The following is a 63,141-nucleotide window of genomic DNA, read 5'->3' as shown; positions in this document are numbered from 1 at the left end:
CATTATCTCTAACCTGCTCTGCGTGTGTATCACGCCAACGTTTTTGAATTCTTTACAACTTTTTACTTTATCATCTACTCTTTGTCTTTTATTTCCGGCCCCAGGCGTGGTTAAATCTCTTGGCATAAAGTCTCGTCTCGCAGTACTTGAAAGTATTTCTCTGAAAAAGTCATGTCTCATCCCAGGATTTTCTTATTATAATAGAGAGATTTATAATTTGAAAAAATGTAAAAGCAAAAAGACTTTTTATCTGACTTTGCCTTTGTAGATTACTGTAGTGATATTGTGATATTTATTGAATTGTGATTTTTATGATATATATATATATATATATATATTCCTACCTCACTGATAGGAGGGAATTTGTTCAAATAAAGGGCTTTAAATCTGAGCCTGCAGTCGTTACTCAGAGAGTTCTGCAGGGTTCTGTGATGGGGCTGCTTCTTTTACTCATTTACATCTTCCCAATAGGTAATATCTTTTGACACCATGGTATTACATTTCATTGTTACACTAATGACACACAGCTATATCTATCCACTAAATATGCTCCTGTTTTCCCTCTAAATACTCTTATGGCATGTCTACAAGACATAAAGTCATGGTTGACTCTCAATTTTCTCCAAGTAAATAGCAATAAAACTGAGGTGCTCCTCATTGGCTCTAAATCTACTCTCACTAAGGTAACCGTTCTTCCATTTTAATTAACAACATTAAAACAAACATTTCTTCCCAGGGGCTTCATTCTAAACAGTACTCTCTCTTTTTCTTCCCATATAAGTAACATTTCTCAGACTGCCTTCTTCCATCTCCGAAACATTTCTAGACTTTGTCCTGTTCTTACGCAGCACAGTACTGAACTATCAGTTAATGCCCGAGTCACCTCACGTATAGATTACTGTAATGCTATTCTATCTGGCATCACACAAAAACATATCCATCACTTACCACTTCTTCAAAATTCTGCTGCCAGGATAATAACCTGCTGTTTTAAATCCACTGAACATATCACACCTATTCTCTCTCAACTTCGCTGGCTCCCTGTTCACTACAGAATACAATACACAATACCGCTCTGAACATTTAAAGCTCCCCCCTACCTCATTGATCTCCTACAGACTGACACTCCTTTCGCTTACTCTGATTATCATCTGCAGCTCGACTTTCTGTACCGCACATCAGACTCAGTGCTATGGGAGCTCGAGCGTCTCTCATTGTGCTCCTCAACTCGGGAATTCTCTTTCCTCTCATAACCATCAGATAGACTCAATAAAACATTTTAAAGTTGCCCTCAAAACTTATCTCTTCAAACTGGCATACCAATTATGAATTTAACACTGTTACTGCCTGTTATCTTTGATGTTTGCTACTAGCTCTGAACCTTTATTGCTATTTGACTTTATCATCCTCCTTGTTTTTATATCTTACTGTTGTTTAATTTCATTGTAAGGTGACCTTGAATGTTACGAAAGGTATCTATGAAATAAAATGTATTATATGTATATTTTAATTACAGATGAGATTTTAATAATAAAACTAATCGTACCTGTGAAGTTTTAAATTAGCCCCAAAGATGATCAGAAAAGTAAAGGCTTGCTATAAGATATTGTAATAAAGTAAAGTAAAGGAGCACTGATGAATGTAATGACTGGTAAAATATCTTTGAAAAGGTGTACTCAGATGAACAGATTTATTTTTGGTATTTTTTGTATCTCTCTTTTGTGTCATGAAATATTTGCATTGCTTATTTCTTATGTATTTATATATTTATGTCAACATGAAAATACACAACTGTCATTTTCAATTGTCAAGAGCTGAGTGGGTGGACTCTAGTGAATACTATGCTTTGATGGGTAAATCTTCAGTTAAGCACACACTCAGACCTTGTGTGCACATCTGTGGTGGTTGTGAGTGCATGACAGTGAACACTTGAAGCTTTCACTAAGGAAGGTCTGAATTCCACATCCTTTCAGGAGTCTGCATCTCAAGTGTAAATGTGGCACTTGGTGGCCGTGGCACTACCCACAAGTCATATCACAAAGTTGTTCGATTCCTCTAGTGTCTTGAAATGGCTCTGATCAGAGTTGTGCTACTCTAAGGTATTCTTTGGCACAAGAGTAGCTAACAGATCTAAACTTCTGTCATTATGTGAACCCAAAGAAAGAATCCTTCCAATGATATAACCTGTCTTGGCTTATAGGTGATATTCACTGGAGTTAAGGATCTTCATTTTTGTGGCTTATTGCACCGTGTAAATTTCATCTATTTTATTGTTCTGCATATGTCTTCCTGTGACTTCTGATCACACACTTCCTGACACAAGTGCATTTGCCTCCTGTCCGAGAACTTATGAGGTGGCAAGTATGACAGATAACCCTACAGAAGATGACTACAAGAATGCTGATCTGGCCCTCTTGTGAAAAGCACAGAAAGAGATTCTCTCGGGGGATTTTGCACATCTATCAGCTGATAAACATGTTCTACCTCTAGTAGTAGATTACAAACCTGACAACTGCGTTTGACCAGGAAACCTATTTAATCTGTGTGGGAAGAAGACATAATAGGATTGACTAAATTGAGACATTTTCCATCCATCAGTCAAGTGTGTCATTCACAGCTCAGAGCAAGTGGAGGACAGCCTCTGCCCTCAATGTCTCCATAAAGGGAGTCTGCATGGCAGAATCTGGAAGGAAGAGAGAAAAGGAATCGAAAGAAGAAGGAAAGGAGGTTAATGAAAGAGGCAGGATCAAGAAGGAGGAATTTGTGCGATGGATTGGAAGCAAGAGGACTCATTAACTTGGGGCTGGCCTTGCCGGCTCTTTAAGCTTCATGCTGTAGCCTTACATTTCTGGGCCGGACAGACAAACACACACACTTCCACGCGTAGATGTTTATATATAAGATAATAAAAGTCTAAACTGGGCTCTGTGTGATTTCCTAGTATTGTATATTATTGATTTGGGATTTTATTCTACGACAGAATTTGTCAACCACAATGGGACTTGGATAAAGAAACGATTACAGCTGGACCTGCTACAGGCAGCATGAGCTGCACAAACAGTGGCCATCAAAAAAGAAAGAAAGATTTTGCTTTAATAGAGAAAAGTTTGTACAGCTCACCTCAGAAACTGCCTGTGCAGGTCTCTCTGCCTGACAGGTCTCTTCATATTTAAGAAACTAAAAGTGAAGAACTAAGCCACTGCTATCGGGGGAGTGCATGAGAAGACTGAGAGTGTTTAAAGTGTGTGTAGAAAAGAAGTCATGAAAGACCCATGGATACCATTTTGGTGTTTGGCACTATATAAAGCGCTATAGCAAAAGGTTGCATCAGTAGGTAGAGCCCTGTGGATAGTGCTTTGTGAAAGGTGCTGTATAGCAAAGGAAGCAAAGGACTGAATTGGTAGGCAAAGTCCTGTGGATACTGTTTTGTGAAAGGAGCTATATATTATGGTAGCCTGCCCGGATACAGACAGGTGGACACATTTAAATCACCCACAACACATTTATTATACAGTACATACTGTACAGTGCACAACAACCCCAAAGTCCTGGCCACAACACAAATGCCTTCTTCCTTCAGGCTGCTTCCTTGCCTCCTCCAAGACCTCGTCCGTCTTTCACCCGACTCTAGCCCTTGTATGAAGGGAGGTGGCCCCTTTTCTGGTCCCCCCGATGTGCTCCAGATGTGTCCCGGCAATCTTCCACTGACACGCCCCAGTGTGGCGGAAGTGCTGGCTGCATCCCTGGAAGCACTCCAGGTGTCCCTGCTCCTCTTCCCCCCAGCACTTCCGAGTGTGGTGGAAGTGCTGAGGTCCAGGGTTCCAAAGGCATTGGGGCACCCCCAGTTGGTGACCATGGGCCCCTACAGGGTGAAGCTTCAAAGCTCTGTACCCGTGGCCCCCAAAGGTACAAGGGTGGTCGCCCCCACATGGTCTGGGGATGGCGCAAACCCTCCTCTGGTCCTCCTGGGCATCCCGGCTGGGTCGCCACCCCAGCCATCTCTGACAGTGCCCCACCGCCAGCGAAGACCCATCGGGTGGAGCGGCATGTCCCACTAGGTCACCTTACCCCCATAGTGGGTCCTACTCCTGAAGCACCGGGGTCCGGTCCTGTCAAACAAAGAACAGAAACAGGGGTGGAGATGCTGCCTGGACGCCACCTCCTGGCATCCTCCAGTTCCTCGCACAGGCAGTGCTCCCCCATCCTACTGGCACCCCAGGGCCTACTCCTTCAACACACCCTCCGAGGTTTTCATGCACCTTTGGTCAGAGCTACTCATACCTCTGTAGCCTCCGCCAGCTGTGGCAACACCGCATATCCAGTGAAGAGTCCTCTGGCGAAACAGCCTGTCCCGTGAGGTCAGGTCCCCAATGAAGTGGGTCTTACTGCCCGTCCAGAGTCCGGTCCTGCAACACACAGAGAAAAAGGGGCAAAACCATTGCCTGGACACCCTCTCCTGGCGTCCCTCCATGCCACGCACTGGCAGCATTCCCCCCTCTGACCGCCACCCTGTGACTTGCCTTTTCAGCATCCCCTCCGTGGGTTCTGTGTCCCTCCTGTTGGCTCAACAGATGGGACCACCTGCACTCCTGTCCTCTCCGCTGACTTGACGGTTTCCTTCTGCCCCTGCAGAGGGCAGCAGGCAACTGGACGTGAGCATCCTGCCCTCGATTCCTCCTGTTTCTCTGGGATGCCTTGACAGTCTGAGTCTCCTTATGGCAAAGAAAGAGACCCTTTCCGTTCTGCGTCCCTGTGGAATGACGCGAGGCTGCCGCTGGCTCAGGTTGTAGGGTGCTAGGATCTGGGGCACACATCAGCCCGTGTCCTGCTAGCTCTCTCGCTGTCTCTCCCCTCGCTGCACGCACAGCACTCAGCGCCGCGTCCACTGTCGGAGACCCATCTACTCGGTTCCATTCACACATATCCTGGGCCTTTTCGGTGGGATCTCTCTTATTCTTTATGGGGACGGCTTCACTTACCTTCCCCACTGCGTCCATCTGGCTGAAGACTCCAGCATCACGCCGATCTGCCCACTGTCGCAGTGTCATCACAGACGTGACCGCTTTCACCTCGAGCTCCTTCAAACCTTTACGGAAGACGCGCATTATCTGCAATAGCGACTCTGCGGGCTGATGGCACTCCAGCTCATGCAGAGCCGCCGGCAAGCACAGAAAGTCAGTCGGCGGTTGCCTTATCTGGCTGTCAGGCACATTCACTGGTTGCCTTCTGAGGGGCCTTTCCTCCGGCCCAATCGGGTCCTTCCCCGGCACGAGACGGACATTCCTTGGTCCCGCCTCCAACCAATCATTGGCGGGCACACAAGACACACCGTCCAATCCCGTGCCTGTCTCAGGGAAGGACTTCCGGTCTGCGGCCATCTTGGCTCTCCTTCTCCTGGTGCGGTGACGCATCGGCTTTCCAGGTCGCAGTGTCTCCCTCTCCGCAGCAGTCCCTGCCTGCAAAACATAAAACACGCGCGGCCCCCCGGCTGCCAGTGAGCAGGGAACTTACCTACCGGGTCCTATCTGTCCGAGGCAGATGCCTCGGCATGCCTTCCATGACAACGCGCCATCCCGGGCGCATTCAGCAGCAGCACGCTCAGAGGAGCCTGTAGCAGGTCTCTCTGCCTGACAGGTCTCTTCATATTTAAGAAACTAAAAGTGAAGAACTAAGCCACTGCTATCAGGGGAGTGCATGAGAAGACTGAGAGTGTTTAAAGTGTGTGTAGAAAAGAAGCACTTCAGGTGTCCCTGCTCCTCTTCCCCCCAGCACTTCTGGGTGTGGCGGAAGTGCTGAGGTCCAGGGTTCCAAAGGCATAGGGGCGCCCCCTGGTGGTGACCACGGGCCCCTACAGGGTGAAGCTTCAAAGCTCTGTACCTGTGGCCCCCAAAGGTACCAGTGCGGTCGCCCCCACATGGTCTAGGGAGGGTGCAAACCCTCTTCTGGTCCTCCAGGGCGTCCCGGCCGGGTCGCCACCCCAGCCATCTCTGACTATATATATATATATATATATATATATATATATATATATATATATATATATATATATATACACATATATAGAAGTGAAAGAGAGAGCGGGCATTCTTGAATGTATGTGGAGTGTTTGTATGGCTATTGTTTTGAACCATTAGTTGGACTGAAGTTCAGCATAGACAGAATAAAGAAAATAATAAAATAATATGCATATATAAAACAAAAATGTGCCATTTTAGAGTATTCAAGTTCATGCTAGTAAAGCAGACAAAAATAATTTCAGTAATCAACGTGCAGTTAAGGGAGTCAGGTGTGGGCTGGTTGCTTACAGTTAGTATATGGAAGATTAGAGAGAAATGAGAGAACAGAGAATAATAAGAATTTAAAAAAGAGGAGACAAATATACAGATGAGCAGAAGAACTTGGTATTGAGAAGCATAACTGAAATAAGAATAAGTGTGAAGTAAGAAATCTTGAAGAAGTGAGAGGGGAGTGACTATATGTAAACTGGAAAGGAAAAAATTAAGGAGAAACATTTAAAGAGTTAACAACAGTCCAAACACTTGCATTTTAAGTTGGTCCTTATTGAAGCACAACTTGAGCCATTTTTATAGTTTGCAGAGCAAAACGACCTTGACAAAGGAGTAGGAGTCATATAAAAATAAAAAAAAAGATTAACCAGAAATAGAGATTTCAGTAGTGCTGAGACGAGTCAAGTGGTTGAAAAATGTTGGTGAGCATAACTCCAGACAAAGCAAGGGATTCATCATAAGATTAGAGACAGGCAGACCAAAAATTCCTGGAATATTAAAACTGCTGTTGACACCCTGTGTGCTGGACACAGGGAAAGAATAAGGTTTTGAAATAATTTAAGGAGGGAGAAAAGTGCTTTTAAAGAATGTAAAGCAAATACAGGAAGCACTAAAAGAAAAATTAGGTGATAGAAAAATACGTATGCATGTACTGTATATATGTATTGTAAGAGCTAGCCCGGCCACAGACAGACACGACACTGCAATGTCCAAACACACATGTTTATTACACTATTTACAGTTTTCACTCTCAGTCCTTAGTTCTTTGAGCCGCCTCCACTCCTACCTCACAAGCTCCGTCATCCTCCACCCAACTCTGGCTCCCCGAATGGAGTGAGGCCGCCCCTTTTATAATGCCCCGAATTATAAACTTCTGGCAACACTTCCCAGTGTGGTGGAAGTGTTGCCCTTGAACCCAGAAGCACTCCAGGCGTACACCATCCCTGGTCTGTCAGCACTTCCTGGTGTCCCGGAAGCACTGTTCCCTAGGGATCAAGGACCATCCAGGTACCCAGGGAAAAGAATATATATATGTATGTATATTAGGTAGAGCTCCACGAAGGGAGAAAATAAGTCACATATCTTAAAATATTTTTTTTTATTCCTCAGCTTTCAACATCCTACCAGGTGTCAGCATCAGAGAAAAAGTATTAGACATACAGGAATCAAAAGCAATATATAGCTGGTGAAGGGTAGGGATGGAGAGAATTTGTGGGGGGAGGGTTGGGGGTGGATTAGTCAGGTGGGGTTCAGAGGGTGTTGGTCATAAACTCTAATTTATTATTTGGATATTATTCTTTTTAAGTCTGCATATGCTGGGTTCAAGTCTAAGTGTCTGTTAATGACATTTTCGTTAGAGAGCCACAATTCAGCCTGATGTGTGTAAATCAGAGACAGTGGGTCTTTCCTTTTGATGGCATTGTGGTATTCCTGTATAAGTGTGCATGTCTTTTACCATGTATGCCGCTCTGCATGCATATATACTGTATATATATGTATACATAATGTGGATGTAAATATAATATAATATAATAATATATAAATATATATATATATATATAATAATAATAATAATAAAAAAATCCTGGGATGAGACGAGATGTGACTTTTTCAGAAAGATATTTTCACATCCCGTAAGATGACACTTTGTGCCAGGAGATTTAACCACACCCGGGGCCAGAAATAAAAGACAAAGAGTAGATAACAAAGTAAAATGTCATAAAGAATTCAAAAACGTTGGCACGATACACAAGCAAAGCAGGTTAGAGATAATGAAAGTATGAAAATTTGAAAATCTCAGAAACATGATAGTAAAAATCTCATTGGCGCAAACATACAGAAATTGTTACTTGGTGAAATAATGGAATAGCGAAAAGAGTTTGAATATACTGTTCAGATTATTGGCTCCAGCAGACCCCCATGACTGTGTAGTTAGGATATAGCGGGTTGGATAATTGATGGATGGATGTTCAGATTGAAACTTTAAGTCGGAGACTTGTAGATCATCTAATTCATGTTGCCATCAGGGAAAAGTACTGCTGCTTCCCAATAAAGAGGCATATCTGCGAGAATTAAAACATTTGTTGCCTCGCAGTAAGGAGACCCGGGTTCGCTTCTGGGGTCCTCCCTGCATGGAGTTTGCATGTTCTCCCCATGTCTGTGTGGGTTTCCTCCGGGTGCTCCAGTTTCCTGCCACAGTCCAAAGTCATGCAGGTTAGGTGCATTGGCAATCCTAAATTGTCCCTAGTGTGTGCTTGGTGTGTGTGTGCCCTGCCCGGGGTTTGTTTCCTGCCTTGCACCCTGTGTTGGCTGGGATTGACTCCAGCTGACCCCCGTGACCCTGTGTTAGGATGTAGCAGATTGGATATTGGATGGATGAATGCAAATCCATATACGCGAGTGTCAGAGATGTGAAGTAGCTGGAGAGTAGCAGACGCTGGGGGGTTAGAGGGCTGTTGGGGGTTGATGAGCGAAGTGAGCAGGGGGAAAAGCCCCCTAGTGTGTATATATATAAACTATAAAAATATATTATAAAAAAAAATCCTGGAAAGAACTGGAGAGAAACAGTAGGGCAACAATATTTGATCTTCATGTTCAGATCATGGAAGACACTTAAAAGACCCACGAGACTAGAGAGATTGGCCATGGAGCATCTCATGGGGACCTTAAACATGAGACTTTGTGCCAAGAGATTGACCCAGTACCGTCTCGCGATGGCATAGAACATGAGATTCTTGCAAGGCGCGGCATATTTACAGACAAATAAGAGCAAGGGCAGCCAGCAACACACTCAGACGTGTTTTGGCTTTGAGCACACACAGATCCAGGGCTCTCAGCGCATATAAAGCGTATAAGGACAATACGTTATAAATGAAACGTAGACGACTAAGCGAAGAAGAAAGAGCAGCACAGAAAAAAGAGACTCAAAAGTATTGGAGAGAAAAAAGAGCAAACAAGAAAAAGAATAATCTAGGAGCAAATTCAGAAAATAAGGAAAGTAATTTTCAGCCTGGAACAAGTGGAATTGAAAAAAAAAGCACATCCAATCCAGAAGTTGGTGCTATACTCATGCAGAGCAGGTTAGAGATTATGAAAGCAGGAATGCAAACAAATGGAAATTATTTCTCGAAAAAGGGAAAATAATCACCACGGACCAGGTGTCATTAAAAAAAAAGCAGGATAAAGCGAGGTCAGAAATAAAAGACAGAGTAGAAAACAAAGTAAAAAGTCATAAAGAGGTTAAAAAACAAGGGGGCCAAACACATGCAGAGCAGGTTAGAGATGATGAAAACTGGTATTTAAAAGACTCAAAAAAAACGTAGGCGAGAAACACGTGCAGAGCAAAATTCAGAATATGAAAGCAGAAAAACATTACAGTGTCAAATCAAAGAAAGTAAACATCGCATTAGCGCAAAGAAAGAAATTATTACTCGGAGAAATAACGAAAAGGCAACTAGACTAGAAATTGAACAGGTGATATGTCAGAAGTATGTAAATATTGTAGGGCTTTGAAGTTTAAGTCAAGAGAATTTCAAAAACGTGGTTTAGCTCACATGCATTTATTGGTTACTTTGCAAAAAAATTATTTGCTGATGATGATGTATATTGTTTTGTCTGTGCTGAAATTCCAAACAGAGAAAGCTATCCTGAATTATGGTACATAAACACGTTATTAAACACGTCTTACTGACCTCAATAAAAGATTCAGCACATTGGGACTCAGAAGATTCCAAATATTGTTTTTACAGAAGTTCTGAAATAAAAGTGAAACTAATAAAATAGCAACAATTCAAAGAAAAAAAATCTTAAAAGTGTATATCCTTAAAAACAAAAATAGGGGTTGGCGAGCGAAGCGAGCAGGGGGCAAAGCTTCAAAGCTTTGAAAAATAGCATGAAATACAGCACTATGAACATACAAATGTAACAATCACAACCTCCCAAAATAAAATTCTTCTCCACAGAAACAAACATAAAAATTGCAAAACAGGAATAAGTGAACTAGAAAGCTTAACATATTATTTGTTAATCACTAAAAGTGGTTATTTATATTATGAAAAGCTAAGAGTCAGTGACATACTGTAGTCCTTGAGGTTTTGTTACTTGGACAGCACCAAGTTCTAACAGTTCATGGAGAAGGTACAGGTGATCTTAAATCCAGATGGGAATCCAGCAGAGTTGGTGACGGCAAGCTAACTTACTGTAGACAGAAAGATGGAAAATAGCAGAATTGATTTGCTTAGGAACTTGTAGTACTGAGGACCAGAACACTGCAGCGTGTGGTAATTTTAAGGGATGAGAAACAGAGACCCAGGCAAGGGCCATAAAGTTCGGAACACTCACCCTATGCATCTGCTGAAAATGAGACATCATCTTGTGTTGGTGTTTGGAGACAAAATCTAGCTGGGCTTTGAACAAGTGAGGGCCACAAACAATCAAGAAGAAGTTGCACTTCATGCCCTAAATAAAGACATGTATTAGAGTTGCCTGTAATGGAGTGCTATATGGATGTGTAATCGAAGAAAGTACAGAGATGAGTAGGCAGCCCTCAGCCAAGTAAGCCTTAATGCCATTATTTAAAGTCTGGTTACGTTTTTCCACTACTCCATTTTCCTGTGATTGATAGAGAGGTCTCCAAATATAACAAACACTCCAGGTGGCAAGGAATGAAAAGAACTCAGCTAAGAATAATAAGTCTAGGCTTATCAAAATGGCAACCTGGAATGTGAATTCAAGCAGGTCCATTTGGCCATAGCATACAGGCAGAGAGAGTGCCCACTTTGCAATTTTTTTATGCTGCCATAACCATATAGAGGAGCAGTGACAGTCAGATGAATCACAACTACACAGTGTCCAATAGCAGAGCAAGACACACACCTATGTTATTTAGCAGTTCAAGTTATTATAGGTATGGATTATTGAGTTTACCAAGTAAGTGGTTGTTGCTGCCTACTGAGCGAAAGACACCTCTTATATCACTGCAGATGCAGCTGTGGCTGAACAACAGACTTTAGCAAAGTGGTTAAGCTTCCTATGGTGTTGACCACTGTGCCCTTGTATAGGGCAGCACCACCCTTTGGATGCATGAACAGTGGAGGAACAGTTCCCACAATACTGTCTGGAAACAGTTTTCATCCATATTGTACAGTGAACATCAGAGCAGTTGTGTAAGGAAAGAGCTTCCATGCTGACAGCAGAGGAGACGTCAGTCACTTGTGTAGTGGCTGGGGAAACTGCAAGTTCAGCGGCTGATTAGGTTTTGTTTGAGAGAGTTGTTAGATCTGGTGCCATCAGTAGTGTTTTGTGAACTTTAGGATTGCTGGAATGTTCCAGTAGTACTAGGGTGTTGTACTGTGTTTCCCATGTAAGGCGAAGTCAAGCAAAATGAAACATTTTATTAGCTAATGAAAAAGATTACAATATGAAAGGGTTCAAGGCAAAATTGGTTCCTCATGAATTTGTACCATAACTCAGAAGGTGGCTAAACCCCACAAGTCAGTCATGAACTGATGAACTGAGTTGCATGGCTCTGACAGAAAAGAACTCATTGGATGATGACACTCTGTGGTGTAGAAGAGAAATGAGCTGTCAAGACATTTACCAATGTGGAATTTATAGCTGCAGTTCCAAGGCTTGTCTATCTTATATATAAATGTCAACCTGTGGAAGTGTGTGTGCCTGTCTGTCCAGCCTGGAAGTGAGAGGTGGAGTAGGGGTAAGGGCTCCGCCTCTGAGGAAACAAACTCGCTTAGTCACTAATACAGAAGCGAGGTGAACACATCTACAAAACAGTATCCCTTTTACTTTTCCTCCTACCACTAATACACAAATGATGCGAGCATATCAGCAAAACGAATCCTCCTAGGAGAGAGATGCCCAGAGTAGTAGCTTTCAATTGCCTGACATACAGTTGTGCTTGAAAGTCTGTGAACCCTTTAGAATTTTCTATATTTCTCCATAAATATGACCTAAAACATCATCAGATTTTCACTCAAGTCCTAAAAGTAGATAAACAGATACCAGTAAAGCAAATGAGACAAAAATATTATACAAAGTACTTGGTCATTTATTTATTAAGGTAAATGATCGAATATTACATATTTGTGAGTGGCAAAAGTATGTGAACCTTTGCTTTCAGTATCTGGTGTGACCCCCCTTTGCAGCAATAACTGCAACTAAACGTTTCCAGTAACTTTTGATCATTCCTGTATTCCTGAATTTTAGCCCATTCCTCTGTACAGTGCAGCTTCAGTTCTGGATGTTGGTAGGTTTCCTCACATTAACTGCTCACTTCAGGTCCTTCCACAACATTTCGATTGGATTAAGGTCAGGACTTTGACTTGGCCATTCCAAAACATTAACTCTATTCTTCTTTAACCATTCTTTGGTTGTCTTGCTGCATAACCCACCTTCTCTTGAGATTCACTTCATGGACAAATGTCCTGACATTTTCCTTTAGATATAATTCAGAATTCATTGTTCCATCAATGGAGGCAAGCTGTCCTGGCCCAGATGCAGCAAAACAGGCCCAAACCATGATACTACCACCACCATGTTTCACAGATGGGATAAGGTTCTTATGCTGGAATGCAGTGTTTTCCTTTCTCCAAACATAACGCTTTTCATTTAAACCAAAAAGTTCTATTTTGGTCTCATCCGTCCACAAAACATTCTACCAATAGCCTTCTGGTTTGTCCATGTGATCTTTAGCAAACTGCACACAAGCAGCAATTTTTTTTTTGGAGAGCAGTGGCTTTCTCCTTGCAACCCTGCCATGCACACCATTGTTGTTCAGTGTTCTCCTGATGGTGGACTCATCAACATGAACATTAGCCAATGTGAGAGAGGCCTTCAGTTGCTTAGAAGTTACCCTGGGGTCCTTTGTGACCTCGTCGACTATTACACGCCTTGCTCTTGGAGTGATCTTTGTTGGTCGACCACTCCTGGGGAGGGTAACAATGGTCTTGAATTTCAAACAATTTGACCCAGTGAGTCCATGGCACAGGAGGCTCAACTGTATGAGCAATGAATGGAAAAGGAGGTAAAACAAGTTATTTTGTCAAGACAGTAAAACAGTCTGCATGCAACAGTCCTTTACTTGACAGAATATCTTACATTTCACAAAAAGCATGAACTGAACAAAGGCTTGTAAAGACAGCACAAAACATGGCACTACTGCAAGGCTGTGCAGATACAACAAACAGACTACAGGTGTCCAGAGTCACTGTAGCAAGAGGAATGGCAGGGCAGTTACCAGCTAAATATATGTGAGGTGCCTGGAATAACATGGTGAATCATCTCCACTATAATAATATTTGGAATGTTCCTCTTGGATTTTAAATAACAAGACAGCCTGGGTGATAGAAGACATGATGTCACCTACTGATGACCATAGATCAATGATTAGATGGGTTCAGATGGCAGATTGTTATACTAGAATCACAACTAAGCCCAAACCCTGCATAGATAGGTTCGATAAAGGAGTTATTGAATCGGTGCAGAAGGGTAATTGTGTCTGAGATGCTAAAAAATGACAAAGAGCCAGCAAGACAGTCCAGATACACGCCTATTCTGTGACTACAGGGGGTGCTAATTTTTGTCTTCTTCTTATTGTACCATACAGTACAACTGGACTTTGAGCAAATCAAACGCCACGACTTGTCATTGTATCCAAGAAGACAATCGTCACTATTTCCTTTCCTACTGATTCCTTTATATGCGACTCCAATGTCAGTCCATTTCCCACTCCACTCAACTTCCCAGTAACTACGATTCCCACTCAAAGCTTCTCTGCAGAGAACTTGGGGCCAAAAATCAAATCTGTCAGGATGATCAGGATATGGGGTCTCTGTCCTTTCATACGTCACCTTCCTTGTCCCTTCAGACAGGCAGAGGTGTCTGTGTGCTGTGTTGGGGTTCATGGTGAGCAGACAGGAGTCTGAATGAAGAAAAAGAAAAGACATAAATAAATCTGGAGACATTGTGACACATGACACTTGGAACTGTGAAGAGAAGAATGTGAAACACCAAGAATTTCACTTGTGACCTTCAGGAAAATGGCTGCTGTCATGTCAGTCTTTTAGAGCACTGTCTACCAGTCTATTGAGCTAAATATCGTGGTTGTTCATATGATAGATTTCTAATTATCAGCTGTACTTAATAAAATCTAATTTTGTATTGTCTAAACAGGATAATCAGTCTGCTACAGCACAAATGTGAAAAACAAATCAGCATTGTAGACAAAGGAAAGATGGAAAAGGTGATTGGATTGGTGTGGGCATTGACTTTGTCAATATGGCCATGATGACGGAGTGGAAAAAGTAATGATATCTGTCATTTTTATTTTTGAGGTCAGTCTCAAAGTCATCATGAATTGTTAATAGAGCTGAAGATCAGGAGGACCACTGGAACATCATTGTCAGTTGACATGGTGAACACAGAGGTGAGAGTTACAATATAAATGGGCCTCTTTAGGAGGAGGATCAATGTCTGGAAGATGGAGTCAAGAGAAATGATTCTAAGGTGCGGAAAGGCTTTGACTTTTAAAGTAAGGAGTATTGGGCCGGGAAGATTACTAGCAGATGTGGGAAAATATGGACATCTTAAATGAGAAAAACAAAAGTTATGAACAACCAACAATCAAATACAACCTGAGGAGGATTTTACAGCTTTAATAAGCAGTTAGAACAAAGGAGGAACATGCAGAGTGAAAGTCTTGCTTACAGACCTGGAGATCTTGCTTTTTCTCGCCTTGTGAACTGCCTGTTGGGCACTGACTATTTGAGGAACATAAAACTTAAAGTATGAAGTGGGGACTTCAGTCAGGTGAACAAAATCCATGAAGGTCTCAATAAAATGAACTAATCAGAATTGTGTGAGGTAAATAGTGAAGATATTTGAGGACAGCAAAGGAGATGAACATGAAAACCATATAAGACAGAAGAAAGTCAGAAAACAAGTGAAGAAGTGAAAGTAGAGACCCTGGTGACTTGTAAAATGGTCTAAAGGAGACATTGGGTCAACTTAGATTACCTCCAGAGTCAAGGTTGGCAACATTGTGAAGCAAATCAAGAACTGGAATATCTTGAATCATTCATCAGACACTAATACAAGATAATTTCGCACAAAGAGCTGTAGCGCTGTGTTAGGTTTAAAGCAGTGAGAGGAAGCCTTATGCAATAGTGAAATGTGTCCTAGCAACCTACTAACACAATGGTGGCATGATGCACTTAAAATAAGACAAAAAATGTATCTGCATTTTTCTTAAATTAAATGATTTATACCGAACAAATATATGGTTGTATTCCTTGAGGCTTAAGCTTTCAAAATGTAAAAGACGGATAAAAGGAAAAATGTATCTTTAACATCAAACATTCCTAATGAAGTGTCTCAATTCTTAACCAAAGGAATGTAAAGAAGCAGATGCACCCACCAACTTCTAAATGTAAACTTCTCAATGTCTCTTTATCCAGCAAAGGATGCTCTTTCTCCCCTGGGATGTGTTTCTTGATGCAGAACAGGCTAGAGCCTATACATCCCCTTTTATAAACATGACGTATATAATTACACAAGAGAAATATGGTACAAAAAGAGATATATGTATTTAACTTGCTTTAAATGATAGCTTCCATTCTCATAATACAATGCACAATCACATTTTCATACACATTCAGGCCAGAGAGTAGCCAAAAAACAATACAGCTATCACAGCCAGTTCTTCAGGTGGGGTAATGCTGTCAACCGTATTTCCATCTAGCAGGAATGATGGGCGGCATAGAAGAACTTCTGACTACATGCTGGATGCTCATCATTATAGCCACTCACTTATTTACATATTCAAAGAATTCTTGTCAGATATGGGAACAGGCTGTTTATTTCTGAACTGAGCCCAAAAGACAACTTAACCTGCACTTATTTATTGCAGACTAGTCAAGCAGACATCAAAACTTATAAAATAATCTGCTTGTGTGTCCACATGTTTTCTGTCCATCTCTCTAGCCTGCACCTTCCAGTTGTCATTTTTCTATCTCACTGCCAGTCTCTCTCTTTAAGCTGAATTGCATGACTTTGAAATAAATTGCGAAGATGATACTGACACAAAATAACCTTCTTGCTACAGTCTTTCACACTTTGTCACCTCAAACACCCTTTGGTAGACCTGAGCCTGGCCCAAATGTCTCTACAGTTGACATCACTTAAAGCTTGATTCACACACCCTAGTTTTACACATTCTGCTGTCTTATACTTAATTGTTTGATCAATCAACCTGACCTCACTTTGTAGCTCCAGTTCTTTACAATTATAATAATTAATTCTAAAGTTGATGTTTAAAGAATAAAAGTATTTTAACCCATACCAACCTGAATTAGGGGAAAAGACAACAGTGCTTGTCTTACAAAGTAGGAGTCATGAGCAGAAAATTGACCTGTTTAAGATTCTGTCAGTCACAACCTGCTTTTCTTTAGTGCCTTTCAAGGTGACCACACTTGCAAAGTTCTAGATAGTTTAAGTAAGATTGTTTGATGTTTGTTTGATGTAAAGACTAAGAGGAATGGAACACCTTGTTCAGGGTTATAAAAGAGAGTCAGTGGTAAGGATTGTAGTTTTAAAGTTTTCACCAACTGGCTACACAACCTGTTGTGACAATGAGCTCCGCTGCTCCTTCTCAATGCCAGTGTGATATGTTTTTTTTTTCTTTTCTACATCATCCTCCCTCCATAATGAAGGGTGGCGTTCTACCAATCCATTACAGCAAATGATAGAGGTAGTATATAGGAGTTCCATTTGATGAAGTCTAAACCAATTTACAAGCAGCATGATTGCCTTTCATTGGTTTAAAGCAAGCATACAAGTAACACTGTCACACCGCCAAACTCAACTCAGTCTTGAAAATCATGTATTTTGATTATTTAAACAAAACAAACTAGAAAGAGACTTACATTTTAAAAGGTGATTTCTGCTCCTCGAATTCTGCACGATGTGACCCAAATCATCAACCCCTGAGAAGAGGAAGGGAAAGACAGAATATAAAAAAATGGCCATTTACTTTTCCCACCTGAGGTCCTCTCCAAATTCACTGAGGTCACATGAGGACACACAACCCACCTGCATCAATGGTCTTCACAAATTCACAGCCTTTAATCTCTTCAACACTCTTATTCAGATCAGAAAGGTCCTTCCTCAGAGATTCAGAAAGCAATACGGAGTTAATAGTAATGTTGGGTGTCTTTCCGTCTCCGGACGGAATACAGAGAGATGGGAACTCCTATTTGTGGAGATGAGAGCAAAGGAGAACGTGAGAGACAAAGACTTGTATATCAGACAGTCCTACTGACCTCCTTCAGACTGGCCCTCTCACCTTTAGGAAGTAGATGTGGTCATCTGTCTGTGAAAGCTCAGCCAGCTTAGCATCTCTCCTCTTCAGCTCGTTGACCTCTTTCTCCATTTGCTCTATGAGCTCTTTAACATTTCTCACTTCACTCTTCTCGTGATCTCTAATTACTTCAGTTATGTCTGACCTCAGTTTCTCAATGGATTGTTGTAGGGACTTGAAGTTCTCATCTGTTTCTTGTAGTTCTCGGTCTGCAGAATTCTGATTAAAAAGAGTCAGGGATTTGTTTCAGTCACACACTTTAAAGAAGATATAAAATGTGAAGAAACTGTTACTTACTAAATATAACAAAATACAGCTGTACACCAACAATAGCAAAACCGATGGTGATGTACGACTCCTCATTTTAAAATGTTTACAATTCATTCATTAATTTCTTCTCATGATTCTCTATTCAGACATGTGACCTCTAACCTCAGCCACTCAATGGACTCAAGCACAAATTTAAAGGTAGTGGTAATTGGAACGAATCGCACAAAATTGAATTTGCAGTGAAACTTAGAATTTCGTTTTGCGGAAGACATTTGTAAAGTAAACTGCTGGGCCATAAGCAAAATTAGCACCAACCTTAGCATCATTAGCACATATTATATATCTTGATCTCCATGTGCAAAAGCAGGGGAACATTTATGCTTGTACAGAATGTGGAATGGAGGTTGGTTGGAGAGCACTTACTACAAGCACTGCTAAAATCCACTACTTCGGGTAGGTGGCTTGCAGCAAGCCTCCAGATGGATCCTGACTTGGAGAAAGTGAGCACAGTTACCCCACACCCTAAATGAAACAGGTATAGCACACCTTCTCAGGGCAGAACTGGCATTGTGAATGCTCAGAAAGGCAGTGCACAAGGCAGATGAAAGTGCATAAACCTGCCAAGAAGGATGTGTGGAAGATTAGATAGAGCTGAATGGTTGCTGATAAAGGAGAAAGATGTTTTGACTACAACATAAACCTTAGGGAGTGTGACAGATAGGAGGCAGTATCACTTCCCTGAACCCCTGTCCACGACTCCAGACACCAGGTAAAAGTCCAAGATATGACTTTATTAAATTGCCACAGTGCACAAAGTACCATCTCCTCCACTATATTCATAAATCCACAATAATCAATAACAATAAACAATCCTCCAACTCCCAGACACGTTGCCACCCTTACACCCAGCTCAGCTCGCCGTCTGGGAGCTCCCGTAGTCCTTTTAAATACCCTGACCCGGAAGTGTTCTCAATCCCCAGTCCATGTGATCTTGTATCACTTCCGGGTCAGGTCAAATGTTCTTTTCTTCACTCTGGAAGCCCGTCGCTTTTCCTTTGAGGAACTTCTGGGTTAAAGGGCACAAAGAAGTCTTCGGTCCTCCCTGCAGCTCTCTCTTGTGGCCCCTGTGGTATCCAGCAGGGTCTTGTATAAAAACTACATGTCCCATGACTCCCTGCTGGTCTTCGGGGCACCTCCATTCTGCAGGGAGGGCTCCATCTGGCAGCCTGGGGGTATTGGCCGGGATGACAAGCTGGCCACATCTCACAGGAGCAATTTCGTTACCTTTGTGGACAGTAGAGGTTGCTCCAGCTCCCCAAACCCACCACTGACAGACACAGGGCACAAGTTAAAAGCACAAAGATCTGTTTATTGTGTGGGAAACATTTCAAACCCAGCATTTCCCACCATCACAGCCACAAGTACAATATAGCACAATTATTGTTCTTTGTTCTTCTATCTCTTGGTCTCTGGCTCCTCTGCTCCTCCCATCAAGCTTCATCTACTTTTCACTCGACTCTGGTTCGCCCCTTTGAGGCCAGAAAGTCCTTTTATACTGGCCAACCCGGAGGTGCTTCTGCTCTTCCGCCCACATGGTCTGTACACAGTTCCAGGTAAAGTGGAAACCCCAAGGCATATGACTCCCCTGGCAGCATTCGTGGTACCCAACAGGGCTGAGGAAAATAATTCCAAGTCCCCTGATGCCTGTGGGAATCTGGGGCAACACTACAACCCAGAAGAGGATGCCATCTAGCATTCTGGGAGAGGCAGTGCCAATACAGAAGCTGCCTTTCCCCAACCTTCCGTCTCTTGGGCGTCCCATCCGGGTTGGGCTCCTGTGACGATGTGGGTTCTGGCTCCACGCTCCCATGGCTGTTTGGGAACCCTTGAACCCAACACCGTCGATAATGAAACCGAGTGAGCTAGTCAGTGAAGGCAAATAATTGAGCATCTGAGCAAGGGGATGGTTAAAAGTGAAACAGTGCTTTTATTTAAAAGAAACAATCAAAAACAAAATAGTGTTCCAATAAATAGTGCAGTTCATTCAATAAATAATCCAATAAAAGAACGTGGAGGTTAAAATCAATAAATAGAAAAAACAATCCTTTAAAACGAGAGGTTAAAAATCTTCTTTAGGAAGCAGTCTTAAAACAACAAACAAGCTCGGTGCTTCTTTTAACATGTGACTCCCCTGCATCTCCCTGTCCAGGCTTCGCAACAGAGGAGTCTCACTCTCTATGCAGCTGCCCTCCTACAACACACATTCGAGACTGGAGACCTCCCGATCCCTGGCTCCGGTATGGCACTCATCCCACCCTCGGAGAACTTGGTTTCCACCAACGGCCAGGTCACCCACGTTGGGGATTCCAACCACCAAGTCTCCCGACTTCCGCTGCCTTTCCGTGGCTTCTCTGCGGCCAGTCGCCTTCCTTGGTCAATCCCGCTACCTGATCGCTCAGCGGGAGCGACATCTAACTCAAACGCCTGGGTGTAGGCCCAACACCCCAGGCCCTCGCAGCTGCCCGTGAGCGCTCGCTCTCTCTTTCACCGACCTGCCTCCTCATCTGCTCCCGGTAACCTCCGTCCTCTTTCCTTTCCTTTCCTTTCCTTTCCTTTCCTTTTTCTCTCCGATCGTTCCTTTTTTCCCCCCACAACCGACTCGCGCTTCTTTTTTATAACGTGAGGGGCCATCACAGCTGTAGCATTAGCCACGGGAGCAATCACGAATGTGGGCAGTTCCTCACCTTTGCACACGGTGAGAAACGCCCACATCGATGACTGCCCGCTACAACATCGCCACCACCCTCACCCCACCCCCCCCCGACGAAGCCGCCTCGGGTGGGGTGATTTAAAAATGGCCTTTGCTCAGTGAGCTGTGGACCCGCTATACCACAGCTCCCAGCTGTCACTTACACCTTCCCTCATACAAAACTTTAAAATCTCTATAAATCTCATTAAAGTGTCATTCTTTGCAAATCCAAAATTGCATATGAAACATATTTTAGGAGCAGTCTTGTAAAACTGTATGTGAAAAATTAAACTCTGCTTTTTCGCTCATCACTTCTTGAATGCCTATTTGTGTTCCTGTACCTCTCTCTGCACAGCTTTGGTTAAAAGAACACAAACTAAAAAACATGGAGACACTAACTGATGTTCTATTAACAGAAGAGAATGGGAATGTAAAAGTATCAGCGTAAAAAAAGTCCGTCCACTTGTTCAAGTTATATAACAAAGAGAAAAATATTGGGTGTAATTGTGGGGCCTTATACATTCAAAATTTGTTTAAAATTCTGTTTTCAAGTTTTAACATTTTACTATGAATTTTGATACATTTACTGTTATGGCAGTTGTAGAAATATAAAGCGGCCTAACAGCTTTGCAGCTTGGATACACATCACCTTTCTTTTCCCCAAACCAAACACCCCAGGTAAAGTTCTGCCAATGACTGTTTCAGATTCACTGCTATGATGTTTGAAGCAGCTGACCTGGAGATGCACGTTTCTTATGGGAATAAAATCATAAACAAAAAGAAGTCATTTCTAAGTGTTGTGTGTTATTTTTCAAGCCAGAGGGTTTTGCCCATAATCATGGTTGCACACAAAGACTCGTTCTAAAAAATTTCTTATTTTACCAGAAGCAACACACTCAAGAAAACCAGGTTGAGGCAAAACCTGAGAAACAAAATAAAGACTAACAAACCACGCTTGTTCATTGATCAAATCTGTATTTCAGACAAAGAGGCCCCTGTGCTGCATTGTTTCTTTGCAACGTGACAAAATCTAGTACCAACCCATTAAACGTCTGTTGAGGCTTCTAAAATGGCAACGGGAATTACTTACAGTATACTTACAAAAAAAAAAAGTCTTTCTCAAACAAAGAAATAAAACTCCTAAATAAAAACAAAACTTATAAATTATACTTTCTAATATCTGAAACTAAACCAGAAAAAAAATATTCTAAGCACAAAAAATATTGCAGCCTGCCAAAACAGGTTTCTTAATTCTTAATACAGTGGAACCTCGGGTCACGACCGTAATTCGTTCCAAAACCCGATTTGGTCGTGACCTGAAGTAATTTCCCCCATAGGATTGTATGTAAATACAATGAATCCATTCCAGACCGTACGAACTGTATGTAAATATATTTTTTTGAAGATTTTTAAGCACAAAAATAGTTAATTATACCATAGAATGCACAGTGTAATAGTAAACAAAATGTAAAAACATTGAACAACACTGAGAAAACCTTGAACAGAGAAAACTAACATTGCAAGAGTTCACGCTACAACCTTACGATCTGCTCGCTGTAAACATTTTTTTTTTAATGAGTTTTATGCACAGGGAAAAAATGAACATTTGAAAAATCCATAATTTATACAAAAACGAACCATAAACAACCAAGAAGACTAACCTTGCATGAGTCGAGGTCTGGCATGAAGGAAGTGAGGAGGAACTGGGTGCAGAGGAGATTACAGTTTTGAGGTAAAGTCCCTCTGCGCGATACACATCTGACCGAGTACAATGTAATATACAGGGAGAGAATGAACACGTGTGTAAATCACCGGTCCGTACAAACCAGAAGGGAAACGAAATAGAGCACAAAGAGTTCACAGCGAATGCACAGAGAGAGACTGAACACGTGCGGAAATCATCAGCGCGTACGAACTGGAAGGGAAACTGGCTTGTTCGTCACCCGAGTGTGTGGTCGTGAACAGATGTAAAAGTTTGGCAACCTTTTTGGTCATAACCCGATTTGTACGTGTTCCGAGATGTTCGTGACCCAAGGTTCCACTGTATTTGCTCAAAACTGTAAAATAAAATGATCATAAATGCAAATGTTAACATACAGGTTATGTGACGTCTGAACAGACTCACCTGCAAACGCACTATGTTCTCCTTTATCTCCAGTTTCTTCTGTTTCTCTTTAATTCTTGTTTTCATTTCAGCCTTTATCTCTTCTAGATGACTCTGTGTGCAAGAAGAACATTGTGGACAGAGATGGGAGAAACAAAGTCCAGCAGTTGGTATTAAAAATTCAAGGCCAAAACAAGAATGAGGAAGGAAATAAGAGAAAGTTTTTTTTGGAACTGAATGTGTTAGAGGCTTGATGGATTTGATGCCAGGAGGACTGAGAATGACTGGAATAATAGATTGAAGGACGCACAAAAGGAAAAAGACCACCAGAATGAAGGCTACATTGAGAGATCAATCTTTGCAATTGCAATTAAGATGGTGGAGAGAAAAATTAAAAAAAAGTGATAAAGCAGGGGAAACTGAATTTGGTTTTCTGATTAGAAAAAAGAATCAAAGCAATGTATGAAGAAAATGAAGTGTAAGGGAGATGAGCATTAGGCCAGTCAGGTGGGTGAATCTTTAACATCTATAGTGATGTCAATATGTTAAAAAAATGGGAATTGTGGGGAGATTAATAGGGCTTTCATAAGAGTTTGGAATTTGTGAAGTTGACAATAAGACAGAAACTTGATTGACTGCCACGTGAGATATGATGGGTTTCTTGGAGTGACAGACTATAAACTTGTTACAGGATTACCTTTACAGTTGTCCAATGTAGCAGATTGTGTTACATAGGAGTTTATATTATTCAGGATGCCAAAAGAAAAACATGGAAGGCGGAGATAAATGAAGTTCAAAAGTTCCCAAATGAATGATTTTAATAGAAGATCATTTCGAAGTGAGGTTCTGAGTCTTTCCTTTCAGTTAAGTTATAAATCAGATGCTAGGTTGTGCACACTTGTATTATTTCATATGCTTTATTGAGATTGTGTTTACTCCCCAAAAACTCCAATGCAGTGTAAGCTAAAATAATAATTTCCAAAAACTGGCCTATTTATTTTCTTCATTTTTTTTTTGCTGGCCAATTTAAAACTCAGTGACAGAAAACGATTAAAGCTTTTAATATTCTCTTTTGCACCAAAGTAGGGATGCACACTTCAAAAAAGAAATTAAATCAGTAAAAGATTTTACTAATTAAATATTTCATGGTTTTTGTATTTTATATTTTGGTAATGAGTGAGTGACTTTCCATGGTCTATGTAAAGCGCGTTGAGTGCGAATGAATTGCACTACATAAACTATGTTACATAACTGTGAGCTACACAGTACATGAACAAGTATAGATTTATTTTATGTGTCAAAAAAGTGACAGATAGAGAAATATACAGTGGTGTGAAAAACTATTTTCCCCCTTCCTAATTTCTTATTCTTTTGCATGTTTGTCACACAAAATGTTTCTGATCATCAAACACATTTAACCATTAGTCAAATATAACACAAGTAAACACAAAATGCAGTTTTTAAATGATGGTTTTATTATTTAGGGAGAAAAAATCCAAACCTACATGGCCCTGTGTGAAAAAGTAATTGCCCCCTGGTTAAAAAATAACCTAACTGTGGGGTATCACACCTGAGTTCAATTTCCGTAGCCACCTCCAGGACTGATTACTGCCACACCTGTTTCAATCAAGAAATCACTTCAATAGGAGCTGCCTGACACAGAGAAGTAGACCAAAAGCACCTCAAATGCTAGACATCATGCCAAGATCCAAAGAAATTCAGGAACAAATGAGAACAGAAGTAATTGAGATCTATCAGTCTGGTAAAGGTTATAAAGCCATTTCTAAAGCTTTGGGACTCCAGCGAACCACAGTGAGAGCCATTATCCACAAATGGCAAAAACATGGAACAGTGGTGAACCTTCCCAGGAGTGGCCGGCCGACCAAAATTACCCCAAGAGCGCAGAGACGACTCATCCGAGAAGTCACAAAAGACCCCAGGACAACATCTAAAGAACTGCAGGCCTCACTTGCCTCAATTAAGGTCAGTGTTCACGACTCCACCATAAGAAAGAGACTGGGCAAAAACGGCCTGCATGGCAGATTTCCAAGACGCAAACCACTGTTAAGCAAAAAGAACATTCGGGCTCGTCTCAATTTTGCTAAGAAACATCTCAATGATTGCCAAGACTTTTGGGAAAATACCTTGTGGACTGATGAGACAAAAGTTGAACTTTTTGGAAGGCAAATGTCCTGTTACATCTGGCGTAAAAGGAACACAGCATTTCAGAAAAAGAACATCATGCCAACAGTAAAATACGGTGGTGGTAGTGTGATGGTCTGGGGTTGTTTTGCTGCTTCAGGACCTGGAAGGCTTGCTGTGATAGATGGAACCATGAATTCTACTGTCTACTAAAAATCCTGAAGGAGAATGTCCGGCCATCTGTTCGTCAACTCAAGCTGAAGCGATCTTGGGTGCTGCAACAGGACAATGACCCAAAACACACCAGCAAATCCACCTCTGAATGGCTGAAGAAAAACAAAATGAAGACTTGAGTGGCCTAGTCAAAGTCCTGACCTGAATCCAATTGAGATGCTTTGGCATGACCTTAAAAAGGTGGTTCATGCTAGAAAACCCTCAAATAAAGCTGAATTACAACAATTCTGCAAAGATGCGTGGGCCAAAATTCCTCCAGAGCGCTGTAAAAGACTCATTGCAAGTTATCGCAAACGCTTGATTGCAGTTATTGCTGCTAAGGGTGGCCCAACCAGTTATTAGGTTCAGGGGGCAATTACTTATTCACACAGGGCCATGTAGGTTTGGATTTTTTTTTTCTCCCTAAATAATAAAAACCATCATTTAAAAACTGCATTTTGTGTTTACTTGTGTTATATTTGACTAATGGTTAAATGTGTTTGATGATCAGAAACATTTTGTGTGACAAACATGCAAAAGAATAAGAAATCAGGAAGGGGGCAAATAGTTTTTCACACCACTGTATATTATTCAGGATCATAATGTTATTTATGTGTGGGGTCAGTTTGATGCTTTAGTGAATACACTTGAACAAAGTCAACAAAGTAAATCCAAACTGGTGATTTACTCCTCTAACTGAGTACTTATCTGCAATAGAGCCTCCCATCCCCAATACTCTGTCAATAAGATGGCCAGACACAAACATCTGTTAACCTGAACCAAGCAAAACCCTCTAAGACACTTAATGATGTTCAAATTTCCAGTGTACAGTATATATCAACAATCTGAGGATAAAATAATTGACACAGATGCAGATCCCTTGTACCCCTGTCACAAGATGCTTCCAAAAAACCCATAACTCAGCAAGCAACTTAGGCTAGAGGCAAGAATGAAACAAAGTCATAAAAGATGTATTGATGGTTTGTGTGTGTAACTTAAATATGCACTTGTGGTATTTCATAATAAGAAAGTTTTACAGTAATTTGTTTTTGCTCAGACTTGACACATTCCCCAATCTCTGCTGGAAGGCTGTGGGTTCAGGCTGATTTTAAATGTTCTCATAGTAGATGGTTTGAAAAGGTGCCCTATCCTCATCTTTATGATTTCATGTAATTCCAAGTCATAGAAACTGTTCTGACATAATAAGTGAAAAAGGTCAAGCTTTTTCTGACATGCAAGAGAATTTACGGGATCTGAATAGATTTAGGTCACCAGGAACTGCAACTGCAACATGTGAAACCGCTGTGGCAATCACACAGTTTATTAAGGATCATAACCTTTCTAGCCCAAGTAGGTTTCCTCTTTCCATACTTTATACAATATTCTTTTTTTTTTTTCCTTGCATAATTAAAGGTTAAAGTGAAGTACAAGAATATACTTCAAACTGGAAAATATTGGTATATAACTATTTAAAGAATTGTTGACATAAAGAATTGCATATAATAAAATAACCATTAATTTGAAAGCTAATAAGAAGAAGGCAGACAAGCAAAAAACAGGTGAAGGTCCACATGGTCCAGACCTAACCCGTACAGAAGAGTTGGCTCTCCAGCAAAATGCCCATCGCCCTGTTTCTGAGGGGATTCCAGGGGAAGCTCCTCCTCAGAACAATTGGCAGGATGCAGTGGTAACTTCATTTCAGGTAAAGGATGCATATATTTTGTCCTCAATGTGTGCCGTAGGTATGTCCCATTTAGCCCTCTTTTTTATTTTGTTTTTTTGTTGGGTCAGTTGCAGGGAATGTCATATCCCTAGAACCTGTGTTTGACCACCGAGCTATTGACGAATGTCAAATATTTGATGAAGACATGGTGTCTGATTATTCATCAGGAGGAGAGGTAAATGTTCCAAATGTCTGAACAAATTATACAAAAGGTACTTTTTATCCATAATATTCCTGGAGTCCTGGAGGGCTGCAGTGGCAGCAGGTTTTCCTTCTAACCATCTTCTTAATTAGTGACCAGTTTTTGCTTGTAATTAACTTCTTTTTCCTTAATTCTAACTAACTTGACTCAGGTCCCTTTATTGATTCTTTTTCCTTAATTAGCAGTCAAATAATAGCGAGACACAAACCAAGCCACCACATGACCACCCCACCTGTGCCATCACACAATATCTGAACATAAACAAAGGTGAAGGTCTTAGTAAGGTTTATCTCTCGGATTACCAAAACGTTTTAATGATGTTCTTAGAAAAAAACAGAAAATCAACAGTTTTTTTAAATGTCTGCTGTGGCAGAATGAGAGCAGCAACAAGCCATGAAATTAAATAATGAGTTTAATTAACAACAAGAATCGGCGTCTCATTAAAAAACTGGTTGGAGTTAAATTAGTTGGAGTTTAAAGCCCCAATTTAGCTGGTCATCTGTTGGCTTGTTTCACGTCTCGTTTCTGTTTGGCTGTCATTTAATGAAGAAAAGAATCCATTCAGAGGACTGAATCCTTAAAAACAGGGCTATTAAAATGAAGAGAAAAGGAGTTAATTAGCAGTGAAAACTGGTCAGTTATTAGGAAAAGGGTTAGAATAAAACCTGCAGCCACTGCGGCCCACCAGGCCTGGAGTTTGACACCCCTGACTTAAAGCATTACTCCCCACACCCCATAAAAGATCAGACACTTCAGAAGCCCCCACAGTCCTCTGACATGCCAAGAGACAGCCATACCCAAAACACACAGAACCCTTCTGATGAATGTAATGTTCAATTAAGATATCAAAAATGACAAATCTTCATAACAATGCAGTCTTAGTAGAACAGGCCTAAGATATGGTTAAACAGAAACTAAAAAGCAAAGAAAACAAGTAATATTAGCTATGATGTTATCGGAATGCCTGACGCGTTATATTCCAAATCGTAACCTTAGATCTTCAAATGAGTGTCTCCTTACAATTCCAAAAGCTAAACTTAAAAGAAGTGGTGAGGCGGCCTTCTGCTGTTATGCACCTAAAATCTGGAATAGCCTGCCAATAGGAATTTGCCAGGCTGATACAGTAGAGCACTTTAAAACAACTGCTGAAAACACATTACCTTAACATGGCCTTTTTATAACTTCACTTTAACTTAATCCTGATACTCTGTATGTTCAATTCTTCATAATAATTATTCACAGTGGCTCCAAAATCCATACTGACCCCTACTCTCTCTTCTGTTTCTTTTTCCGGTTTCTTTGTCGTGACGGCCTGCGCCACCTCCACCTACTCAAAGCATCATGATGCACCAACATTGATGGACTGAAAGCCAGAAGTCTACGTGACCATCATCATCAGGTCCTTCCATGAAAACCCTAAATACAAAGAGGACTGTTTGACTTATGTTAGGTAGATTGCCCAGAGGGGACTGGGCGGTCTCTTGGTCTGGAACCCTACAGATTTTATTTTTTCTCCAGCCTTTGGAGTTTTTTTTGTTTTTCTGTCCACCCTGGCCATCGGACCTTACTCTTATTCTATGTTAATTAATGTTGACTTATGTTTATTTTTTATTGTGTCTTCTATTTTTCTATTCATTTTGTAAAGTACTTTGAGCTACATTTGTTTGTATGAATATGTGCTATATAAATAAATGTTGATTGATTGATTGATTGATGTTAAAATGTTTAGTAGTCAGCAACTTAACCCCTGTATAACCAATGGTAAAAATCAATCAATAAATAAATAATAATTTTAATGGACAAAAATGTAAGGCATTAGGCATGGGAAGTAAACATTTAAGTTTAAAATTTTAAAACTTACACAAAGAATGTACACCTTTTGAAAAGCATTTGGTTGTCATATTGGAATGTCACATTCTCTTTAATAAATCAATATCTTTATAAAATTAGGCCAGAATACCTGGAGAAAAATCTCACATAGACATAACAGTAACAAACTAAAGCCAGATTGTCAGGGCTGTGAGACGGGTATCCAGTCTGCTGCATAATTCAGTTATTTTCTTCCATTAATTTCCCTAACTATTTAATCTAATTATGCATCTAATGGCGAATAGACTATATTATGTAATGAAAAATTGATTACATTCAAACATGGAAGAACACACAGACCACCTCAATACCGCAGCCCAGCTCCCTTGCCAAGTTATGTTCTCCCATTCCCAGTCTGCTCCTCACCTGTCTCCCAGCTCTCTCCATCTCCAGGGTCACCGTGTCATGATTCTTATGTTCAGTTGCTGCACACAGTGAGCAGATGCAGACGTCATCGGTCCTACAGAACATTTCCAGCACTTTCTGGTGTTTAGCACAGATATACTCTTCCAGGTTTCCTGTTGGTTCCTGTGTTTTGTGTCTCTTGAAGACTGGAAACTCAGAGTGAGGCTGGAAGTGAGTTTCGCAGTAGGTGATCATGCAGGTCAGGCAGGTCTTTAAAGCTTTCCTTTTTCTCCCTGTGCACACATCACAAGTCGTATCTTCAGGTCCAGAGTAACTCTGAGATGGACTGACATCAGCTGTCGTTTCCTTCAGTTGTTCTGTTAGTTTGTTTAATGTATTGTTTATGTTAAGCTCTGGCCTCTCATTAAATATTCTTTCCCCACACCGTGGACAGCTGTAAGTGCCCACTGTGTCTGACTTGTCCCAGTAGTCATTTATACACTTCAGACAGTAGCTGTGTCCACATGGGATAGTGACAGACTCCTTCAGGATACCCTGACACACTGAGCAAGAGTGGGAAGGAAAAGCTTCTTCCATGGTGAAAACAGCTTCCGTCAGAGAATAATGGTGTTGTTTTCAAAGAAACGAAAATGAAAGTAACATCATACTCTTAATGAGACTAACCAAACCGGTCTTAATGAGGCGGGCAGTCCCTCAGGGGCAGGAGAAATCAACCAGGTGCTTATATTACAGCAGTAGTTGTAGTCATGGTTTTTTTTTTTTGTTTTTTTTTTTTACTGTTTAGTTTACCAACCTACTGTAAGATTTAATACAATCCCTGTTACCATTTATCAATAATGTGGACTTATTCCTTTTTATATATACTGGTCAATGTACCTACATTTCATCATTTACATGTGCTTTACCCAGAGCTCTCTTGTTTATTTTTCTTTTCTGTATCTTCTTTATTTGTTGTAAAATATTACTTTCATGTGTTTATTGTGGATCATGTCTTTTTGTTAGTGTTCCCCTGCTTATTTGTTGTTCAGTATCTACGTATTGTGCTTCTATGATCTCTTGTGCTGCTTGTGTTTTATGGGTGGAGCCACAAAAAGGAGTGAAACTGTGATGTCACCACTGAAGGACCGCCTTCAGCCTTTAGTCTGAAGAGTGGCACCATCAGTGGATAATTAACACTTGGAGAGTACTATTCTCGGGAGTATTGACTGTTTAGCTTCTTGGATTTTTTGCTTGTTTTTGAATTTGGATGACTGGAAAGCAGATTTAGATTTGTTGATGTGGGTTGTCTTGTTAGTCAAGCCGTTTTTGCCTTTGCATTTTTTCCTTGACATGTTTTGTTCTTCTTTTGTTTATCTATATATATAAAGGAGAGTTGGGATCCGAGAGACTGTGTTTGTTTGTTTGTGGAGGGATGGAGAGTTAAGGCAGGTGGGGGAGTCACGTGATCATCTCCCCTCCCATTCACATCATTTCATTCACTTCATTTCACTCCGAGCTGAGCTCCGCAGCTGATGCGGTCTTGCCATTCTTTTTCCTTAGTGTTTAGTCCTCTCTTCTTTACTGATTTATATAAAGGAGAGTTGGGATCCGAGAGACTGTGTTTGTGGAGGGATGGAGAGTTAAGGCAGGTGGGGGAGTCACGTGATCATCTCCCCTCTCATTCACCTCCTTTCATTCACTTCATTTCGCTCCAACCTGGTGAGTATTTTCCGTACGTCGCTTAAATCATCCGAGATCAGGTGCCTCATCTTGGATAAGTTAATGCCGGTGACATTCATCTGGGATAGGTCGGTTTTTCAAACGCAATGGTGTAGTAGATTAGTCTAGCTGGATCTAATTATCTGAGATGATTGCGCGCCCACATTGATTGAAAAGCACATATATATTGAGTCTACGACAACATGATCAGCAAGTCTTTGATAGGTTGCAACAAAATGACGAAAGAACGGGCGCATTCTTTCATGCCAGCAGAGCAGGACCTGTTACTCGAAGGATATGAAGAATTTCAAGAGTTAATATGTAGCCTACAAGGGGTAACACTGCAAAAGCAGCACAAACTAGAAAAGATGGCTGGCAAAAAGTGGCCGACAAATTAAACGCGTAAGTAATGTGCATTGTATTTACTGAATGCAGCGTTTCATTTCCTATGTGTCACATTAATTATTATTTAATATGTCATAATTCCAGATCAAACGTGAGCACAAGGAGAACATGGCAACAGGTTAAAGTGAAGTACAAGAATATACTTCAAACTAATAAATATTGGTATATAACTATTTAAAGAATTGTTGATATAAAGAATCATATAGAATAGAATAACTATTAATTTGAAAGCTAATAAGAAGAAGGCAGACAAGCAAAAAACAGGTGGAGGTCCACGTGGTCCAGACCTAACCCCTGCAAATGAGTTGGCTCTCCAGCCAACTCGCCCAGTTTCTGAGGGCATTCCAGGGGGAAGCTCCTCCTCAAAACCAGTGGCAGGATGGAGTGGTAACTTCATTTCAGGTAAAGGATGGTCATTGCATATATTTTGTCCTCAATGTGTGCCATAGGTATGTCCCATTTAGCCCTCTTTTTTACTTTGTTTTTTTGTTGGGTCAGTTGCAGGGAATGTCATATCCCTAGAACCTGTGTCTGACCACCGAGCTATTGACGAATGTCAAATATTTGATGAAGACACTGTGTCTGATTATTCTTCAGGAGGAGAGGTAAATGTTCCAAATGTTTGAACAAACTCCACTCTGATCAGTCCCATGTGCTAATCGTGATATAAATGTGTGGCAGGAGCCTGTAGCCAGCACACATGTACCTTTTGGAACATCCACATCAAAAAAAGGAGATGGTGAGCCATCTGTTGTACTTGATATGAAATGATTCAAATTGAGATACTGTGTATACAATATAGAGGAAAAAAGGCATTTGTAATTGTGTATTTATTTGCAGAAAAATGTGAGGGCTCTATACAAGAGATATCTTCAGCAGAAAGTCACGTACAGGAAACTAAAAATGAGGAAAATACAGCAGGACATGGAACTTCGTGAAGTGAAGACAACCAAAATGAAGTTGCAGATAAAAATAATAGAAAAACAATTGGTAACAAAATTCTGTTCTCTTTCCCATCATGTGTATGCATGAGTGTATCCTTAATTTATGTTCTCCTCCTTACAGCCTGAAGGTCCGTAATATATAATAAATCAGTTTTGTGTGAAACCACTGTTGTCTTTTCCATTGAAAATGTTGGGCCACAATTCTGTCTCTGGCAGCTCTGTCACTGGTTTGCTCAAGATGCACTGGGTCAAGGTCATCATCAGGCTGCACCAAAACCTCAGGAACTCTCTCTTTTCTGATGGTCGCTATGTTGTGTAAGACAGAAAATGCAACAATTATGTCACATGCTCTGTCAGGTGCAACCCTCAGCCATTTTAGACATTGAAATCTCTCTTTTAGGTGGCCAAAGGTAATTTCAATTCGTGCCCTTGTCCTAGACAGAGCTGCATTATATCGAGTTTGTGGCCCAGGGTTGGGGTCAGGAAACGGGGTCATTAGAAAATTCTTACAGGCATATCCCCTGTCCCCAAGCAGGATTCCATCATGATGACCTGTGGAATATGTAAAAAATTGTGAATACAATACACACATCACCATGATTAATAATTAGATTATTACTTTGTTCAAATGTCCGATACCGGTGTGACTCCTTAAAAATTCTAGAGTCATGAACAGACCCTGGCCATTTAGCCTCCACATTTGATACAAGGTAGGATGCATCACAGATCATCTGACAATTGATAGCATGTAGGTCAAACAATTTTACTGTCAACATACCTATTGGCTATTTTCAACTCTTTCAAAAAGTGACATTACCTGCACGTAAATACTGTGGAAGCCTTTTCTGTTCACGTAATCCGGCTCATTTGGACCTGATGGGGCCTTTTATTCGGATCTGCATACAATCCAGTGCCCCAATCACATTTGGAAATCCTAGGTAATGAGAATGTTAGGCTGATTGTGAGATTATTTATGGAACTGTGGGTGTTTTTCCTGTGTATTACCTACCTGCAATGGCATGAAACACCTCTTTTATGGTCTGCACACGCAGGTGTCCAGGAAACACTATGAAAACCCGAAGGAGATGTTTCAGAGCCAAACAGACTTTACGAATTACCTGGCAAACTGCACTTTTCGATAGATGTTCCGCATCGCCTACAGTATATAAAAAAGGGCCGCTTGCAAAAAACCTCAAAGCAATGCATACTGTCTGTGTGGTTGTGACAGCCCGACTTCGCCGAGTTTGACTTTGAATATAAGGGGCTAATAAATCTTTGAGGTACAATATCCCCCCTCGGCTAAAGCGGTATCTTTCGAAAAGAATTTCCTCCGGGAGCAATAAAGGCTCTTGCCGATCGCGCAAAACCCTCTCTATATCAAATTCTCTTCGTATAATTTGCGCACCGATATCAACTAGTCGCTCATTCATGAATGGCGAAGCCATGACTGGATGAATTCCACGCACCGTCACTGATTATGTGTGTGAGCTAATCCTTGTTTACAGCAGGTTTGAGGATTAGGATGTGTTGCTATGACAACACTTCCAGCAAGAGTTTCGAAAAACCGACAGATCCAGTATCAGGCCAAATCGTCAACAATTACATCCGGCTAAACGAGTAATCCACGTACGAAAAGTACCCCCCTGACCTCCGCTGAGCTCTGCAGCTGACGCGGTCTTGCCGTTCTTTTTCCTTAGTGTTTAGTCCTCTCTTTCCTTTACTAATTTACTGTTTACTAGACTTAATTTACTGAGTAGTATTTTTTCCTTTAGTGTTCCTACTTAGTGTTTCTTAGTGTTTAGTAGACGCGGTGTGCCGGTGTTCCCGGCAATGTTGCGGTTTACTGTTACTTTCTACTTCGTTTCTGTACTTTACTGTTTAGTAGACTTTTACTTTATCTCATTTACTGTTGATTTTTTACTGTTCTTCCCGGCGGTGTTGCCCTTTTTTTTACTTTATCTCATTTACTGCTGTTCCCGGTGGTATTGCCATTTTTCCCATTTTTATTTTTTATGTAGCATGTTCACGAATTAGTCATAGAAAAAATTTATATATTTTGGCTCCAAGAGGACAAACCAAAAATGTTGTATATAAACAAGCTCTATAACTCCCACGTAGGTACATAATTATTCCAACTACAGCGACTGCAGCAAAGCGCACCAGGTCTGCAAGTTTTAAATAAAGTCACCAATTTTTAAAGACTTTGTATTGGATTTATCTGTTAGACTTGGGTTTTTCAAGGTTCCATTTTGTGGGGTATTTATGTGTATTTTCTATATACATATGGGGGCCTTCAAACATAAATTTGAACTTCTGAAACTAGTGCCCATATTTTTCAAGCATCTCAGAATTACTCGTGGGAATTGCATTAAAAATCACACTAGGATAAGAATTTGCCCTACCAACAATAGGACATGAAAAGTAATTATGAAGTGTCCTACACCCACTCCCAATGACAAGAAACAGGTTACGTTTGAGAATGAACGATGTCACAAATTTTCCACAACCTGTTCCACAAAATGGCACTCATGAAGGCGTTTTGTAGTTTTCTTATACTAATTTTAAGGCTTCACCACAAACACAATAATACTACTGCTACTACTACTACTAATAATAACAACGTTCAAAGAAGAATGGAATCATAATAAGGTAGGATGTTGTGCTAAGCTGTATGTAGTTGTTGCCGCTTCACTATAACATCAAGAATAATACTGTAACAAGCACCGCTATGCAAAGACAGAGATACACATATCGAATGAGAGTAAAGCTAGATAACATTCTCATTTATTTAACAATGAATGATTGTGGACACTAGAGGGCACTGTTGCTCCTCAAATCCAACAGACAGACACTGAGGACACAAATTAAAAGCACCACCGCCACAGGTTAATGCACACTGCCCACAATTATTCTTTTTTCTCTCCTTTCTTTCCTCCTCCACACCTCCCAGCAAAAGCGTTGTCCACCTTCCATCCGACTCTGGCTCGCCTACTGGGTTTGAGCCAGTCCTTAACATATCGTCCAACCCGGAAGTTCTTCTGCTCTTTCTCTCACATGCTCTGCCAGCACTTCTGGGTCAGGCGGATAGCTCATGTTCCCCGGTCCATTCACAGCACCCCTTAGCGGAAACCATGGCACCCAACAGGGCTGAAATACCAAAAGACAAGTCCCATGGTGCCCTGTGGGAATCTGGTGCATGGTTGTGAAGCAGGGAAACTGCCATCCCTCATCCTTCCACTTCTAGGATGTCCCGGCCGGGTTGAGCTGCAGACTGTCCGTTACATGACCCATAACTGTATTTGCAGATGAATGACCTTCCAGCTGTTGTAGCACATGGGAATCATTTGTTTTTCTTGTTTTGATACCTTGCTTATGTACCCCTTATTTTTATGGCTATTGTAGTACTTCTCCTTTTAGAAAACTGATTTTTAGTGGTTTCTGACCATTTGCAGTTTGATTATGTTTAGAATTTTTTTCATTCTTTTCCTCTTTACTTGCTTATCCTAACTTTGCTGACCATACAGTGATCTTCACATAGTCAATGGAGGCTCTAATCAGGGCTCTCAAGAGACTGAGTGAGAAGTCTGAGTGCCTGTGCTTGTGAGTGTCCTGGATAAAAACCAAGATCCAGGCCTTTAATAAGCTCTTGGGCACAGCCATCAGCAATATGTCTGTCTGTGGAGAGAGTGTTGACCTTATCAAGAGGTTTACTTACCTCGGCAGTGACATTCATGTCTCTGGTGACTTTTCCTATGAAGTCAGTAAAGGAGAGTATAGTGGGGTCATGAGGTTGCTGGAAAGGGGTGTGTGGCACTCCCGATATCTATGCAAAAGACGAATGTCCTCTTTAGAGTCCTGGTGCTTCCTGTCTTGCTATATGGTTGTGAGACATGGATGCTCTCCAGTGACCTGAGACGAAGACTGGACTACTTCGGTACTGTGTCTCTCCGGAGAATCCTTGGGTAGTGCTGGCTTGACTTTGTGTCGAATGAGAGGTTGCTCATGGAGTCCGAAATGAGGCACATTACCTGCATTGTGAGGGAGTGTCAGTTACGTCACTATGGCCATGTAGCACGATTCATCGAGGGTGATCCGGCTTTCAGGATCCTCATTGTTGAGGAACCAAGCGGTTAAACCAAGCCAAGGGGATACCCACATAACATCTGACTGTGTGTGGTATAGCGGGTCCACAGCTCCCGTCAAAGGCCAGGTTTAAATAAATAAGCACCGTGCTCGTGGCTTGGTGGGGGGTTGTGGTGGTTGTGTGGCTGAAGCGGTTCTCGGGGCGATTCATAATGTGGGCATTTTTCACCTAAGTGCACAGGTGGGAAACTGTCTGCATCCGTGATTGTTCCTAGGGCTGCTGATTTGCCAGAGCTGCCATGCCCTCTTGATAAATAGAAGCAGGAGTCGGCGAAGGGGGAGAGAAAGAAACGATGGTTGCTGGGGAGCAGGAAGCAGTGTGGCGAGAGAGCCGGTGTAAGCAAGTGAGCGAGCAAGCAAGCGAGTGCAGGCTCGCAGGTAGACAGCTGGAAGGTGAGCCCCATGAAGCATGTTTGGCAAACACTCGGTGGGGGCAGAAGGAAGCAGTCACTCCACCTGAGCGAGTAAGGAGCTGGCGTACCCAGTTGAAGGACGTCAGGCCACGTAAGGCCGCATAAGGCCGTGAAGGCAGCGGGAGTCGGGTGGCTTGGTTGGTGAAGTCCTTGACGTGAGCGTCCTGGTCGTCAAGGAAACCAAGTCTCGGTCTGCGTTGAGTGAGCGGCCGAAGCCAGGGATTGGGAGGCCTCCAGACCAGTCAAGCAGAGAAAATTTCAGCTGCTGAGAGGGCGACTCCCCTGTTGAGAAGCCCAGACGAGAGAAGCAGGGGAGCTGCCAGGTAGAGAAGTCACCGGGCTTGTTTTTAAAAGACTGTTTCCTGCATTGTGTTTTAACCTTGTTTTTAAAGGATTGTTTTTCTATTTATTGGTTTTTACCTCCATTTCACAACAGATTTTATGGATTATTTATTTGATGATGATTTTGAAGACAGTGCTTTTTATTTATTTAATGACTTTTTTGACATTGTTGGTTTTTGAATAAAAGCACTTTACACTTTTGCACCATCCCCTTGCTTTGTTGTGCCTCACTGCTAAGCTCATCGGTAACATTACCGATGGTGTAGGGTTCAAGGGCTCCTGGACAGACGATGGGAGCATACAGTGGTGTGAAAAACGATTTGCCCCCTTCCTGATTTCTTATTCTTTTGCATGTTTGTCACACAAAATAGTTCTGATCATCAAACACATTTAACCATTAGTCAAATATAACACAAGTAAACACAAAATGCAGTTTTTAAATGATGGTTTTTATTATTTAGGGAGAAAAAAAAATCCAAACCTACATGGCCCTGTGTGAAAAAGTAATTGCCCCCTGAACCTAATAACTGGTTGGGCCACCCTTAGCAGCAATAACTGCAATCAAGCGTTTGCGATAACTTGCAATGAGTCTTTTACAGCTCTGGAGGAATTTTGGCCCACTCATCTTTGCAGAATTGTTGTAATTCAGCTTTATTTGAGGGTTTTCTAGCATGAGCCGCCTTTTTAAGGTCATGCCATAGCATCTCAATTGGATTCAGGTCAGGACTTTGACTAGGCCACTCCAAAGTCTTCATTTTGTTTTTCTTCAGCCATTCAGAAGTGGATTTGCTGGTGTGTTTTGGGTCATTGTCCTGTTGCAGCACCCAAGATCGCTTCAGCTTGAGTTGACGAACAGATGGCCGGACATTCTCCTTCAGGATTTTTTGGTAGACAGTAGAATTCATGGTTCCATCTATCACAGCAAGCCTTCCAGGTCCTGAAGCAGCAAAACAACCCCAGACCATCACACTACCACCACCATATTTTACTGTTGGTATGATGTTCTTTTTCTGAAATGCTGTGTTCCTTTTACGCCAGATGTAACGGGACATTTGCCTTCCAAAAGTTCAACTTTTGTCTCATCAGTCCACAAGGTATTTTCCCAAAAGTCTTGGCAATCATTGAGATGTTTCTTAGCAAAATTGAGACGAGCCCTAATGTTCTTTTGCTTAACAGTGGTTTGCGTCTTGGAAATCTGCCATGCAGGCCGTTTTGCCCAGTCTCTTTCTTATGGTGGAGTCGTGAACACTGACCTTAATTGAGGCAAGTGAGGCCTGCAGTTCTTTAGACGTTGCCCTGGGGTCTTTTGTGACCTCTCGGATGAGTCGTCTCTGCGCTCTTGGGGTAATTTTGGTTGGCTGGCCACTCCTGGGAAGGTTCACCACTGTTCCATGTTTTGCCATTTGTGGATAATGGCTCTCACTGTGGTTCGCTGGAGTCCCAAAGCTTTAGAAATGGCTTTATAACCTTTACCAGACTGATAGATCTCAATTACTTCTGTTCTCATTTGTTCCTGAATTTCTTTGGATCTTGGCATGATGTCTAGCTTTTGAGGTGCTTTTGGTCTACTTCTCTGTGTCAGGCAGCTCCTATTTAAGTGATTTCTTGATTGAAACAGGTGTGGCAGTAATCAGGCCTGGGGGTGGCTACGGAAATTGAACTCAGGTGTGATACACCACAGTTAGGTTATTTTTAACAAGGGGCAATTACTTTTTCACACAGGGCCATGTAGGTTTGGATTTTTTTTCTCCCTAAATAATAAAAACCATCATTTAAAAACTGCATTTTGTGTTTACTTGTGTTATATTTGACTAATGGTTAAATGTGTTTGATGATCAGAAACATTTTGTGTGACAAACATGCAAAAGAATAAGAAATCAGGAAGGGGGCAAATAGTTTTTCACACCACTGTACATCAAACCTGCATCGTCACACTGTGGCAGATAGTCATTTATGGACAGTGGGACAGGACCACATGTTTGCCTGGGGGGTTGACAACTGAGATCCTGAACTGTTTCGTTATGTGGTGGGTGCAGCAACGTGCTGTACCACAGCATGCTCCCCAACCTGTATTGCTTATGTGACATAAAGATGTGACACGTGATTGCATTGGTGAAATCAGTGGAAGTTCTGCTGGCTACCACTCATTGTAATGTTATCCCTCAGTACAGTTCCAGTTGAAGTCCATACTGAGCCCTATGCAAGAATGCAGACAGCTCTTAGTGTCCATAGTGCGGACAGTGGTGAAGGGGTGGAAAGGTCCACGCCATTTGAGTTACATATATGGAAGAATTTGAGGACCTACTAAATCCCAACAGCACACCTTCCTTAGAAGAAGCAGAGTCAGGAGACTCAGAGGAGGACTCACTCTTTCACTGGAGCTGAAGTCGCTGAGGTAATTTAAAAACTCCTTTATGGTAGGGTTCCTGGGGAGGATGATATTTACCCTGAGTTCTTAAAGGCTCTAGATTGCTGTTGGGATTGTCTTGGCTCTGATGTTCTTTAACATTGTGTGGATACCTCAGGATTGGCAAACTGGAGTGTTGGTCCCCATCGTTAAGAAAGGGGACAAGTGGGTATGTACTAACTTTAGGGGGATCACACACCTCAGCCTCTCTGGGAAGGCCTATATCAGGGATCTGGAAAGGAAGATCTTGTTTTTGGTTGAGTCTTAGATACAGGAGGAACAATGCAGGTTTCATCCTGAGTATGGAACATTGGACCAGCTTTTTATCCTAATAAGGATTCTGGAGGTTTCATGGAAGCATGACCAACCAGTTTGCATATTTTTTGTGGACTTGATAAAAGGCATATGTCTATGTCCCTCAGTGTGTCCTGTGGAGGGTGCTTGTGGAGTATGGTGTACCAGGCCAACCATTGCTGGGTATTTAGTCCCTATACAACTGGAACCAAAGCTCAGTTTTCATTGCCGGCAAAAGTCAGACTCATTTCCTGAGCATGTGGGACTCCGCCAAAACTGAGCTTTGTCACCAATTCTGTTCATAATTTTTATGAATGGAATTTCTAGGTGCAGCCAAGGAGTGGAGGGTGTCCAGATTTTATCTCTGTGTTTTGCAGATGATGTGGTCCTGTTGCCTTTAGCAAGCTTTGACCATAAACACACAGTAGGACAGTTTAGAGCTGACATTGAAATGGCCAGGATGAGGATCAGCACCTCCAAGTCTGGGATCATGGTTCTCAGCTGGAAAAGGTTGGTGTGCTTTCATTAGGTTGGAGATAGGGTGCCGCCTCAAGCAGAAGAGTTTAAGTGTCTCGGGATGTTGTTCCTGAGTAGGGGAAGAAGGAACAAGAAAGGTGGATCGAAACAGCACCGGAGGACAATGTACCTGTCAATCATGGTGAAGAGAGAGCTGAGCTGAAAGGTGAAGCTCTCGATTCACTGGTCCATCTATATCCCTAACCTCACCTATGGCCATGAGCTGTGGGTAGTAACAGAAAGAACTACTGTGCATAACAAATACAACCAGCAGAAATGAGCTTTCTTTGCAGAGTGTCTGAGTTCAGCCTTAGAGATAGAGTGAGATAGGGTGAGAAGAGGAGACATTCGGGAGGAGGTCAATGTAGAGCTGCTGCTCCATTATGTTGAAAGGAGCCAGCTGAGGTAGTCTGAGCTCATGACTAGGATGACCCCTGGATGGAGCCCTAGGGAAGTTTTTTAGTCATGTCGAACAGGGATGAGACCTTGGGGCAGACTTAGGACACACCAGAGAGATCATATCTCTTGGCTAGTATTGGAAAGCTTTGGTATCCCCCCTGTAGGACTTAGAGGTTAAAAGGGATGTCTTGGCATTGGTGATTAGACTGCTGGTACCACAAAAAAAGAGGCAGAAAAAGAACTGATGTATGGATGGATGAATAAAGAACTATTAAATACTTTTCTCAGTTTCAGTTTAGTTTACAAAAAAATTAAGTGTTTTTTAAGGAAAAATGTATCAATATTTCAGCCATGTCTATGCAGTGGTGCCCCAAAGGTTTACTTGCTCTGGAGCTGCAAACACACAGTCCACTCCCTTTCCATTTTTGCAATTGCTGTCCCTACTGAGCCTTCTTTTATAATATTTTATAATTTGGCAAAACTGGAAACTAGACATTCCCCTTTAAACTACAATCAAACAGTGACGACTTGCAGATGACATAATGGTGGGTGTGTTCGCATTTCTTTATGTGAGTGAAATTACTTTTACTTTCATTTCTTCAGAAACAACACCTGTGTGCCAGACAAGACCTCTGTTCATGATGGCAGCAGCTAAACCTTCTGCGTCTGTGGTTCTGCATTCCTGCTCAATGTGTCTGGATGTCCTGAAGGAGCCGGTCAGCCTCACATGCGGGCACAACTACTGTATGGGCTGTATAAGTGAGTACTGGGACCAGTCAGAGACAGATGGAATCTACAACTGTCCTCAATGCAGGGAAATATTCAATGAGAGGCCAGTGATCAAAAGAAATGATATGATAAAAGATATAATAGAGAAAGTAAAAGACAAGGGAATAATTGTTTCTCCATCTCAGAGTTACGCAGGATCTGATGCTGTGCCCTGCGATGTGTGCACTGGGAACAAAATGAGGGCTGTGAAGACCTGCCTGACCTGTGTGGTTTGTTATTGTGAGATTCACCTTCAGCCTCACCTCGCGTCTGAAGCTCTGAGGAGACACAAAATGTTGGAGCCGACTGAAAATATCAAAAATAAACTTTGTAAAACACATAAGAAAGTCCTGGAAGTCTTCTGTAGGACTGATGACACCTGCGTCTGCTTAATGTGTGCAACAACTGAGCACAAAAGTCATGACATGGTGACAGCAGAAGAAGAGAGAGCTGAGAGACAGGTGAGGAGAAGAGTAGGAATGGGAATGATTAAGTGGGAAAACTGAGAAAAAAGATTCAAAAACAGTAAATATTGGCTTTTTAAGATTTGTGAAAAACTGAATAAAATAAAAACCTGAAGGCACAGCAATGTAGTGATTAAAGCTTTTCACCCTTTGCCATCTTGTGATTTGGAGTCACAGGTTTACGTTTCATTAGGTGCTTCTCTAATATGGAGTACCAGTTTTTTTTTAAATAATGTCTTTCATTTCTTTGTAAATCACGGGCAAATTCTCATCAGGTCTGGGAATTCTGTTTATCTTTAATACATGAAAGCCCGAAGCAATACATTTTTAAACTCTTCAAACACAGATCTTCAGGTTTGTCCACTCCACAAACATCTCTTCACCATTTTGTTTCCACACAGAGCCAGCTAGAGAACAGAAAGGCAGAAATGAAAAACAAAATTCAGGAGAAAGAGGAGGAACTGGAGGAGATGAAGGGCGCCGTGATGAGGATTCAGGTGAGTCGTGGGTTGTGTTTAGATAGCACAATGTAACGAGTACTAAAATAATATTGAAGTACTGTCAAATGTGCTAAGAAATGAGAAAAATGTAAATATTTTTTTTAGTAATAATGTAACTATAGTACTAATTTGTGAAATAATGATTGCATTTGTGCCATGTGAGGCAAACCGGAATAATAAATATGATAAAAAAACAATGAGCCAATTAATTCCTAAAACTCATAAAGTCAAGCCAAAGCCGAACAAAGCTACTTGTCTGTTCTTTGTTGACTCTGAATGCTATTAATATGCAGTTCTGGACAAAATTCTCACGTTTACCATAAGAATTGAACATAGCTTGCCACAAAACAAGAAGAAGAGTTTCATCACTTTATCAAATACATTGTTAAGATTTGGTATTGTTCTCCGCATATTGACTTGGCACAATTTTACACCAGATGCCCTTCCTGATGTAACCCTCCCCATTTATCTGGGCTTAGGACTGGCAAGAAGAAACACTCTGGTTTGTGCATCCCCTGTGGCTGGGTTATATATAATTATCAGGGTGCCTCGTGAGGAACTGTGGTATTGTATGAAGACGTTGGAAGTGGCAGAGTAGAGCATAAGAGTTGTACAGGATATATACGAGGGAAGTGTGACCGTGGTGAGGTCTGCGGTAGAAGTGACGGATGCATTGAACATGGAGGTGAGATTACATCAGGGATCAGCTCTGAGCCCTTTCTTATTTGCAGTGGTGATGGACAGGTTGACAGACAAGATTAGACAGGAGTCCCTGTGGACATTGTGATCTGTAGCGAGAGTAGGGAGCGGGTTGAGGAGACCCTGCAGAGGTGGAGATATGCTCTAGAGAGGAGAGGAATGGAGGTGAGTAGGAACAAGACAGAATACATGTGTGTGAATGAGAGGGAGGTCAGTGGAATGGTGAGGATGCAAGGAGTAGAGTTGGCAAAGGTGGATGAGTTTAAATACTTGGGATCAACAGTACAGATTAATGGGGATTGTGGGAGAGAGGTGAAAAAGAGAGTGCAGACAGGGTGGAGTGGGTGGAGAAGAGTGTCAGGAGTAATCGGTGACAGACGGATATCAGCAAGAGTGAAAGGGAAGGTCTACAGGACAGTAGTGAGACCAGCTGTGTTATATGGGTTGGAGATGGTGGCACTGACCAGAAAGCAGGAGACAGAGCTGGAGGTGTCAGAGTTAAAGATGCTAAGATTTGTATTAGGTGTGACGAGGATGGATAGGATTAGAAATTAATACATTAGAGGGTCAGCTCAAGTTGGACGGTTAGGAGACAAAGTCAGAGAGGCGAGATTGCGTTGGTTTGGACATGTGCAGAGGAGAGATGCTGGGTATATTGAGAAAAGGGTGTTAAAGATAGAGCTGCCAGGGAAGAGGAAAAGAGGAAGGCCTAAGAGAACGTTTATGGATGTGGTGAAAGAAGACATGCAGGTGATGGGTGTAACAGAACAAGATGCAGAGGACAGAAAGATATGAAACAAGATGATTTGTTGTAGCAACCCCTAATGGGAGCAGCCGAAAGAGGAAGAAGAAGTTAAGATTTTGAAACCTACACCTTTATTGTGATTCACATTTTGTGCTTGTTAATATGGCAGTTGGAAGAAGAAACTTCATGATATATTAAGAATATGTGACTGAGCTACATTCCTATGTTTTGTTTAAGTTTAGTACTCTGCAGACAGTGAAGTACAGGAAAATGAGGAGATCTTCAGGTCTCTCCTCCAGTCCATTGAAAGGCTGAGATCAGAGGTTACAGAGGTGATTAAAGATTATGAGAGGAAGGAAGTGAGAAAAGTTGAAGAGGTCATCAAGCGGTTGGAGAAGGAGATCAAGGAGCTGAAGAGGAGAGACACGGAGCTGGTCGAGCTTTCACAGACTGATGACTACATCTACTTCTTAAAGGTGAGAAGGCTGACCCAAAGGATACCAGCAGACCTGTTTGACACACACTCATCTCCTCCTTCTCTCAACTGCTCTCTTGTAGAAGCTGCCAACTCTCTGTGTCCCACAGGATGATAAAGACAAACCAGACATCAATGTAAATGGAGGCCTGCTTCCCGAGACTCTGAAGAAGAACCTGACTGATTTGAAAAGGAGTCTGAAGGAGATCAGTGGCTGGAAGTTTGTAAAAAGATGTGAGACTGGTGGGTTGTGTCTCCTTAAGTGACTTCAGTAAATCAAGAGAGACACTGAGGTACCGATTGTCATAAGTGCAGGAGGCTAAAATTCTGATTTTTGTGTTTTTTTTTCTCCTCTCAGGGGTCAGCTCTCCAGGTCACGTCCTACAGAATCTCAGACTTAGAGATCGGTTTTTAAAATGTAAGTCTGATCCTGTCGTGCTTTGGGTAAATTTTTTCATGATTTACTGTCCATGATTGAAGGCCAGTAGTTTTGTTTACTGTGTAAAGGACATACTCATTCGACAGGCAGAGGGTATGTATGTTGCAGAAGGATGTATGATGCTTGTAGTTTTGATTATACATAAACAGATGGTACTGTTACTCCCCAAATATATCATGTGCCATACTGGGATGTGTTAAGTAAACTCTACTGGGCTATGGGTAAAGCTGGAAAAACAGGAGTACTGCCTGCTTGATTGTGTTGTAGTCTGATACAGAATGAAGCTTGGACTATTAAGTGCTCGATGACCGAGTCACTGGGGATGTTATTACACAAATGAGAACTCAGCTTATTACAAACATCATGCTGTTAGTGTCTACAGATTATGTAAAGAAGCCTCTGATGGAATATCATAGGAAAAGTCACATAGTGTGATGCCAGCTTTACCTAACTGACCAGAGCACTGACTGTTTGTTATCTTGCACAGTTAGCATTATAAACAGTGCTCCGCTGTTGAAATGTTCTTATTTCTGAGCAGTGGTGGGCTCTAGTGGTGGAGGAACTAGAGGAAATCAAATACCCTGTATAAGTTTGACACCTGCCTGTGTTCTAAACTATTAAAATAGCAGGTGCATCAAAAGGATGGGACGAACATAATTTAATCAGTGCAGTTTATTTACGTTGTCTTATTTACCAATTTGAAATGTTTAATGCTACTTTCTGAAGTCACGCTGAATGCCCGTCTCACCCTTTTGATATTTTGTGATGTTCTTAAAGTTCTCGATGATCCATGAGACGCACCCTTTACTCTACTAAAAGGTTCAAACCTATCTAAATCTAAATAATATATCTCTTCCATCAACCTTTTTATTATCATATTTACTTAATCCAGCTCAGGATTATGGAAATTAAAGTCCATAGCCTGGACAAGGTAACAAGTGTATCGCAGGGTACACTCACATACAACAGTGCAAGAGAAATTAAAATAACCAATTAAATTGCAGGCTTATCTTTAGTAGAGTTAAATGTGTATTAATCACACACAGTCACACTTGCTGGAAATCTTTTTAGTGCATGTGGCTATTTCCAAGGCACTAACCACATGTCCCAGAAATCTGGCTTCCTTCTGCATGAGGGGGATAATTAGCTAGACTCTGAGTCCAGCTACTTCTTCTGAGTCCTTCTGATACTTCTTCTGAGAACTTCTTAAGTCCTTCCTTTAGGTAGGGGACAGCTTCTGCAAAGTTAGAGGGATGCACCAGTAGGTCATATCTAGCTAGACTACACAGCAGCTTTAGGCCAGGTTAGGGTTATAGTACAAGGATCCCTTTCAGAATTGGCTGAGGTTAAGAGTATTGTCCAGCAGGGGTCAGTACTAGGGGCGCTACTACTTTCAATATACAGAGTGGGCCATTTATATGGATACACCTTAATACAATGGGAATAGTTGGTGATATTAACTTCCTGTTTGTGGCACATTAGTATATGTGAGGGGGGGAAACTTTTCAAGATGGGTGGTGACCATGGTGGCCATTTTGAAGTCGGCCATTTTGGATCCAACTTTTGTTTTTTCAATAGGAATAGGGTCATGTGACACATCAAACTTGTTGGGAATTTCACAAGGAAAAACAATGGTGTGCTTGGTTTTAACGTAACTTTATTCTTTCATGAGTTATTTACAAGTTTCTGACCACTTATAAAATGTGTTCAATGTGCTGCCCATTGTGTTGGATTGTCAAAGCAACCCTCTTCTCCCACTCTTCACACACTGATAGCAACACCGCAGGAGAAATGCTAGCACAGGCTTCCAGTATCCGTAGTTTCAGGTGCTGCACATCTCGTATCTTCACAGCATAGACAATTGCCTTCAGATGACCCCAAAGATAAAAGTCTATGGGGGTCAGATCGGGAGACCTTGGGGGCCATTCAACTGGCCCATGACGACCAATCCACTTTCCAGGAAACTGTTCATCTAGGAATGCTCGGACCTGACACCCATAATGTGGTGGTGCACCAACTTGCTGGAAAAAATCAGGGAATGTGCCAGCTTCAGTGCATAAAGAGGGAAACACATCATCGTGTAGCAATTTCGCATATCCAGTGGCCATGAGGTTTCCATTAATGAAGAATGGCCCCACTATCTTTGTACCCCATATACCACACCATACCATCAATTTTTTTGTTCCAACAGTCTTGGAGGGATCTATCCAATGTGGGTTAGTGTCAGACCAATAGCGGTGGTTTTGTTTGTTAACTTCACCATTCACATAAAAGTTTGCCTCATCACTGAACAAAATCTTCTGCGCAAACTGAGGGTCCTGTTCCAATTTTTGTTTTGCCCATTCTGCAAATTCAGTGCGCCGATCTGGGTCATCGTCGTTGAGATGCTGCGGTAGCTGGAGTTTGTAAGGGTGCCATTTGTGAGTAGCTGAGAGTGGGAGAAGAGGGTTGCATTGACAATCCAACACAATGGGCAGCACATTGAACACATTATATAAGTGGTCAGAAACTTGTAAATAACTCATGAAAGAATAAAGTTATGTTAAAAATAAGCACACCATTGTTTTTCTTGTGAAATTCCCAATAAGTTTGATGTATCACATGACCCTCTTCCTATTGAAAAAACAAAAGTTGGATCCAAAATGACCGACTTCAAAATGGCCACCATGGTCAAAACCCATCTTGAAAAGTTTCCCCCCTCACATATACTAATGCGCCACAAACAGGAAGTTAATATCATCAACCATTCCCATTTTATTATGGTGTATCCATATAAATGGCCCACCCTGTATAAATAAATGATTTGGATAAGAATGTAAATAACAAGCTGGTTAAGTTTACAGATGATACTAAGATGGGTGGATTGGCAGATAATCTTGAATCCGTTGAATCATTACAGAGGGACTTGGACAGCATACAGGCTTGGGCAGATTTGTGGCAGATTAAATTTAAATGGAAGTAAATGTCAACTGTTACATGTAAGAAATAAAAATGTTAGGTTTGAATGCACAATGGGTGGTCTGATTACCAAAAGTACACCTTATGAGAAGGATTTAGGTGTTGTAGAGGGCTTGACACTATCAACTGCCAGACAGTGTTCAGAAGCCATTAAGAAGGCTAAAAGAATATTAGGGTTATGCGTAGATTACAAGTCCAAAGAAGATATGCTTAAGTTTCATAAGGCACTGGTGAGGCCTTTTCTGGAGTACTGTGTGCAGCTTTCATCTCCAGATTACAAAACGGACATAGCAGCGCTAGAAAAGGTCCAGAGAAGAGTGACTAGGCTGATTCCAGGGAAACAAGCTTTGTTGGGCTTAATTGGCCTATGTTTGTCTAGGTTCTTCTTATGTTCTAATGAATCCAATTAAGATCTTCTCCATGAGGCACTTAAATGTGGTGGGAGAGGTGCACAAGTCCCAAGGCATGACCACGAAGTATCACAATTAACGTCTGGTAGAAAGAGTAGTCTATTCACATGCCTTAGGTGCCAAACCAGCTGAACAGTAGCTGCTGTGTAAAACCAGGGAATTGTGCTAGCAGGATTCAATTCACAGGTTCAAGAGTACTCATGCGTCTGAAGCAGCTGGTACAAGACTGGCTTCCTGGCAGCATTTACCTATTTATAGTTAATCCAAAACCTCCAGCTGACTTCCTTTTTTTATGATGAGGACTCTTGGTATTTCCAATGGGCTTGAAGAAGCTTCAATTTCACCTGCGTCTACCATCTCCTGTATCTTCCCTTCTGTTACAGTATGTGATGCTTAGGGGTGTGGGTGCAGAAATGCCAAGGCAGCGCTACTCATTTTAAATGCCTGCTGAACTATGTCTGTTCTTGTGATGGCTAGATATTGTTGTTTTTCATGTATGTTAATTAGTTTCTACTTTGTTTTTGATGTATTTGAACAAATATGTTTCCTTATATAAGACAGTTCTGGATTTAATGAGTGGTATCATCTGTTCTTGACTTTTGCCTTGAGAGTTGTCATTACCCTGGTGAGGAGTGCAGTGCAAGAACAAAGCAGTTTGTATTATTGTGTTGTATTTCTGAGGTGGCCATGATAGACAGGCCATCTAGCTCCGTGAAGAGGATTACTTGTGCTGCTGTTTTGTGTGTTGTATTTACCCCATTTTTTGACACCCATTGCACATCCAACCTGCCTGGAAAGGGGCCTATTTCTGAACTGCCCTTTCCAAGATCTCTTCCATTTTTTTTTTCTTGTCTTCTTAGGGATTCAAGGCCAGGGGGTTCGGGGGGCTGTCAAAAAACAAGGCATGTTAAAACCCACTAAGGCATTCCTTGTGTGATTTTCAGTTATGCAAAAAATAAATTGTTGATGTTATTGTTATGGTATTGAGAATACTTCCACCCCTATATATATATATATATATATATATATATATATATATATATATATATATATATATATATATATATATATATATATATATATATTACTTCTTTATTAAAGACATTATATAAGCCTCTTCTTCGTTTCTAATTGGTAGACTAGAAACACCCATAAAAATCCCTTAAATGTTATCCTTGTGTTACCTGTGCACCCTGCGATATGTACACCTGGGAACATTCAGTGATGAGCTGCAATCTACCGAGACTACAGCATAGTCTGCACCTTTCCTTCTGCTTCACCCGGATTTCCATCACTATGTGGGCTGCACAAAAGCATCCCCTTGTGTCCCTACAAGACATGAATTGGGTAGAAAAGTGACCCCATATCCCCTCAGTAAACACAAACGTTTATATTTATACAGTGCTTTTCTCACTATTCAAAGTACTTTACATGGTGAGTGGGATGATGTGACAGCTGCCACTTTTCACCCGTATGGACACCACACGTTAACTATTAGGTGGTGAAGGGATGAGAACGATAGTTAGGCAATGAGAGACAGGGGATGATTAGGCGACCACAATGACTAGGCCATAGTGGAAAACTTAGCTAGGACATCGGGATACACGCTACTCTTGACTATGTCTATGTCAGCATAGCATGTAGCCTGAAGTTCAACTTTGCCCATTAAAAAGGAATGCTTCTTGACCACAGGGTGACCACTCAACACCTCACCATCACTTCTCTTATGTCTATCTCCCTAATCTGGGTGCTGTTCTGCTGCAAAGTGAATTGAGACAACTTTTTTGTTGAAAAAGATTGCAAGAAGAAATGTCAAAAATGAAAAAAAAAAAGCTCATTAACTAAAAATCAAAACCAATCTTTTGTCAAGCCCAAAGCTCCAAAAATCAAAGTCAAAGGAATCAAAGCACAGGCCAGGAAATCAATAAACAAAAATAGATTTGTAACAACCAAGGTTTGTATCCACAAACTTGGAAAGCTAGGAAGTCTTTGAGCTGACCTAAAGTATGAACGCTCTAAAGGGCCAAAAGCTCTGATTGTACTGCATAGCAGCATGGCTAGCAACAGTACGCAGACTAACCCCAAAATGGCGACAGCCATAGAAAAGAAAATAGTGTTGTGGAAAAATGGTTACAATATGCACAGTCATTAAAAAAAATGATATATATATATACCCAAATGCAAAAACCAAACCTGTAAATAATTTATAACAAAAGCAAATCATAAGAAGTGTAATGCCCAGATTTATTGATCTTCTCCCCAAACTTTGCTTTGAGTCCAGTTAACTTCATACCCTGAGCCCAACATACAAAATCTAACCTGACAAAGAGAGTCCAGCGGTCATCCTAATCTGATGTCCCATTAATATTTTAAGGTAATTAAGGCAGACTTCAAAAATGACCAATCCTATGGCCTTCTCCATTCCAAACCAGTCATTTTTTCCATCTCCCCTTTTTCTGTGGTGGTATTTTGTTTTGTTTTTTTGGGTTTGTTTTAGGACATTAGAACAATCTAGACAAGGACTTGCCGTTCAGTCCAATAAAGCTCACAATCCTCTCCACTTAACTCTCATAAAATAACATCAAGTCGAGTTTTGAAAGTCCCTAAAGTCTTACTGTTAACCATATTACTTAGTAGCTTATTCCAAGTGTCTATAAAAAAACCTTGCTAATGTTTGTGTGAAATTTACCCTTAACAAGTTTCCACTTTTGCCCCCATGTTCTTTACCACTCATTTTAAAGTAACAAGTCTCGAACCACTGGACTAATTCCTTCATAACTGTAAATATTTCACTCATTTTTCCCCTTAATCTTCTTTTGCTTAAACTGTAAAGGCTCAGCTCTTTCCTCATAACTTATCCCCTGTCACCTTTGAATCAGCCAAGTCGCTCTTCTCTTGACCTTTTCTAGCATTGCTATGTCCTTTTTATAGCCTGGAGACCCAGGGCTGGAAACAGAACTCAAGATGAGACCTCACCAGTGTGTTATAAAGCTTGAGTAGAACCTCCTGTGACTTGTACTCCACACATCAAGGCGCTATATAACCTGACATTCTGTTGGCCTTCTTAATGGCCTCTGAACACTGTCAGGAAGTCGATAGCTTAGAGTCCACTACAACTCCTAAATCCTTCTCATAAGATGTACTCTCGATTTTCAGACCTCCTATTATGTATTCAAACCTAACATTTTTACTTCCTATGTGTAATACTTTATATTTACTGACATCTGCCACAGATCTGCCCAAGCCTGTGTGCTGTCCAAGTCCCTCTGTAATGACTCAATGGATTTGAGATTATCTGCCAATTCACCTATCTTGGCATTATATGTAAACTTAAGCAGTCTGTTACTTATATTCCTATCCAAATCTATTATATAAAGCAAATTTTGCACCCATCTACTTAAGAACAGTCTTAACTCCCACTTTTTTTAGTTTGTTGTTAATACTTGAGTTACAGCAGCCCAACATTCCTTTTTATATGACACAAAACTATATTTTGTATTAAATAAGCTTGATATGTAGAAATGTACAGCACCACTAGTGGACATATTTAACTGAATAAACTGTTAAGTGTTTTAGAAGATTATCCAGGAATTACTGTGAATTTTGCAGGTTCAAGTCTCAGGTGTCACAATGATAGCAGATCTCTTCACTCGTCTTCTCTTCTCTTCCCTCTATTCAGACTCCTGTCCACTCACCCTGGACCCCAATACAGCAAACAGACGGCTTCACTTGTCTGAAGATAACATAAAGGTGACAGACAAGAAGACAGGGACCCAGTATCCCAATCATCCGGACAGATTTGACTATTGGGAACAAATTTTGTGCACAGAGGCTTTAAGATGGACTTCCTCTTACTGGGAGGTTGAGTGGAGTGGCAGTGGAGTGGCGATTGGGGTGACATATAAAGGAATCAGTAGGAAAGGAAAGAGCGAGGAGTGTCGCCTTGGACACAATAACAAGTCATGGTCTTTGACCTGCTCTGATACCAGTTTGTTTGTGTGGCACAATAACAAATCTGCTACAGTCAGTGTGCCCAACAGTCACAGAATAGGCGTGTATCTGGACTGTCTCACCGGTTCCTTGTCATTTTATAGCATCTCAGACACTATGACCCTCCTACACACATTCAAAATCTCCTTCACTGAGCCAGTCTATCCAGGGTTTGGGGTTGGATGGGACTCCAGTATAACAATCTGTCCACTGAACCTGTCTGACTAGTGACCGGTACCCCCTGCAGATCACTTTATGTTATTCTGTCATACAGGCTACCTTGTTATTTTGGACTGCAGTAGGAAAGCCTTTGGTCTTTGCTGGAGCTCATTTCAATCCTTGTACCTCACCGAACACACACACACACAAAGAGTCACTGGCTGCCCTGCCATGTCTTTTCTTACAATGACCCTGGACAGATGTGGTCAGCTGAGCCTCCATCTTTCAATGTGGTCATCATCAAGAAAACAGTTTACGTTCAGCAAAATTTAAACTCAGCCTGAAGCAGAATACCATGGCACGTTGAGTCGAATTCCCATCACCCAGAAATTGATATCCTAATTTGTCTTGTAAATATCAAATAACAAGTACAAATCTGAAATCAGAGCCGTCTGGTAAATTCTTTTTGTTTGTTGTATTTTAATCCACGCAGTGGCACAGTGGTTAGCACTGCTACTTCACAGCTCCAGGAGCCTGGGTTCAAACTGGTCTGATTACTGGCTGTGTGACATTCCCATCAACTTTCAGGGTCCATGTAAGTTTTTTTCTCAATTTCCCACTCCTATCCCAAAGTCCTCTGTTTTTGATAAGTCTAAAAATGGGCAGCTTATGCGTAGAATGTACCCTGATATGGACTGGCATCTTGTCCAAGGATGGTTCCTGTCTTAAGGTCAGAGTGATATTTTGCTTCTTAAAAGTAATGGATGAACTAATGACCCCTTTTTTCTTTATTCTATTTACTGATGCTTTCTTATATCTGTTTTTAGTCAGCTTGGCTGACAAAATGATGATGCTGACCACCATTATGTTAGCAGTTATGCAGTATATAGTGACTTCACCAGGTAGGCAGGCGAACTAAATCAAATCAGCTGGCCATGACGGAGAGTGGCTTCCCACCAAGACCATGACAGAGATGATGTAATCCACAAATGACATGAAGGGTTTATAGAACTGCAGAATAAAACATAAAGGATTGGATCAACAAATCTGCAGAGTAATATTTAGAGACTAGAGTTGGTGAGGCAACATGGCAAACACAAGAGAATAATGAAATATTTACTATGAGAGGATGCCAGTTTAATTGCCCAACTACATTCAAAAGTGTAACCACCATCAGAGCAAACTCTATCTGCCCTGTCCAAAGCTCCAGGATGGATGGATGGATGGATGGATGGATGGATGGATGGATAGATAGATAGATAGATAGATAGATAGATAGATAGATAGATAGATAGATAGATAGATAGATAGATAGATAGATAGATAGATAGATAGATAGATTGTGACCACCAGGGTTGACAACTCAGAGCAACAAACACCAGGCACAACTCAACCAAACACAATTTTAGATAAAATAAAAGGTGGCTCAATAAATAATAATTTTTCAGCAATTTCTTCAATCAGTCCAGCACAATCAATAATGCAATTAGTCACCTTCCATCTCTTTAGTGTGGTTTATTTTAAATATTATGTGCTTAGAGGGTCTCACTTTTAGTTTATAGAGTAGCTTATTACTTATAACTACAAAGCACAACCAGAAGGATCCTTTGCTGATTTTCGCTCCTATTATTGATAAGATGCAGATGGGCTGAAGAGTGTAGAGCTACTTATTAATTTGAAAAATTGAATTTCATGCTATTTTTCTTAACATTTGATTGGATTGTTATCCTTCTATCATCAGCTTTCCTTAGGGATTTATGACACTAAGATGATCACACATGTTGATTACCTATGGATGTGCAATCATGGTTTACTCTTTAATTAAACAAGCCATAACAATTGTGCAGTGATTTCATATTATTTTGCATCTTCTTAAGTGTTTATCGAGAGGAGGTTGATTATTGTTTTCATTGTCATTATTAATATATTTTTTTTAAATTATCGTTCTGTTTGTTGATTTTTTTTTTTTTTAAGTATAAGTGTCAAAGACATATGGCGCACCACAAGATTAACACTTTAAGAATGCTGTAGTTTGGTAAAAGTCGTATAATAAAGAGGGTGAATACTTATGTGTTTTATATTTGTAATTCATTTAGACTAATTTGTAGAGATCTTTTTTTACCTTTGACATTAAAGAGTCTTTTTTCTGTTGGTCAATGTCAGAAAAGCCAAAATGAATCAACTGTGATTATTGTATAACTTGTAAAATGTAAAAACCTGAAATGGCACAAATGAAATTAACTATTCCACACTCACCTTTGCAATCTTTACGGGGATATGGCAGCCCTGCTCTTTACTAAGATTGACTTTTATTGTGAATTTCATGCTGTTTTTCTTTACATTTAAATGGACTGTTGTCCTGTCATCAGTTTTCCTTAGGGACTTATGACACTAAGATGATCACGCCTGTTGATTACCTACAGATGTGTAATCAAACCTCCAAGCTCTGGTAGTTATTTTTTGTCAGTCCCATTTTCCTACATTTTTAGAAGATCAAACCTCTAGTACCATCACTTTGTATTTCCACTGGACTCTCACTGCTCCCCATTTCTACCTTTCTAACTGTGAAGCTTGCTATTTCTCAAATAAGCACTGGCTTTACTTTATAAGGGTCATTTCTTTACTTTTTCTAATTGGAACACGGACAGGTGAAGTGACTTGCTCACCGTTACACAGTGCCAGTAGCAGAATTTCAGCCTACAACCTCAGAGTTTGAAGTCCAAAGCCTTAATTATCCACTACATCACACTGCCCGACTTGGCTTAAGGCTCCTGGACATGTGTGAATTGATCCTCCATGACAAAAGTAGGGTATCTGAATGAATTTCTCCTTCAGTGGACTGACATCTCATTTCTGTTGGTTTCCCATTTTGTGCCCAGTTCGGCCAGGATAGACTCTGACTTTCTGCAACTCTATAATGAAAGGACTGGGTTTAGAAAACAGAGAGCCTAACTCTTCTCGAATGTCAGTCAGAATTTTTTTTTTTTCATTTCTATTATTCACACTCGGGTATATTTGATGGCTTTGTATTTGATGTTTCTCTACCTGAAATGTGTAACAGGCTGCAGGTCAGTCTTATTGGATATAGCGCATAAAGGATGCTGTGGTGATACAGTGCATTTCTCATAACACACCAAGAAATTAATCAGTCACTCTTTGTATACCTCCTTTCACAAGCCCAGCATCAACAGGTAAAGCAAATTCATGTACATTTGAAATAAAAAAAAAAATAATAATAATACGCAAGATCATTCAATACTGGATAAATGAGACAGAAATATATGTTGTGTAAAAAAATGAAAAGAAGTGGGAAAAAAAGATGGGCAGCCAGAGCCAACCAGACAGCAGAACCAGGATAACGGCACCGAGAACAGCAGATTCACTTCGCTGATCACGGAATGTCAGTGAGAAAGAGACTTGTCAAAATAATATAATATCGAACATAAGGCTAGTATTAGTGATCCATTGCTTGGGTGCTGCTATTATGATACATTTTGTGTCCATTATGGTATCGAACAGGAAGCCAGTGTTAGCAATCTATTGTTTGGGTTATGCCATTATGAGACGTTTTGTGTCTGTTACTGATAAGCAGTTGCCACGTTGGACAGCTGGGAGTGTGCGACGTGTGAAACACCATTATTTTCACATAGAAAAGGTCAGTACCCTACACTTCCTGGCTGTCCAAGTTTGTTGATTGAATCAAAAACCTCAGAATTATTATTGTTGTTTGTTAAAGGCAATTCTGTTTGTTGTGACTTATGATGTGATTCTTGTTACGTGAACTTCCGGGTCTTCCTTCGTGTAGGCTATTTACTGCCTCAGTTTCACAAACTGATTAAATGTATTCATTTGAACTCTTGTATTTCTGTAGTAGCGATGATACATTGATCCTTTAGCTCTGTGGAAAAGATTACTAGTGTGTATTCTTTTTACCCCATTTTGTGTCGCCCGCTGCTTGCACAATAAACCTGGAAGGAGGTCTGCGCCCGTGAGCGGCAACTGAACGGCTTTTATTTGCTAAACAGCAGCGCAGCGCCTGCTGCTATGCGCGTTATGTTCGCTGATAATAACCACGGTTTTGTTTGTTTAATTGGTAAGATTTCATTTACAGTGAATCGAAAAAGAAACATGTGAGAGTTTACCTGTCTTTATTCAGGTTTCACAGCCAGATATGGTATATGCGCGCAAGGAAATAACTATGGAGCTCAAAGCCATGGTCTCACACACAGGCGTTTGCAGGCTGACGGACGGGTCCACGTTGTTTGCATGGGGGTAGTAATAGCGTCCGGAATGTTCGATTTTGTTCAAAGGTGGTTTAATGTTTATTTATTTTGATTTGTTTACTTCAACTAAGCGTATAAATATGTTTATAGTTGAGGGCCATCGTAATGTGTATACATATAAAAATTAATTTAAGAAGTGTGGTCAGATTTCCCCATAGTAGGTGGTTGAGCCTGGGTGTCGAGTTCGGAATAACTGCAGCCTCTGTGTAAACTTCGCGGTCCCGTACGGAAACTGTCGATCGATGTGTCGAGAATTGTCGAGTGAGAGCAGAGTTAGCTTGGGGATTAGTCATGTTGGGCTGACGTTTTATTGAAGGGCTGCTATATTTTCCTATGTCTTAATGGTATAACTGGATTGTGAGAGGAAAGCCGTTTTTCTCCCTCTCTATCTCTCTTTTTGAGAGTGACACAATGTGGGTTAATTTACGGTGTGGTTTTGATTTGGTGATACCCACTTGTGATTATTCAAGGGACCTGTATTTTTGAATGCAATTTTTTTCTTTTCACTGTGAATATTCTTCACTCGTATAACTCACAAAAAAAGTTGTTTTTTTTTTCTTTATAAGAAAAACATAAGGGACATTTATTGTGCCATTGTTTGATTTCCTTTTTATGTTTCTCACTTTACCCTTGGCCCTGGTCGGTTCCACGGTCACGCTACCTGAAAGCCGACTGCCCCACAATAGATTTATTTGATAGTCTTTCTCTCTCTCTCTCTCAATTTCCCTTTCCAATACTTCTTCCATTGTTTCCCTACATGGTGCTTTTGTGAGTTTTTTCCCATGCCTCTTAGAGAGTCAATGTAGGGACCTATCAAAAAAAGGACCCGTTAAAGCCGAGTGAGGTATTCCTTATGTGATTCTAGTCTGTACAAGAAATATATAAACTGCTCAAAAAATTAAAGGAACACTTTGAAAACATATTAGATCTAAATGGAAAAAAAAATCCTTTTGGATATATATACTGACATGGACTGGGTAATGTGTTAGGAACGAAAGGATGCCACATCATTTGATGGAAATGAAAATGATCAACCTACAGAGCCCTGAATTCAAAGACACCCCGAAAATCAAAGTCAAAAAACGATGCAGCAGGCGAGTCAATTTTGCTGAAATTTCACTGCAGCAACTCCAAATCGTACTCAGTGGTTTGTATGCCCCCACGTGCTTGTATGCACGCCTGACAACTTTAGGGGGAGAAGCATGCTCTTAATCCAACCTGGCGGTATCAGATGGACCAAAACATAATGTCCCATAGGTGTTCTATTGGATTGAGGTCAGGCGAGTTAGCATGGGAACAAGTCAACGGTATCAATTCCTTCATCCTCCAGGAACTCCTCCTTCATCCTCCTGCATACTCTCACCACACGAGGCCAGGCATTGTCATGCACCAGGAGGAACCCAGGACCCACTGCACCAGCATAGGGTATGACAATGGGTCCCAGGATTTCATCCCGATACCTAATGTCAGTCAAGGTGTCATTGTCTAGCCTGTAGAGGTCTGTGCGTCCCTCCATGGATATGACTCCCCAGACCATCACTGAACCCCCCCACCAAACCATTCATGCTGAATGATGTCACAGGCAGCATAACATTCTCCATGACTTCTCCAGACCCTTTCATGTCTGTCACATGTGCTCGGGGTGAACCTGCTCTCATCTGTGAAAAGTACAGGATGCCAGTGGTGGACCTGCCAATTCTGGTATTCTATGGCAAATGCTAATCAAGTTCCATGGTGTCAAGCAGTGAGCACAGAGCTCACTAAAGGACGTCGAGCCCCCAGGCCACCCTCATGAAGTCTGTTTCTGATTTTTTGGTCAGAGAGATTCACAAAAGTGGCCTGCTGGAGGTCATTTTGTAGGGCTCTGGCAGTGCTCATCCTGTTCCTCCTTGCCCAAAGGAGCAGATACCAGTGTGTCCTGCTGATGGGTTAAGTTCCTTCTACGTGGGGCCCTGTCCAGCTCTCCTAGAGTATCTGCCTATCTCTTGGAATCTCCTCCATGTCCTTGAGACTGTACTGGGAGACACAGCAAACCTTCTGACAATGGCACATATTGATGTGCCTGCTATCCTGTGCCAGCTCTGTATGGTCCAGGTGTGGCCTCATGCTACCAGTAGTGACACTGACCGTAGCTAAATACAAATCTAGTGAAAAAACAGATGAAGAGGGAAAAATGTCACTGGCCACCCTCCACCTATTAAACTATTCCTGTTTTGGGGGTCGTCTCCTTGTTGCTCCTCTAATTAACCTGCTGTTAATTTCATTAACACCAAAGCAGCTGAAACTGATTAACGACCCCCTCTGCTACTTAACTGACCTGATCAATAGCCCAGAAATTTCATTGACTTCATGCTATACTCTGATTGAAAAGTGGTTCTGTAATTTTTTTGAGCAGTGTATATATATATATATATATATATCCATCCATTTTCTAACCCGCTGAATCTGAATACAGGGTCACGGGGTTCTGCTGGAGCCAATCCCAGCCAACACAGGGCACAAGGCAGGAACCAACGCTGAGCAGGGTGCCAACCCACCGCAGGACACACACAAACACACCCACACCAAGCACACACTAGGGCCAATTTAGAATCGCCAATCCACCTAATCTGCATGTGTTTGGATTGTGGGAGGAAACCGGAGTGCCCGGAGGAAACCCACGCAGACACGGGGAGAACATGCAAACTCCACGCAGGGAGGACCCGGGAAGCGAACCCGGGTCTCCTAACTGCGAGGCAACAGTGCTACCACTGCGCCACCATGCCGCCCTATATATATATATATATATATATATATATATATATATATATATATATATATATATATATATATATATATATATATATATATATATATATATATATATATATATATATATATATATATATGGTCAGCTATTGTACAATGACTGCTGCCATCCAGTGAAGCTTTGAAGTGAAGCTTTTTCCTATTAATAACAGTGGGATGCCTTCAGGGCATTTATAGGTGAGCTTCTCGTCAATAAGGCTGTGCCAGTTATTTTATACTCCTATGATGGTCCTTTTACCCTGAAAGTAACCAATCTAATAAGAACACAGTTATGATTTAAGTGTTTTGAAATGTGCAAAATATTGTGAGCACTAGGTGGCATTGTAGCACCACAGACACATTTAAATTAATCTTGTTGGCAGACGCTTTTATCCAAAGTGACTTAAAAAAAGAGGTAAACATCACTGAGTAACATTAGGCCTGGGCCTGTTTCTTCAGTAAGTGTAATAGAACAGACAACACAATTTGATTGTTGCAAGTGAAGAGATGTAATAACTAATAATTTACAATTACAATACTGCAATTAAACTCAAACAACATATTAACCAACAATATAAGATATCACAGAGCAAAGATGTTTTTTTTTCTCTCTCTCTCTTTTCAGTTTGACAGATATTAACAAAAAAGATGGGTCTTTAATTGCTTCTTAAATATTTTGAAGGAGTCAGCAGTACAGATAGTGGCGGGTTGCCCCTTCCACCAACTAGGAACTACACAGGGAAAGAGTTTGCATTAAGACTTAATACCACATAGAGGTGGCATCACCAGACGCTGGTCACTGGCAGATCTGAGTGGATGAGAAGGAGCACAGCACCTCACCAGTGTCTCCATATACACAAATGCTGACTCATTGACTTCCCTGTAGGCCAGAATCAGGGATTTGAGTTTAATGTGTGCTACTACAGGGAGCCAATGTAATAATAATAATAATAATAATAATAATAATAATAATAATAATAATAATAATAATAATAATAATAATAATAATAATACATTTTTTTATATAGTGCCTTTCCCATGCTCAAGGAACTTGCAGAATATAAGAAAGAACGGCAGGGTATACATTATATAGCATTGTACAAACCAAATAAATAAAGAAGATTACGACAGTGAATTCAGAGGTCTAGCGCACACACACATACAGGTTACATGAGCATCTTGACAGAGAGGTAAACTGAGAGAAGGGTAATAAAGTCAAGTAGAGCTAAAAGCCTTCCTGAACAGATGAGTTTTGAGTTGTTTTTTAAAAGAATTCAGGGAGTCAGCTGACCTGATTAATGTAGCAACCTAAAGAGAGGAATGACATGTGCCCAACTCGGCTGGTTGAATACAAGACGGGCCACTGAATTCTGGACCATCTGCTCTGGATTGATAGCGCAAGTGGATACTCCTGCCAGGAGCGAGTTGCAGTAGTCCAGACGTGATAAGACCAAAGCCTGGACCAGCAGTTGTGTTGCATTCTCTGTCAGATAATATCTACACTTGCGAATGTTGTACAGCTTGAAATTGCTTGAACTAGAACTGGTAGAAATGTGGTCAGAAAAAGATAGCTGCTCATCAATCACCACACCAAGGCTGCATATTTACCTATCTATCTATCTATCTATCTATCTATCTATCTATCTATCTATCTATCTATCTATCTATCTATCTATCTATCTATCTATCTATCTATCTATCTATCTATCTATCTAATATGTGTTAGTGACAGCGAGCCAAGCTGTACAGACAACTGCAAAGACACAAGTCCCACGTTCAAATAATAAATTACCTTAACAAAGAGCTCTTTTTGAGTATAATGACCTTCAGATAAGAACAATTGCAGTTATTTTTTTCTCTTCTTCTTCCTCTCTTCTCCTCCACATCTCCCAGTCAAGCTTTCTCCTTCTTCTTCTCCTGGGTGAGGCTGAGCGACTCCTTTCATCCAAATATTTCCGGTATTAAAGTAGACCCCATTAGAAGAATATTCAGGTCAAGTGGAACTTCCTGAAAGTAGGGAACATAAATCCTCGCAGCACCCCCCTGGCACCACCCAGGGAACCCAACAGGGCTCACAGTGGAACTACTATTCCCAGCATGCCCTGCAGGTGTCCCTTTGGGTACCTTTGTCCTTCGGGTCAATTTCATGGCAAAGACAAGAAGTCTTCTGCCTTTTCTTTCTCATGACCTCTCACCAAGGTAATGGACTGAAACTTATCCTGGCAGAGGTGCCAACCCAGGCATGCCATCCACAACAATATTTTCTTTATAAGTATGCTATTACTTTTATTATCATGTTTGTGATATTTCCACACACCATTTTGTTTTGTTTTTTGATCATGTGCACCACTAGTTTGTGTATTTTTGAATGACCTGTGAAGAGCTCAGTTCCAAAATCAGCTAAGTACAAAAGAAAAATTTTGGAGATAAATAGGAAAATAAATTTTGAAGAAATTACAATCAAATTTTGAAACTTCTATTTGTTGAATGTTATTTGCCTCATATGTGAATGTCATTTACAGTTTTGAAAAAAATGTATATTTTGCAGGTTTTGGCGCTAACCAAAGGCTATGTTTTAAATTTGCTGTAAGAAAGTTTCATCTTTACTCAAGCTGATGAAGAAATATTTAATAGAAAACAAAGAACTTCACAAAAATAAGTCTAACTAGTGTCCTAACAAAAATATTTGAAAAACTCTTCAAAAGTTTTCATTTACTGAATAGTACGTGGCAAGTTTGAGAAACCTAAAATCCAAAATGTTTGTTTACAGAACGAATGTCAAATCTCAAGACGTTAATAGTCTATATCTTTATCGTCATCCATTTCCATATCACTCTCAGCAACTGTTTTACTGTTTTGGCTGGCCTTTACTATGATGGGTCCGTATTTAGCAGATTTTGAAACTAAATCCCTAAAACTATAGTGCTACACTTCACAGGTTTTGAAGCTCGATTATATTTTCAGCGCATGACCAACTGCATGAACAGTCACAATCACGTGTTCACTAAATTTTATCTAAAAGGTGTAATTAGCAGATTTTGGAACTCACATCTTCGATTGCTAGTAGGTGATGGTCAGAATTTAGGGTGCTTGTGCTTATCTAAATTTTCATATTCATAAAACTTCTTCAGTGCAGGTACTTACTGATTCAGATGTATGCAGGGAGTTGGAAGACATTTGATTTTTGTTTCTGGTTAGCATTTTGGGTTAACAGATGTTCTGGTTGGTGGTTCTTCAGGTCATTCCTAACAGATGGTTACTCTGCTTTATCTTCTGGTCCTTGTACCTTTTGTCGACACTTTTTCTATGGTGTCTTGTGACTGAAGACAGAGAGATAGAATTAAAGTTAGTAAAAATCTTTTATTCATACACACCAGGCAAAGGTTAAATGACAGAGAAGCACAGTCCTAGGACACCGCCCTTCATCTGCACCGAGGGGTCGGCGTTCAAGAATTTTTATAGGGTTTCTTGTCTTATGACTTTAGTTACATAAGTATTTCAAAACATTAGCCTGAATCAGCGCTACAAAAACCTAAAGGTGGAGTACATCTGTTAGTTTCCTTATTTTGGGGCTCGATGAGTCCACACCCGTGGCCTTCCATGTAGA

General features: G+C 41.0%; 2 protein-coding genes and 1 pseudogene across 2 annotated transcripts; 1 reads left to right on the top strand and 2 right to left on the bottom strand.

The window, feature by feature from the left end:
- Positions 1–13,363: 13,363 nt before the first annotated feature.
- Positions 13,364–29,904, bottom strand: LOC120533273 (tripartite motif-containing protein 16-like). The gene is made up of 6 exons (XM_039760083.1): positions 29,297–29,904; positions 22,803–22,895; positions 17,644–17,877; positions 17,391–17,550; positions 17,225–17,284; positions 13,364–14,223 (listed from the first exon to the last, which is right to left on the bottom strand). The coding sequence occupies exons 1-6, from the start codon at positions 29,870–29,872 to the stop codon at positions 13,682–13,684; spliced, it is 1,665 nt and encodes a 554-aa protein (XP_039616017.1). The 5' UTR covers positions 29,873–29,904; the 3' UTR covers positions 13,364–13,681.
- A 2,554-nt stretch (positions 29,905–32,458) lies between these two features.
- On the bottom strand, positions 32,459–33,788 carry LOC120534662 (annotated as a pseudogene).
- A 7,684-nt stretch (positions 33,789–41,472) lies between these two features.
- On the top strand, positions 41,473–54,533 carry LOC120533268 (tripartite motif-containing protein 16-like). Its single transcript, XM_039760075.1, has 6 exons — positions 41,473–42,086; positions 42,491–42,586; positions 44,276–44,509; positions 44,592–44,751; positions 44,867–44,926; positions 51,995–54,533. The coding sequence occupies exons 1-6, from the start codon at positions 41,496–41,498 to the stop codon at positions 52,531–52,533; spliced, it is 1,680 nt and encodes a 559-aa protein (XP_039616009.1). The 5' UTR covers positions 41,473–41,495; the 3' UTR covers positions 52,534–54,533.
- Positions 54,534–63,141: the final 8,608 nt, after the last annotated feature.

Source organism: Polypterus senegalus, chromosome 8 (assembly GCF_016835505.1).
Source record: "Polypterus senegalus isolate Bchr_013 chromosome 8, ASM1683550v1, whole genome shotgun sequence".
Lineage (NCBI taxonomy): Eukaryota > Metazoa > Chordata > Cladistia > Polypteriformes > Polypteridae > Polypterus > Polypterus senegalus.
Note: the sequence above shows the minus strand (reverse complement) of the source record. Positions and strands in the feature narration are given on the sequence as shown.

What these genes read in the sequence shown, in the direction of transcription:
- LOC120533268 (XM_039760075.1), top strand. Translation starts at nt 41,496, where the DNA reads ATGATGGCAGCAGCTAAACCTTCTGCGTCTGTGGTTCTGCATTCCTGC. An exon ending in ACTACATCTACTTCTTAAAG is followed by an intron (nt 44,510 to 44,591) that starts GTGAGAAGGCTG and finishes GCTCTCTTGTAG; the next exon opens with AAGCTGCCAACTCTCTGTGT. An exon ending in TGTAAAAAGATGTGAGACTG is followed by an intron (nt 44,752 to 44,866) that starts GTGGGTTGTGTC and finishes TTCTCCTCTCAG; the next exon opens with GGGTCAGCTCTCCAGGTCAC.
- LOC120533273 (XM_039760083.1), bottom strand. Translation starts at nt 29,872, where the DNA reads ATGGAAGAAGCTTTTCCTTCCCACTCTTGCTCAGTGTGTCAGGGTATC. An exon ending in AGAACATAGTGCGTTTGCAG is followed by an intron (nt 17,878 to 22,802) that starts GTGAGTCTGTTC and finishes CTTTTTAATCAG; the next exon opens with AATTCTGCAGACCGAGAACT. An exon ending in TGTGAAGACCATTGATGCAG is followed by an intron (nt 17,285 to 17,390) that starts GTGGGTTGTGTG and finishes TCCTCTTCTCAG; the next exon opens with GGGTTGATGATTTGGGTCAC.